Below are 64,324 nucleotides of genomic sequence, written 5' to 3' on the forward strand. Positions count from 1 at the left end.
GCTTTTGGACTGTTTTAAAATGTAGCCCTACGCCAGAAGAAAATATCCCATGTTTTACAGACCAAATCAATATATGTATATATGGGACCTTTACGAACGCCTAAAAAAATCCATTTATATCTTGACTTGCCAAAATGTTAAGTTATTCTATCTCATAAATAACCCCACTTACCATTTCTCATATATGAACATTTATACAGTCCATGCAATGCTAATTAAGTAAGTAAAGACGTGAGCTAGATATGTATCGGCCGATGGAAGCCACAAATTTAGTGCCAAATCAATACGCATTGCGTGGCTCGCATGAATGAAGTTGGCCGGAACCGCAATTTATTAAACGCCATTAATAGCCCTTCAATACATTTCACCCTTAACGTCGAGACTGCTTTGTCAGCATCATTACATTCGGGGTTTGTTATTTCGACTGCGCCCGTGCACGTGATGTCGCGTCATAGTTTGCGCTCAACGTTACGTAATATCTCGGTGCAAGGATTGCTGGTTAAGTTAAGACGGAGAGGTGCTGTGTGAATGTGAAATTTCGCAGACTGCCACACTTGGTCTATTGTTCCATTAATAGATTAGTTTTTTTTCCTTTTCCCCTCTCAATGATTCTACAGGCAAATGCGTTTGCTTTCAGCGATCTTGCGTAGCGCAGTTAACCACCGTTTGTCAAAGAAGGGCCTTGTGAAATTACATTACAGAACTACTAACAAAGTCACTTCAATATACTGTACTTTTTTTACCTATGCGTGTTATGACAATACAACAGAATTAGGATATATTTAACATCTAAACGCGACACATCTGAGGACGGAAACGGAGGGCATCCTTGAGCCTGCATTTGAACAGGGGGCAGGCAGGGAGTCGATAGCACAGACGACTGGGGAAAGGGATTTTGTGACAACGGGAACATCAGAGGAGAATGAGCGACCGCCCACCGAGCGAAGGTTGACGCTGAGGGGGGGGGGGGGCTTTGACGCAAAGCCTCGGTGGCTGTGGCGGAGATTGTGTGCGCGTGGCTTTGCCATGCACACGAGGAGCTCATGCAAATTCAGGCGCGCGTGCGTCTAATTTGGGCTTCTTCATCCATCCCGTGATGCATCACGGACCCCGGATTATTACGGCACAAGGAGAGGTCGCACGCCCTGTCTCGAGCTGAGAACCGGACGCGGTTTGATGGAGGAAGAAATAAAATAAGAATAGTCAACTGGCTCATGTGAAGCTGCTTTTCATAATCAGAGTTTCTATTTTTCAGAATGAGAATATTTATTTGTACTGGAGGAATCCGATGAGCTATGCAGCTCTTTTTCACAGATGTCCAGGAGGGGCACGGGGTCAGAACGGTTCAACATTAACCACAACAAACACACGATGGGAGTGCATTGTAGTGTCCTCATCGGCCAGAGACCAACTGTTGGGTGTTATTGCCAATACCGCCAGATTGACAGCGTAATGGATATGTGTCACATTAGGATGTATTTGATTGCACCAGGTCGGTTACCTTATATGCTTGGCTCTCTAAACGTAACGCGTTTTTTCCTCTCACTAAATCCCCCAGGGTCGTCTTGAGTCGTAACAGAAATGAACCGACAATTCGGTTAAAAATTACACCTTGATAAATAAGTACATTACTCCATTCATTCGCTTCTCTGTAAACGTATTTAGCCAAACTGCAACATGCGTCGTGTGCAAAAATGTATAATATATCCCATTACTAATTGGTGCGGGAGAGAGAGGGAGAGATAAATAAACTGCTCTCTTCTCTGTAAACATTTTTTGGAGCTTCAGAGACTCTGTTTACACGGTGCGATATTTAAATGGATAACGTGCTTTCGATTAATCACATCAGCATCGCTCCCGTCGCCAGGTTCGCCTCGATAATTACAGAGCTCATTAACCCCCTTGATTGGACTAGCGCGTACCGCTGAGATGTATACTGTGTGTATAATATATAGACATACTCTTAGGTTCTTTCGGTAAAGTCACGTAGGTAGAAAACAAAAAAAAATAGAACAAATATATACACACTTTGTGCAAATGCTTATAAATTGCATGCCCATGGATGTGATGACTTTGGCGGCTCTCTTTGGGCTCGTTCTCCACTTTATGTAAATTGAGGCAACACAATACTAAAATAATGAGAATTAATACTATATTAATGAAAATGTTAATGCATACTAAATAAATATAAAATAATTAAAATGAATAAAAGAATAAAGTAACAATAAAATGTTTCAATTTTGACTTAAAGCTTTCGTGACTGCAGGAATTCATATTCTTTGGGTCTTTCGGTAAAGTCACGTTGCTAGGTTGAAAGAAAATAACAAAAACTAACAAAAAAACTACGACGTTTCGATCGAAATTCAAGCGGTCATCCTGATGACATTATCAAATGTATGCAATAAAAAAAAGATGTTTTTCAAAAAAGCTTATGGGATGCATTGCCTGTCAGCAGTTTCATCGTCATCAGCCGTGATCTCTCCACTGCTGGATGAGGACCTCCCCAAGCTACCGCTGTTTTTCACCGTCGTGCGATGCGATGAGTTGCTGTCATCCATTAGTAGCCGTGCATGGTCACCATTCCTTCATAACAACAACTTATCTTCTTGGTTCTTTCGGCAAAGTCACGTAGAATGGAAATAATAAAATAATAAAAATAAAACATAATAAAATAATTCTCACCACGTTTCGGCCACAACGCAAGCAGCCGTCTTCAGGTGAAGAACAGGTCTGTCGAGAAGACAGAGTCTGAATGGACTCTGAAACAGACTCTGTCTTCTCGACAGACCTGTTCTTCACCTGAGGACGGCTGCTTGCGTTGTGGCCGAAACGTCCTGAGAATTATTTTATTATGTTTAAATTGTATTATTTTATTATTTCCATTCTACGTGACTTTACCGAAAGAACCAAGAAGATGAATCCCTGCAGTCACGAAAGCTTTAAATCGAAACAACAACTTAGTAATAATTGGACCGTGATTTCAGCCTGGCCTATAAACCCACACACACACGCGCGCGCGCGCGTAAGGTGTATGGTGGTTTTATCGTACGAGTCTCATTCCTCTGAACCTGCACGTGTCCGTGATGCTGTTGATGACTTGAGGGTCCAGTGCAAGTCGCCAGCATCTTGGCGGTGATTGTTGTTTCAGTTCTGTGCTCTTGAGGATCGCTCAAGCCTTTCAGATTTTATTTTTGACGAACGCTTTATCCTTTACGTAACCTCAACATTCAACAGGCAGGTGATAAAGCTTTGTTTATAAGTCTTTGACAAAATCACCGCCCGATCTGACCAATCTCATCCGATCTTGGAAGCTCAGCAAGGTCTGAGCATGCGCCGACCTCGGGCGGGTGACCACCACCACCAGCAGAGAAAGAGAGAGAGAAGTGCTCCAAAATCCATGAAGTCTCACGTCTAATGCCTCCCGCCTTCACCAAGCCGCACTCTCCAGCAAGGTGAGATGTGGTCAAATAACCCAGACAGCCCGCCACGGCGTAGGTGAGGCCCTCATTCAGCAGCGCATTGACGAAGGTGTTGCACGTGATTGGGCACGTGCGCCTTTCGCGGGCACTCTACTGCCGCGTTCCAATTAGGTTGGTGCCTCCCCGGATAGACCCGACGTCAGAATCTCTCTCTTGCTCGTGCGGTCGCCTGTTGCGCCTCCAATTTAGCCTGAAGCGTGATTGCGCGTTAGTGACACCCACATTCCACGGCCCCCCACCCCCCTCCTCCTCTTCCCCGGGCGCACCGTTCTCAAAAAGCCGTGCACGGGAGATGACTTTGATGGTTCCGACAGATACTCTTGTGTTGCATAATCGGATCGCTGTTGGCGATAACGGGAACAGGGCGACGCGGTTGGGGTACACGAACGGGTCATGGGTTTTCTTAGATGTCCACAGACTCGCTGGCAGCACTACGCAATGTCAGCTATGCATGTTCGTGTGTATGTATTTATGTGTGTGCCTTATCGGGGTTGGTAGCGGAGTGGGGAGCGGTGGCGCCCGTGGTTAGCGCGCCTGTCCCGATGAAACCGGCGACCCGAGTTCGATTCCCGCTCACGGCCAACACCGGTGACGATTAGCTAAACCTGTCTTGGGCCTCCCCTAGGTCGACTCAGCCTCGACTCAGTACCTGGTGCGGTGTGTAAATACGGCCGGGCTTGGGGGCGGCCAGGCACTTCCCGTGCGCCGTGTTGCCCATCATCATTTGCCCCAACAGCCTGAAAAGGCTTAAGTGTGATTTTTTTTGCGTGCAAATGTCTGTTTCTGCACGTGCTCTTGTGTTGTACGTGCAGTGCACAGCCCATTTTGTCACTCCACTGCTGGACGAGGGCGTATCGTGTGGGTTATTATCCCATACTTCACCACACTGCTCAGCCGCCGGTTGGTGAAGACGGGGAGCATAGACGCACAGTACAACAAACATGGTTATCGCTGCACTGCTGCTTGCCCATGCACCACGTGGCCACACTGCTTATAAACTAAATTAAACTACGTGTGGTTAATGCAGACTTGATTCCTCGCAAGAGGTTTCTATTTGGTGTTTGAACATCTTAACACCTGATAATTTGATAATTGGTTTTTTACCCTTTCATCTGGCAACAAAACTGACACCTTTTTTACGAGGAGTCATGTTTGCATAGACCACAATACCTGCAGTCATAATGCAAACAAAAAACATAACTCTGATAATGTATGCATTGTCCTTGAAGTTGATTGGTCCACACCGGAGACAGCTTTCCTTAGAGCCTAGTCTCACAAGGGTTGGACCAGATGACGGCAAAAGGCGCACAACAACTCAAAGACAATGCATCATGAGAGTGGCAAATTAGCTACCAATGATCTTAACACCTGTTTTATTGCCAAAAAGGGTAACACTGATTCTTATTTTTTTCACATGTCTTATTTATTGTACTGTATTTATTTACTAAGACATTGAAACTAAACGTGTACCAGGTAAGGCCCATTGATTTTTAGATATTTTTCAGAAGCGACCTGGCCACAAATGATAGCTCAGCGACGTGGCACATGATGTGGAAGCTTAGAGCAGCCAAAGACTCTAAACGCGTGATGTTGATTCTAAATGTGGAGGGGGGAAAACCGGAGGACCCGGAGAAAAATCCACGCAACCACGGAATAACCAGCTCATATTAACGGTGGTCATCCATTGAAGCACTATCCAGGCTCAAGCCTGCTTAGGATTCCGAGAGCTGATGAGGTTAGGCATAATGCGGAACGCGTCCTATCTCGTTATGCACTGCGCGCGTGTTAAAAACGATAAACAGCCTCGTTATGTACATTACTGTATATGTAAATATGTTTACTGTAAATATAATGCGTGTTGGTGGTGCTCTCGTTTTAAGAGTGGTGTCACAATTACATTTTAATTGTTGACAGGAAAACCTTATCGATGCTCAGCACGCGTTTTTGTTGTTGTTGTTGTTTTAAAGCGTGAGCCTGCATTGAGATGTTTGGCCCAAACGTTTTCTATTGGGGCGAGGGGTGTGGGGGTGGTGGGAGCGTTGGGGGTGTTTGCATGTGGGAGGGAACAGGAGTCGTGTCTACTCACGAATACGAGGGTGTACCGGGAACCTACTTGCTGTACGGCCATCTCCTGGCCACCTCATAGCCCAGCAGGGTTTTTTTTTTTGGGAGTTTCACTAAAAATATCTTGCACGATTCACCCAATCTTTGCCTTTCGACCTGCTGCAGTATAGCCATAGGCGGAGTTTGACTTCTATATTTCGGGGGTGGTGGTGGTGGGGGCATGGGTTCGCATGTTTCCTTCACATTGGGAATCGCGGGTGCATTACATTTATGTATTTTTTAAATCTTAATTGTAGACTACTGAAAAGAAATTAATAAAGGTGCCCAGTTTGGGGGATGGGGAGGGGTGTTGCCCCCGTATCCCCCCTCCAAACTCCACCGCTTCGTGATGGAAATGCCACATTATAAATATATATATTTTTCCAGCAGGAGCGACCCTATCCATAAGAGAAGCACTACTGAGCAGGAATGTGCTTTGACTTATATGGATTAAAACAAATACTTGGCGCGCTAGACGAAAGCGTTATTGTCCAGGCGTAGAGATAGTTGTGGAAACATTTTCCTTGTTCTGGCCTTAATAGGTGCTTGCAAAAAAAAGGCAATTGTATCAACGAAACCCTCCAGGCAAAAAATAAAACAGGGAGGGCCAGCAAGAGAAGTCTGTCTTGGGTGAGAGTGCGAGAAAGCGAGGATGTTACGTGAAAAATATCCACTATCGGCAAAAACGGGTCTCATTATTACATAACGAAATTAATGACAATAGGTTTTCCCTTTTTTTTTTACAACAAAACAGGTGTTAAGATGTTAAAACACCAAACTGAAACTTTTTACAAGGAATCATGTCTGCATTAACCACAATGCTTGTGGTCCGAATGCAAACCAAAAAAAACATACTCTGATAATATTTGCATTGTCCTTGAAACTGACTGGTCCACAACAGAAACAAAATTAATGTTTAGATCTCGCGGCCAAAGTTTTGTTGACTGGAGGAAAGAGGTTCGCACCTGCACGGCTGAAATTCGATCCCGCGAGTCCACGATGACCGCGAGAAATTCTAAAAGTCCTGTTTTCCAAGTCGTTCCTACTGCGGTGGCTGGGCAGTGCGCTCGGGCGCTCCGGTTGGGTGATTGATTGGGCGCTGAGCAAATTACTCGCACGTGTGATCGGGGCAGCAGCGGCGTTTTGTTAAATATTGTTATTAAAACTCGCGAAAACGTTGGCCTTAACGGTGCCATTGTGATGGGTTTGGCTCCACGTAGCCGGGCCCAAAAAAAGAAAAATTCAGTGGTCCAGCAAGTCTGGAATTTAAAGGAGCAGCGCGTGGCGTGCAAAAGCTCTAACCCGTAACGAATGGTGTCTCCGAGTTGGACTTCTGACCCGGCCTGGGTTATAGATTGTCCACGTGATCCCCTTTAGGCCAAGGTACTGCACGTTCATCATATGACACTTGCCAATGCGGCGCATGCATCCCGTGGGCCCTGATTTATTTTCGTTCAGCACAGAAGGCAACGGAACAATTTTTGAATGCTAACGGAGCAGAAATAAACACCGTATGATTGCGCAGCTACTTAAACAAAAATAAACCTGAACGGCGTACGCGCCCATAAACAATTCGAGTTGGATTTATGTGGGTCTGTACGTGTAAATGCAAAGGTATGTCGAAACAAATACGTTGCATATACCACACTGACACTGACGATCTCACAATGTCTCAATATTCCACGGCAGCGAACCGTAGCCTGCAATGGGATAGATAGATCACGGGGCGCCAATGGAGGACTGGAGGGCGAATTCACCCGCTCGTCTAAAGCCTGCGCTGGAATTTGGGGGAAACTCCAAGACCCGAGCCAAGTTAGCAGCTCAAGAAAGTTTGTCGAGGCCGAGTAAGTTCGTGAAAGGGGTGCGTGGGGTACGGGGGGTGGGGCTGGCTGGGGGGTGGGGGGGGGGGCATTTCCCGCATGCGCGTACGCCGAGGGGATCTGTGGCGTTCAACTCCGCGTTGTCCTGGCACGAGGCGGTCGGGCACCTGCCCTTCCCACACGGTGCCGGGCAATGTTGGCGGATATTGCAGTTGATGGGAAACGGAGGTACCGGCGGATATGTGTGAAAAAGGTCGGAATTATGAACATCCATATATGATTCACAAGAAATGATTTGGGGTTAGATCGCGTAAGTATAAATGTGTCATAACCCTCCACCACCCGACACAGTCAGTAAGGTTTGCCACGTAAACAACGCGCCAAATTGTTTACTACTTTAGCCCACCGGTGTGTTGGAGAGTAAATCCACAACATTTATTTGAAATGTTATTTCGTCGCTTTTTTTACGTGACAACCCTTACTGGCTGTGTCGGGTGGTGGAGGGTTATGACACATTTATACTTACACGATCTAATCCACAAACCTTTATTATAAATAATATTGGTAGCGAAAGCCTGCTACTACGTGTTGAACTGATCCCCATACGATGACAGCTACACCGCGCGCACGTGTGGACAGCTAATGAGGCGGGGGCGGATATGTGACGGTCGGATATGCGAGCCCCTTCCACGACGTGTGCTCAATAACAATGACCACGAATGTTTGTTTTGATGAACAACTCTCCTCGACACCGACGCGTCTCACGAATTATTTACACGCGACTTAGGGGCCGTCCATAAATGACGTCACGCGATTTTGGACGATTTTTGACCCCCCCCCCCCCCATCGTCGCACGGCGTCACAAAAAGTCAAACCCCCCTTCACATATGACGTCAAAAAGCTCTGCCCCCCCCACCCCCCCAAAAAAATATAAAAAATGCTACAAATCGCTTTAAGCTATTGTCATTGTAGTGCGTATTTAATGTGGTGCTGCACTCCAATTGTTATAGGAGAAAACATTTCTTAAAAAGTCTATTTAATTAAGTAGAACGTGTTGTCTATATTTATTTAAAGTTGCGCATTTTTATGTGACGTCACATTTCTCACAAACGTCTGACCCCCCTCCCCTAGATGCGTGACGTCATTTATGGACGGCCCCTTACATCACACGTTACCTCGAACATTTGAAAGGGCACTCCCAGTGGCAACTGCCCCACTGAGGGCACAAAGTGACTCGGCCCTTGGGCCTACTTTACGACTCGTGGACATGCGTCTGGCAGTAGGGGATGATGCCTGCTGTGTTGAATCGCAAGTGACTAGGATCGAGACAACTTTCATTTCAGACTGCAGTCCTCACATGGGGTCGTGCAGTGGACAGGAAGTCTTAGTGGCAGTGGGGCGTTTGCATTTTTGTTTTGGGATCAATGAGACAAAAGGGTGGAGGTGGTGGCAAAAATTTCGATCGCCAGCCGACTTTGCCCATGGCACAACATGCGGGTCGCTCATCGCATCAAACGACGTGGGAATTAGGCGACCTATAGTTGGCACGTGAAGGCTGCAGCGCATTTCGCGGGGTCTCACATCTGAGCAGTGCAACGAACAAGCGGATAATTAACAGAGGCTTCCGCTTATAACTCGTTACCCAATTTACAAGTTACGACTGACACCACCATCAGCATCATCTGTTGGGGCAAGCGCTGTTAGCGAGCACTTATGAAGGCCGGTACAGCGCACGAGGAGGCGAGTGGCCAGCACCACGCCCGACCGCCTTTGTCTTCCTAGTGGCGATGTTTACACACCGCACTGGGTACTCGTTTGAGGCTGAGTCGATCTAGGGGAGGCCCAGGATCGGTTCAGATAATCGTCACTGGTGTTGGTGGCCGTGAGCGGGAATGCGAACTCGGTTCCGCCGGGTTCAAAGCGCAACGTGCTAACCGCCACACTGCTGCTCTTGCTACCTTGCATTGTGCCACGTGCAGTGCAAAACGTCAATTCACCGCAAAGTGATTTCTTTCTCAAAGGAGCGTCGAGGCGGTGCTCATTTCCTGTCTTCCAGCCCTGAGTCGGTGGTGGAATTTTGCATCGTCACGACAGTGGTGAGCCCCTCCATGAAGCAGACCTCGTGTTGACTTACCCACAAAGCGGTACTATTTTATCTACCCGCCCACCCCGCCCCCAAATCAGCTGTGAGCCACTTGGCCACAGCAAAGCATTGGTCCTGGAAAGCGTCAGAGAATCTGAAGGCTCGAATTCAGGAGGGTCCTGCATTGGTCCGTTTGGCCAATTCTATTCATGAGTGTTTAATCTCATGTGAGATGAAGCCGGAGTATCCAGAGGACATTTTATCTGTGCTGCGGTTCGGATTAGGTTATCTGCTGGGCTATATTTGGCCCATGGTCTGTAGTTTAGACAGCCCTGCCACAGGAGTTATAAGGTGAGGTTGACCTTATTGAAGGGAGGTGATGACTGCGTATTACTACATCAAGTTTCGAACGTGATCCCCTCCCAGTAAGCAAATGAATGAGGCGACAGTGTCTGGTTTGAGCTACACGAAGTCCTTGTACAATGAACAGAGCGAGAGAGATAGGTAGGACTTGGGTCAGAAGCAAATGAGCCCTTGAGTGCAGGAACGTTTTCCCTATTCTAACGACTTGCAGACGATTATTGAGAGGAATAAACGCTCTGTCCGTCTATCCGACCATCGGGGTGAGCTCTGGATTCGCAGGTCGATGGTCAATTTATCCCGGCACGACCTCTCGGCAGATAAACCCATGGTGCTCCCCGTGCTGAGCTGGGTCCACTCCTGAATGTCACCTCACCACCACGAAGTCCGTCTTCGTCTTCCTCTTGCCCTATTGCCTTCGATTTTTTTCCGTCCCCATAGATGAGTAGAAACACACTCTGATCCTCACACTCATTATCATAATTACCAGTCTTGATCGATCCGCTGCTGGATAAATGCCTCCCCAAGTCGGCACCATCTATCACGGCTCTGTGATGTAACACTCCACCTTGCACCTGCCCATTTCATCGTTCCATCTCCGGTGGACATCCTTTCTAACGCGTACCATGCGAGTCTCACGCTAAATGTCCACGATATGCCGTCTTTCTGTCTCTGGCTAAGCACAACTTCATCCTGTACAATAGGGTGCATTACTGCAATAGGTTCATGCACAGGTTCAGTTTATTGTCCTTCCCCCGCACGTCCGATTAGCACGGTTTGACTACGTACGCTGCGAAATAAGTTCAACATCCACACATGCAGCTTGTCCGTGCGGTTGCTGACATGCAAGTGCCCTCTCAAGGCATCGGCCCATGTGTACAACACGTGTTGAAAAAGACAAAAACACAATTCCCATCCACCGGCTCTCAAGGAGCTAGGCGCATGAAACGCCCACCTTGCGCTACAATGACTGACGCGTGTCCCCTCCAACGTGTTCCCTCCAATGGGCCGAGTTCTGGGCTTCATGAACAGTGCCCTCCCCCCCCACGTGTTTTTGTGTCTACAAAGGAACGCGGGCTCTCTCTCTCTCTCTGTCCGTGTGTGTACGCGCGCGTAATTCCAACTGCAAGGCACACGGTAGCCACATGCCCATTAGTGTTGTAGAAATAAATTAACCAAACAAAGCCGGTCACGTCCGTACTCAACTACTGCCTTACAACAACTGCCTTTATTTCTGAGGTTTACATTTAAAAAAAAAATATGGTCGAATGCTGCGTGTATAATTAAAACAAAATAGAACGAATTATTTAGTACCGTTGTACGTTATGTTTTTTTTATTATGTGTATTTTTTGTTTATGATATCGAGTGGTGCTGCAATGCTTTGCGCACTTTTTCGCTGAACCTGGCGCAATCTAAGTTGGATTCCTGATCGTGGCTCACACCAGTAACGAGCGAAATCAGAACAAATCCTTGGGCACCAACACGCTACTACTTTTACCAATCCAGACGGACCGGCATGATAAGACATGGACAACACCGCCCTTGGCTGACATTGTGTGGCGAGGCCTTCATCCAGCGGTGGATTGACAGAAGGCTGTTTATTTTTTTATAACGCTTTACTTGCTTCTAATGCAGTTGACCATAAAAAAATTGACTTATAGTCTCGTTGGATTCCTAATCGGTTATAAATAAAGGACTTGGTGTTAAACGAACAGATATCTATGCAGGAGCCGAATATTTCGGTCCATCCTCAGCTCTCTAATCCACGGGGTGAACTTGATTTGTTGCAAATGGATCACTGTGATATTGGATATTGCTGCTTTGCTGCATTTACTTGAGGAGGGAAAGTGTAAAGTGTTTTCTTGTTGTGATGAACGTGTTCATGACCCGACTCTATACATATTTGTCATGCTTTAGTCCATCGATGGAAGTGCAAAGCCAAGCACATTGTTGCGTTGTACGGTGTGGGGATGTTGTTTGTGGTTGTTGTTGTTGCATAATGACAACAATGGCAATTTATAATGCGCACAAGTAGTTCACACACAAATAATCGCCGTGACTTCTGAGGTGTGCAGCCAAGCTCAATGTCACCATTGGAACCTCATTTGCCAGTAGAAAAATATGATAATTGTTTTTTTACCCTTTTATCTGGCAACAAAACTGACACCTTTTTTTAAGTGCGCCTATTGGCGTCATCTGGTCCAACACCATGTGAGACGAGGCTCTAAAGAAAGCTGTCTCGGGTGTGGACCAATCAACTTCAAGGACAGTGCATACATTATCAGAGTTATGTTTTTTTTTGCATTACGACTGCAGGTATTGTGGTCTATGCAAACATGACTCCTTGTAAAAAAAGGTGTCAGTTTTGTTGCCAGATTAAAGAGTAAAAAAAACAATGATCAAGCTCAATGTCGTTTGGAAACCAGGCGAATGTCGCGGGGGGTGGGGGGGGGTTTGAGTGTCCCCTAAAAGTATTTGCAGATTGGATGTGCGAAGTTTGCTGTCCTTCACCGCACCTCCGATGAGCAGGGTTGGCTACGTACGCTGCGAAAGAAGTTCAACATGCATACATAATCATCATACATCATCAATTTGCAGTTGGATGGCGCTTTAATTGGTGATGGGGGGGAGGGTAGCAGGGGAGTGGGGGACTGCCGTGGATCAACGATGACTGGCATTGAAAGGCGCTCGGTAGTGTTTGTATAGATTGGTTTGGTGACTTTACCCGTCCATTGTTCGGTGATTTAAAAGTGCTTGATCATTTTGTCTCGGTGTGGGGCTTAAGGTGAGGTTGATGGATCACGCCCAACCTTTAGAACGACGATGTTGGGCATATATAGTATATGCAAGGTCAACAGATTGTAGGTACCCTACTAACATAATGGAGGTAAATAGCGAAGACAACAACAGTTTAATTGAACGCATCTGCACACCTTGCAGCAATCACCACTTATTACATCCTCACACGCAGTGCTTCTTAACCTTTACTGCAGCCTTGGCACCCCTTTGGTTCTCAATCTAAAGAAAAACACATGGATAGTTTTCATTTGAAGCTTTCGTGATTGCAGGGATTCATATTCTTGGATCTTTCGGTAAAGTAACGTAGAAGGGAAATAATAAAATAATAAAAATAAAACAATAAAATTCTCACGACGTTTCGGCCACAACACAAGCTCGGTCGCAGTCAGTTCTGTTCTTCACCTGAGGACGGCTGCTTGTGTTGTGGCCGAAACGTCGTGAGAATTGTATTGTTTTAGTTTTACTATTTTATTATTTCCCTTCTACGTGACTTTACCGAACGATCCAGGAAAGCGAAATTAGAGTACAGTATTATTATTACTACCATAGGATTATGTTGGTTCGTGCGTAATCATCCCGAGCAAGCCTTACCCCACACGAGTCCCTGGGTGTTTAAGTTCCGTATAGGACAATGAATACGCGTGTTATTGAATTTGACCAGAACACATATGCGTATTGGCTGGCACAATAAGACAATGGAAAATGTCCATACCACCTTTCTCAGAAACCCATTCCTTTGTGTGCAACGTGCGGCACTTTACTTACCGCAAGTTTGCGTCACGGAATCCGAAGCCTCCGTGGCGACAACAAGATCGGGCACTGCGCGCTTCACGAGGCGAGGGGGGGGGCCTCGCTCCTCCAAGGGGCGTGCGCGCAAAATTGGACCTCACCCTTTGCACGACGTACGACTCGTGCGCTCATCGCTGCTCGATGTCAGTGGGCCAGTTGAAATGCACCTCCCTAGGCCGTTAAATATCCCCACACCATTGTGTTCCTCTTAGCTCGGGGGGGGGTTCGTAGATTCGTTGTTAATGTGTTTTCATTCAAAGCACGGCGCGTGTAAATCCCCGTGCGAAGGTACGGTGCTCTTAAGGACCAAAAGAGCCAGCCAAAGAGGGGTGGGATGGATCATCATTACGAGCGCGTCAACCGAAACGTGGACGGCCTCTCACGTGTATGGTGCGAGTAACGTGAAGACAGCGTTGACGACGTTGACGACGTTCACGACGTTGGGTTTCGGCAAAAAAAAGCCACACGCCCAATGTGGTCAACGTGTACAGACCGTCGAAGAGTCGTCGTTGTTGTTATTGTTTTTGTGGGTTGCCGTCTCGCGTCAAAGAAGACGTGAGTGTTGCTCTCTGTGTGTTTGTTATCTGGGACACGCGAGATAAGCCTACCATCAACTGCTGAGACAATTTACGACGTGGCACATTGGGCTCTTCCGTTAGCCAGCTTTGTCGTAAAACATTCTTCTGCAAAACATCGATCCAGAATTCCCAAAGGTTGATGGACTTCGATGTAACCGGCAGTGCCCGAGATATGAACGTCCGACTTACGGACATCCGCACTTACTTACTACCATGAGATGTTTTTATTAATTACCCATCACATCCGACTCACGTACAAATCGACTTACGAACGAGCCTCATGAATGTAACTCGTTCGCAAGTCGAGGACTGTCCGTATTTTTACTTCCCAGAAACACGTATATATATTTAATACGTGCACAGTCTTTCTGTGCAAGGAATTGTACGGTTTCACCTGAAGACAGAAGCTTGTGTTGCTTCCGAAACGTCGTGATTTTTATTTTATTTAACTTTTATTAATTTTAATTTTTTACCTAAGTGACTTTACCGAAAAAACCTAAGAATATGTATGTGTACGGTATGGTGTGTGTTTTTTCACATGTAATGACGTCCGGCACACGATATTTAGTTTACCAAGAGCCCTTATTGTGGCACGAGCAAGGTCATGAGCTTCCTAGTTGCAGGTCCAGACTCTATCCCCTCTCCAGCGTCCCCGTTTCTTGTGATTCCCCAGGTACACCCTCACCCCCCCGAGGCCTCTTTCCTGAATCTTTTCCCGACCTATCTCCCCCCAGCCAATCCTCATCCTCCTTATCCAAAGGCTCTCAAGCGGCCCTCTCTCGATCAACCTTCGTTTCCTCCGCCTTGACGTTTGAATTTCTCCTCCAATGCCTTATGAGTCTCTTATCTTAATCAATCGTCTTTGAGGCCTCCCTGCACCAATCAGAGGCCTTGATTGACTTCCTGGCTGCCCGTTTGCACGTGCACCATGTAAGGTAAGCGGTCTGTTGCCTCGGTCATTACACACACACAATATCAAGAGCACTGGTTTTCGATATTGGCACAGTAGATGTATAAAAAAAGTGATTGGCCCAACATCGCAATCAGGATTTCCATGAAATAAAATAAACCGATTAGTTTCCCAGGAAGGTCTCACCGAGTCTCAAGACTCATTCTCAGCAGCGTCTTGCATTTGGATGTTTGGCTATTCCATGAACGAGTGTTTGACTTTTTTTGTGGGATGATAAAGGAGGAGGATGAGGAGCAAGCCAGCGTTCCCGGAGGAAACACCACGCATATGACGGAGGAGGTGACATTTCATCGCTGCAATGGCCAGGCCACATTGTAGCATCTTGATATCCCGTAAGTTGTCTCCTCTGTTATGCGTAGCCCAAGAAGATTAAGAGAAATGATTGCACGCGCCCAATGTAACTGAAGCTGTGACTCATTCCCTTAACCATCATTTTTCCTTCTATAAACAACTGGATGTTAGCATTTTTTGTGAATAATTGGCAGACATGCGGTCACCGTGGGCTATGTGTTTATATTTGTCCCTTTAATTGTACAAGACGCATGCGATGGGGTGGCGATGCAGAAACAAGGAACACAATAGTACAAAGAGTCCTACCAGGCACCAGCAATATAACTTATATAATTTATTAGAAGTACTGTATTCTCGATTTAAATGCAGGTACTATGCACATGACTGAGCGACCGGCTAAATGTGAACTTTTATTGAGCTATCTGAAATAAAATCCGAAATATTTATAACGACGATAACAAAAAATATATATATACCGTACAAAATAATTACAACAACACCTTACGTACATGGACATATAACATCGGGACTTTGCTTGTTTATTTATTTATTTAACCAGCCAATGTAAGCTCGACGAACACACATGGCAACATTGAATGTACATTTGTAATATAGGTATTGCACACATCACATCATAAAGGGTGTTGGGGGGTGGGGGTGGGGACGAGGGGGGAGGTGCCGCCCGGGGGGGAGCTCACGCGCCAACAAAAAAACCAAAACAACGAAAAAAATCCGAAGCATTTGCTCGGCTCGAAACGAAACGAAAGTCTCGCGGACGCAGCAATTCACGGGGCGTCAGAGGGCGACGAACGCGCATCAGCAGGGACAGCACGCGCGGGCTACCTGCTGCGTCACAATCATTAGCGGTGCGTTAAAATTCACCTCCTCGAGCGGACACAAACAAGAAAGTACACGGGGTACGATATATTAGCAGCAGTGCGCCTGTGTGGTCCGGGAGCGGAGTTAAGTCATTGGCAGGTGCCGCTATTGATTGAGGAAAGGTTGTTAACCAGGAAGGTAATAACTCTACTGTTAATTTTATTTTCGTGTTTGCTGACAATCTTCTTGGTTCTTTCGGTAAAGTCACGTAGAATGGAAATAATAAAATAATAAAACATAATAAAATAATTCTCACATACACTTATTTTTCACACTGAAGTGTATGTGAGAATCATTTTATTATGTTTTATTTATTTTATTTTATTATTTCCATTCTACGTGACTTTACCGAAAGAACCAAGAAGATGAATCCCTGCAGTCACGAAAGCTTTAAATCGAAATTTGCTGAGAATGTTAGTTCAATTGAGTCACGCAGTTGTGCAGCCGTCGAGTGTGCAGGCGGTGCACCCGCGCAGGGGCCCACGGGATTCCTTTGGCACCAGGGCCCGTGCCGTATGGCCTGCCGCAGACTGTTGGGGCAAGTGCTGTTAGCGAGCACCTATGAAGGCCGGCACTGTGGCACACGAGGGGGTGGGTGGCGAGCACCACGCCCGATCGCCTTTGTCTCCCCAGTAGCGATGTTTACACAAGACACCAGGTACTCATTTAAGGCTAAGGTAACCTAGGGGAGGGCCAGGAACTGTTCAGATAATCGTCACTGGTTTTGGCCACGAGCGGGAATCGAACTCGGGTCTCCGGGTTCGTAGTGCAATGAGCTAACCGCTGCGCCACCGCTCCCCATGTAACGTCACTACCGGTGTCACGAGATCACCCTTAAATTGAATAGGTGGGTTGCACCAGGCTCGGACATTCCACGTGTAAATGCATTTTGATCATCATTGCCTCGTGCCTGACATAGTTTGTATTCGGCTGATCACGTTGCCGACTTGTGTAACAACATGTTCGGCTCACGTCTCCTTTAGTTGCACGGGATTACTTTGACATTGTTATTGTTGTTTGTTCCAATAACCGCACCAATTCCTGTTTCGCCAGGCATCTCCTTTCCCATTCGCATTTTGTAACCCGGTTCTCCATTGCATTTTTTTTTTACTTGGAAGTCTCAATGGGGCTCCCGGCCTGCCTGAATCATGAATCAAGACACTCACGCTTGCTCACAGCTCAGGTGGCAAGGTAACCACTTGTGAGAGCTGGGGGCTGGAAATCAAAAAGTGTTTACTGTGGTGGGGGTGGGGGGGGGGTTAGGCGACATTCACAAGAGTGGGATTAGGCTGACGAGCCTGGATGGAGAGTTTGAATAGTGGAAGGGCAGGGAGGGGTAGGAAAGCGCAGCAGCAGCAGCTCAGGAAACAAGGAGACGAGAAAGAGAGCCGTGAAGGGCTCGGCAAATAACATTCGCGGGCTCTTTAGGCGGAGGCAGGAGGAGAGGGCCGTTAAAGGAGCAAGGGGGCATCACAGCCGTGGTGGTGGTGGTGGGGTGGCCTTGGGGAAAGTGGAAGGTTTCGCAGTGTGGCGAGTGCCAATTGTCAACCCCTAACACCGTGACATGCAAGGCCGTCCTTAGGGTACGGAGAATCGGGGCGACTGCCCCGGGCCCAGCACTTGAGGGGGGGGGGGGGGCGGGGAGCACAAAGTGGGGTTCGCCCCGAGCCCCGCACCCCCCCCCCCCGCCACTATCCCTACGGACGGCCCTGGTGACACGGATGGAGTCGACAAATGGAGTTCTCGTCGGCGGGAGGAAAGTCACAGAGCACGGGTCACGAGTACGGACACCGAGAATCGTCACGCTCACGGCACAGCCATACCCCTGGATAGCTCGTGAAACTATGTAGGGCCACGGTGGGGTCATTCCACCCAACAAATACTGCATTGGCCACACTCACTGGATACATCGTGCACACCGAGCGGCAGGTTGCATTTCGAGTGTCACAAAAGCTGCAGTTTCTAGATTCAAGCCTAATAAGCCCACTATTTAATGTACACGTGTGTGTGTGTGTAAAAAACATGTGTGCGACTAATGAGAGGGTGTGCATGTTAGGATAATATTCACGCAGATAGCTACAAATCCCACGCAGCTGCTACTCACACCGATACTTACACCAATGCACATCGCACCGGTCAGTATCAACACTTTCAAAACATGGTGTGAACTTAGCAGCCAAGCTTCCTTGAGCAATGTAGGCACCTTCCCATTGTTATGGTGTAGTATACCACACCATGCCATACCATGGCATGCCACAGTGGGATACCGTTAGAACAGATCTTTACGTTCGGGTGGTGATTTTACAACAACTATGAGATCTAGCAGAGGGAAAGAAGTGATGGCGAGGTGCGGTGGCATCAACGGCATTGGCCATCATCACGACCTCTTGACCTTCGGTTGATATGCATCAGACTACACAAATGATGCAACAGTTAAAAAAAAATCAAAACATCTCATTCTACCTGCAAGTATATGGGCTACCATGGCAATGATTACCAGCACAATCTGGCCTGCTTCCTGTCGGACAATTCAGATAAAACGTAAAAAGAAAGTGGTGGCCGGGTGGCTTAGAGGTCAGAGCGTTGAGCTGGCATCGCTGAGATCATGAGTTCGAATGCAGGGGACCACCATCAGATCGTACACCAAGTACTCAAGAATAGTGAGTAGCTGATCTCAGCCTAGTTACACATGACTGCACACAAAACAAACACCGTGACATTACATTTGCTCTGCGCGTCACTTGGATAAATACCAGCTCCGATAAATTAAATATCGGTTTGACCGACACATGCAGAGCGGCTGAGAAACTGCGGCCCTCTACCCTTTGGACCAGGGGGCCACTCGAATGGCATCCCAAGAAGTAGCTCTGTGAAACCCACTTCTGCGGGGGCCATATCCCAACACGAAGCGATGCAAACGCAATATATCCGCTTTCACGGCTTGACGCCCAAAACACAATCGGGATGTATTTTTTTTTATGGGGGAGGGGAATGTTAAAAGAAGGAAAAGAACATGAGAACAACAAAACAAAAAGGCCCCCCACCCCACTTTCCGCCATTCCCCGACCACGTTGACTGCTGGCAAGCGGTGCCCAGGAGACCTGGCCGCAGCTTTTCATCTGCCCACTTTCTCACGTGGCGTTGCTGACACCGCCCGCACACACGTGCGTCGTTTCCACGGGCATTTCTCATCAAAGCGCGGCCCCCGCACGCGGCTCACATTGTGCACCGCCACCGCGGCGGTTACGAGCCCGAGGGCGCTTGCCTCCGTGAGCCACTGCACATCCCATTCCACCGGCGTTGCCATTGTTTACGGAAAAATGTTGCCCTAATCTTTGATAACCTACATAATGGGGCATTATTATTTTTACGGTTAATATTGTTGTTGAGCACACGCTCAAATAAGCATTTAGTCTTCATTGCAGAGTTTGACCTAATTTGTCGTTTTGTGCCGTAGAGTCGCCAATAAATAATTTTCACAGAAGCGACTCTGGAATGTATTGTAGACATTTGGCTACCTGTTGATTGTTACCGAACGCCGACTACTTTAGATGTGTACACGTAACATTTGTTACGTGTCCTTAGTGCCGTTCCCCGTGCTATCAGTGAAGGGCTCTTGCCTATCACACCGGGGCAACCCAGCAGTGTTCGTTTGACAGGCCACGCTCTGCTGATGCGACTCAGAGAAGTCTAAACCAGTTCGGAGTTTGCCTGCTTTCACAAATGCTGGCCGGAAAACACTGCTGACAAAATTCCCCAATGTTGATTGATGGACTAATAACACATATTTCATGTATCCTTCATCTACACGTGGAGGCCCAGACCATTGTCCGTAATTCTATCATGTGCGCCTAAGGCAATTCACCTTTTATTCTCGTTTATTATATATTTTTTCCGCGTTGTGCAATTATACGGACAGTCAGGCGGACGCAGTGGGAATCTCTTTGCAACTCAACGTGACACTTGAATGGCGATGGGGGGGGGTACAAGGTACAACCACTCCTTGCCTGCCTGCCGAACCACTTTGATCCCGTGGTTTTGATCGCTAATTGGGCCAACAGGAGCGATTGCGTAATCCCAACAAGCAGCACTCTTTCCCCTGGGCTATCAGTTCACGGGAGCGGCCGAGTGCTCGAGGATGAGTGTGTATACGCATTGTGCGGTGGGCGCGCGTGTAGGCGCGTGCGGAAAGAGCGCCCATATTTGAGAGCGATAGGGCCTTCCGTTTGAAAGTCACTTGGCCAAAATCGTAGCTGGCGCTCAGTGTCGCGAGGCTCTTCTCGCCGAGTGCTCGCGTTAGGGCCACGCCAGAGGCAGTGATTACAACAGAAACCTCGCCGGACACGGTAAAGCACAGCCACCACCAGCCACAACCTCAATCCCCACCCCACCAACAACATTACAAAGAGTGCCCCTTGTTCCATAATCTTACCCTGTTTGTGACCCTCCTCCCCAAACCCTATTGCCCTCCCTTTTATCCCACAAGCCCATCCCCTCCTCCCAAAACCTCAAGAGAGGCCAAGTCTTGGCAATACATTTATACATTCACAACGAGAAAAAAAAAACCCATAGTATGATATTAATGTATAACGCGGGTGGGTTACAGGGACGTGCGAATTAACACATATGTACACAAAGACGCGTCGGTGCGTAACAATGACAGCGGTACTCTTAAAGATGAGGTAGTCAATAGCATGTACTGCAAACTCGATATCGCGATAAAACGAGAGCGGGGGTCGAGTAAGGGACACGAGGGGGGATGGGGGGGGGCAGCGGGGGGGGGGGGGGGCTAATTTCAAACACCTGGGTCCCACACACCGGCCTGTGAAAAGTCATCTCGCCAAAGTGGGTGGCGGGTAAGTTACTGACCGCGATGATCCGTGCTGTCGACAAGTCCGTGCCGGGGTTTTTAACACTCCAGATAACTCGTGCGACTGAGTTTCATCGATTCCATGGGGCCGGCAAACTCAAGTCGACTCGAGTCGATGGTGAAGTCGGCCTCATTTCTCCCAGAACTCAAGCAGGACAGATGCCTCAACTCGAGTTACGTGCCTCGCGGAAACCACCTGGTACACGAGCTATCAGCAAATCGTTGGCCGTGGGTTTCGCTCACCGCTGGAGCCGGCAGTCAATCGGCGCAGAGACTCACGAAGGCACGGGCAGTGGGAAATTCAACCGGTAGCGGTCGTTCGCTGCAAGTGCTGATGGGACCCAGTGATTTTACATAAACGCCATCAGGCGTTAGTGCTAGAACTAGGGGCAAGCAAGGGGATCCGCAGGGAAGATGGACTCTCTCTCTACTACTGCCAATGGCTGCAACACAATTGCAGAATAAATAAGAGCACGTGGGTCGGAAACTCACCTCGACGCAAAATTCACGATAAATGTTCAGTTGGTTTTTGATGCGCATCCGCTTGTCGTCGTGACGGGCACGCGCATATTAACAGGGGGTGTAACGATGCATCGATTCGCCGATTTACATTGGATCTGCGGCTCGACTGTTTTTTTTGATTCGTACACGCTGTATATAATTGGTTCACGCGACCTCCGTACAGCCGCAAGAGGCTGCTACATTCCCCGCGATGTAATTGTGTTTTTTTAAATCGAATCCAATCGTGACGGTGAATTGTGGCGATGAATCTTAACGCGATGAAGGGGGGGGGGAGGGGGGCGGGGGTGATCGTTACACCCACTGCTTGACTATTACCACATCAAGGGGGCAGCCGCCCAGCGCAACACAAGTGCACTCAGACTGCGCACAGTGACTTTTCAACACGAACGCGGCATCTGATGATTGCAACAAATTCCGTCTTAAAATCAAATTCCCCCCCCTCCCCCCGGCGCCAAAAAAACAACTCCTCATTCAACGTATTGCAACAGGATGACGCTGCTTTCCACATCGATAAATGTAGATACCGTGTTTCTCTGGATTCTAAGATGCTCCAGAAAGTAATACGCACCGCAAATCTGTGCACGGTGTCAATAAAGTTATGCAAATTTGGTGACAAAGACAAATATCCCCCATGTAGACTTAGAAGACTGTTGGGGCAAGTGCTGTTAGCGAGCACCTATGAAGGCCGGAACGGCACACGAGGGGGTGGGTAGCCAGCTCCATTCGCGGCCGCCTTTGTCTCCCTAGTGCCAATGTTTACAAACCGCACTGTGTGCTCTCATTTGAGGCTGAGTCGATCCAGGGGAGGCCCAGGACCGGTACAGATAATCGTCACCGGTGTTGGCCGTGAGCGGGAATCGAACTCTGGATGCAGGGTTCGTAGCGCAGCGTAGCGCTAACCGCTGCACCGCCGCTCCCACAAATTTGGTGTGACATACACACACGCCAACACACAGCCACGGCATTACGGGGTGCACCTGCAAGATTTGCTTTTAAAATACAGGGCGGGAGAAAAAAAAAGTGCGTCTCATAATCCAGATAATACAACGTTACGCGGGAATGATCATTTGCCATAAGCACGTTGTGCCTGTGCGTTATGTACAGGGCTGTATTTAAAGTATACTTCGCAATAAATCTGAACAACAACAACACGAGTTCTATGTTTTGTGCCTTTTTTACGCAAACAAGTGATTAACAGGACAACAGTCTAATTTTAACGCAACTTGACTCCTTTAAAAAAACAAAAAGTCTTTTGCACACTCAGTTTACTATTGCTTGACAAAGCCAGACTCGCGACTCAACGAAGCATATGTGACGATCAGGGTACAGGTTACATTTTGAACAGTGTAATTACGCAACGCCAGATAATACTAAATCCCAGATGCATTCTGAATGTTTTCGCGACATCGAATGAGTCATGTTTAGCGAACCGTTCCATGAAGATTTCTTGTGCGTGTCGGTGTCTGTGTTGTTCTGAAGAAGTTTTTTAAGTGCTTCAAGCAGTGTGAGTGTCCACGGACATCACACGAGTTATTTGTTTTATGTCCGCATTCGCTTTAATCAGAATTATGAAAAATAAAACTCGCACAAACTCACGCGCGCATACACGCACACACGCATCGCTCACACGCATCGCTCACACGCATTGCTCACACAATCGAAGACAAAGATCCCCCGTGTAGCTTTAACAGACTGTTGGGGCAAGTGCTGTTAGCGAGCACCTATGAAGGCCAGAACGGTACTCGAGGGGGTGGGTGGCCAGCACCACGCCCGGCCGCCTTTGTCTCCCCAGTGGCGATGTTTACACACCGTACCAAGTAATCATTTGAGGCTGAGTCGATCTAGGAGGAGGCCCAGGACCGGTTCAGATAATCGTCACTGGTGTTGGCCGTGAGCTGGAATCGAACTCGAGTCGCCGGGTTCGTAGTGCAGCGCGCTAACCGCTACACCACCGCTCCCCACACGCATCGCTCACACGCGCGCACACACACACGCCGTTCACACGCAAAGATGCCTCGCCCATGCACGCATGTTTTGATCCACATTCCGTGAAGCACCCGTATTACATGCTCTTAAAGAGAAAACGTGGGACCGCCTAAATGTCCAACACGTGGGTATGAATTATTTTGTATGTATGTATGTTGAACGTCTTTCGCGCCGTACGTAGCCAACCGTGTTACTCGGAGGTGGAACGGTTGGTTGGATTTCTCCGCCTCTCGCATCAAAGTTAGCCGCAAGGGATATTCAAATCTGGAATTTCGACTTTGACGGCATACAATGGCCAAAGGCTTGCCCGTTGGGAGACGTCACGTCCCGCGCGAGCCGGTTCCACTTTTTGAAACTCACACACGCGGATTCAGACATCGAACCCCCTCCCATCTAAGGACACATTAACTTGGTACAAACATTTTTAGAAATTGCAGATGATGCCCTCCTCCGGCTCCATGAGCAGACCTCTCGGATCCAAATCTCGTCGACATGTGCGTGATTAATCAGCGACGAACAACAACCGCGCGCACGCAGCCGTGCCGCGTGAGTACGCTCAACCTGACCCCTGCTGAGAAAGTCCATTCCCCGTCCCCTCCCGGTGAACCCCCAATACCCCCTAACCCTCGCTCGCATTGTATTAATAGATTCATTAATTAGGCCCAGATCACACACACAAAAGTGCCGTTTTGCTGTAAGCGAGCACCCGCTAAAGGTGAGTGGTTAGTTCAGCACGGCGCCCGACCGCCTTTGCCTCTCCAGTGGTGATGATGTTGGCACAACGCACCGTTGCAGGCTAAGACGACCTAGTTGTGGGACACGCCGGACAGGTTCGGATGCCGCCGCCCACTTTGTTGATGATGGCCGTGAGTGGAGCCCCACGTGGCCGCTAAAGTTGGCATCACGGCGCAGCGTCGCCACGACTCCACCAACCCGTTGTAGCGGGGACACGCGCTCGCTTTACGATCAACAACGCACGCTTCTGATTAGCTCACAGAAACAAAAACACGCGGTGCGGTTAGATTGGAGACCTTAAACAAATCTCCAACTCACCCCGACTGCTATTAAACACTGTACGTTTCCACAGCTGTTTTACAGCAGCAGGTCAAGCGGCGCGGGTATGTACAGCTTTGTGGAATTCTCTCCCTCCAGGCTACTCTGCTTTCTCCTCCCCACAGAAGCCTGCTGTGCTCGAGACTTGTGGCTCCGAGGGCAGCCTGCGGCGCCAGCTGTCTGCTGCTGCTACAGCTGCCGGTGCTGCCGGGACAGCGGCTGGGCACGAAGCTCTCTCTCTGTCTGTCTCTGTGCTATCGAGATGACACACTCGACGGTTGTGGCATCACGAAAAGGCCTGCAAGGGAGGAAACCAGACTCGTAAGGCTGTAGAGAATTCTATACTATCGCGGTAATAATTGAAACCAGAGGGAAAATATCTACATATGTGAACCATGCAGCCCCCCCCCTCCCCACATCACTCTCCTGCCCAGCCCCCAACGCCGCTTGGCGCATAAACTTGTTTTTTTTTGTCGAGCTGCCAACAAACGGTGCCAGTCGCAAACGGAGCCTCAGCCTCGAACACGTGGACACCGTCGTGCCTCTGCGGCCCTTGCAGCAGCCGCCGCCGCGAGGGTCTGCCGGTTGCACGCCAAGCGGCGATGGCCTGTCCGCTGTCTCTGAGCTTCGCGACGAGTGGGGCGACGGACCGAGCAAAAAAGTGCAGAGGCACGCGGGGAGGGCCGTGCCGCGACCGCGAGCGACGCCGCGGCGCGTAACGAGGCAGCCGGCATTCACGGTGGGCCTCCCGTAACGGCCACCTCTGACCTCTTTGGGTCGACACTCTCTTCACATTCAAAACGGTCATGGCTGTGGCCTGGCTCACTCCTGGGGAGGAGGAGACCCTGCGGGGGGGAGGTGAGGGGGGTTGCACGCCCCCCTCTTTGAGGGAGAGGCAGCCCAAAGTGATCTGCTCTCAATTTTCAAATTGCTGGCCACGACGACGCAACACGCGAGAGTTAACTGCGGTCAAGGCTCGCCGTCCTCCCTCGTTATTCTTATTATTTAATAATTTTGAAGCGGCAGGAACACAACAGAAAGGGGTGCAGTGTTCGGCGACTTGTTTTGGAACACGCCTGTTCGCTGCACGCACGCGCGCAATCGGGGATCAGATCGCACCCCCCCCCCCCCCCACCTCCGGCGCTCGCTTCCCGCCACCTCCGCGGCAAAACTTGGGCCGCGTTCGTCCAACGAATTACGGCAACAGGGGCGAGGGCTCAACACGACCTTTGCCGAGCTGTCTCGGCAAGCCCTCGCGTTTCTAAACGGTGGTCCTCGACCCACCCCCCCTCCCTCCCCCCTCGCGTCGTCACCTCCGTGGGCCGCCACCCGGTCACCCTTCGGCCGGCCTAGTCTTGGGCGCCTTCTCGTTGCGCTCCAGGCTCTGCTCGCTGCTGCTGCTGTTGCTCGTGCGGCTGTCGTGCCGCCCGTCCCCCAGGGACGCCTTGCCGTTGCTGAAGGCGCCCGGGGTGCGTGCTGCGAACGCGAGCTGCGAGGCGCGGGAGCCCCCGCTCCCCCCCGCACCTCCTCCGTTGGGGGTCAGGCGGTCGCCGGTGCGCCGCCGCCGCTGCTGCTCCTCGGCGGCGCACGACGCGAGGCTCCCGGCGCGCCTCCTGGGAGCGGAGTGCCTGCTCAGCGCCGAGCAGCCGAAGAGGAGGCGCTTGAAGGCCTTCCGGAAGTCGGGGCTCCGGCAGTAGATGAACGGGTTGAAGGCCGAGTTGATGTAGCCTAGCCAGTTGAAGAAGAAGAACAGTTTCTTGTCGACGCACGTCTTGCAGAACGCCTTGATGATGTTGGAGATGAAGAAGGGCAGCCAGCAGATGGTGAAGGTGCCCATGATGATGCCGAGAGTCTTGATGGCTTTCTGCTCCTTCATGGAGACGACGCGAGAGGTGCGCCGCTTCGACAGGCGCCTGGGGATCGCTCCGCCGCCGTCGCCCGCCGCGGCCCCCACGCCGCCGGCGGACACCTCGTAGAAGCGGCCCTCGTTCTTGTCGATCTTGCGCAGCTGCTTCTTGGCCTCCTGGAAGACGCGGCCGTACACGAACACCATGACGATGAGCGGCACGTAGAAGGACACGACGGACGAGACGATGGCGTAGGGCGCGTTGGTGATGAAGTCGCAGCAGTCCTGGTTCTTGTAGCACTGCGTCGCCTCCACGTCGGCGTTGTCGCGCCACCACAGCATCTGGATGGGCAGGAAGGAGATGAGCGCCGAGATGCTCCACACGACGACGACGATGAGGCGGGCGCGCGCCTTCGTCAGCAGCTGCTTGTAGCGCAGCGGCGCAGTGATGGCCAGGTAGCGGTCGAGCGCCACCACGCAGAGCGTCTCGATGCTCGCCGTCACGCAGAGCACGTCCACCGACGTCCACAGCTCGCACGCCGACGAGCCGTGCGTCCACACGTTGTCCGTCACCACGAGCCCGGCGCTGGGCGGCACCACCAGCACGCCCATGACCAGGTCGGCGCACGACAGCGACACGATGAAGCAGTTGGTGACCGTCTGCAGGCGCTTGAAGCGCGCTATCGCCAGGATGACGAGCGAGTTGCCCAGCACGATGATGAGCATGATGAGGGCCATGAGGAAGCCCATGCCGATGGCCCACGACTGCGTGTAGCCGGTGGCGCTCGCTGTCTCGTTGGCCAGGCCGTCGTCCGCGCTCTGGTTGTGAGCGATGCTGCCGCCGCCGCTGTCGTTGCTCGAGGAGGAGGAGTTGACACGGTGCTCCATGGCCGTGCGCCTCCTCGGTGCGGGCGGGAGTGGCGCGTGGCACGCGCGCATCGGCGAGGGCCCTCCTCCTCGCGCCTAGGCCCGAGGGGACCTCGTGCCGCCACCCGCGGCCCTTTGGGGCGAGGGATCGGGGGGGGGGGGGGTCAGAGATGGTGGGGGGGGGGAGGGGGAAGTGAGAATTAAAAAGACGTTTCTCACGACGTAGAGCCAAGTTAGGACCAAATCACCCGGAACGCGCCGGATCTCGCCACATCCCGGACGCTAAGCAGAGTTGAGTCTGGATAGGCCCTTGGATGGGCGACCATCCTATACAAGTCGACGCGGGGCTATGTGGTGGGTAGTCCAGTGCAGCAACATCCGCTGTTGTGCTGTACTTCCATGCGCCGCCGTCTCGCCGCTGACACCAACCCTTTCTGACCAGCCTGGTGAAGTCAAACAAGACCCACGGCCCTCCACGGTGTGTAGAGGGCCTCGCCCAGCAGTGGATTGACCACAACGGCCACGCACGTATCACAATCAATGAACACGCGTTCGCGCACATTCGCACGCCGTTCATGTCGCTGAGAGAAAGGCAATGGGCACAGTATGGCATTCGTATGAATGGGATCTGCACAAGTTTAGACTTTAAAACAACCCCAGGTTGCCACCAATCACCAGTGGCATGTCTGTAGTAGAAAGTAAAATCCGGGTTTAATTTAATCCGGGTCTTCTCTGGGCAGCATTCTGGGAAGATAGTTTTTTCCCTGCACCCAGCATGCAACATCCAGTACACCTACTCGCCAAGACCGTGGCTACTCGTCGCGCGCCTACTTCAAGTCTGCCAGCGACCCGAACAAACGTTCGGTGAGCAATGCAAGCTCTGAGCAGAGCTATTGCAAACATTTACACTCGGAAGCTCGCGTCGCGACGCTGTCCAAAAGGGAGGTTTTGGGGGAAGGAAGCAATTTGAAGCGATAGTCTTCACGGGGTCACCGCGTTCATAATGGCCACCACGTCACCGGCGACTTCACCCGTCGCCGCACGCGAGCGGTGCGGCGCGCGCCGCTTAAACCCGCGCGTCGCTCGCGACAACGGAGCGTGCGCGTCGCCCCCCTGGGGCCGCTCTTGCCGGGGAGTGGGGCGTACAAAGAAAAAATTAACCCGTAAAAAGTTTTTCACTATAAATCCTTTATATGCGTGGCATCGGTTTTATTTTATTATTCATTTCTGTTTTCTTGAGTAAGAGTTTCATTTTTATCACATTGGTATTTTAAATAAAATATGAATTCTTTTTTTTCCTAAAAAGTGGAAAATTTCCACGAAAATAAATTGTCACGCACAACGAGTCTGTGTGCAAAATGTCAGCTCGATTGGATCACGGAAAGTGGGTTAAAAAACGACCGAAAGATTTGCACGGTCGTAAGCGTGCAAGCAAGTGAACTTAATATAAAGGATTTAAAAAAAGCAACCGTGGGGGTGCGGCCACAGTCGATCTCAAGCTGATTTTAAAGAAAAGCCAAACGCCAAATGGAAAAGGAGCAAAGGATGTGGGCCGCTGTTGTCCACTAGCACGGTCGGCTGCATGCGGCGCGTACGTCGAGCGTGCGTTCTGCCCTGATTCTTTCACTCCCTGTGCCGATGAGGACAGTGATGAAGCCCCTGCTCACACACTTTCTTGACTAAACTACACGGATTCAAAAGGGGGCGCTTAGTCTTCTGCAGGAGGAATGGGGGGGCGGGGTAGCACTCATCTCCCTCCAGCAGCCCCCCCTCCCATCAACCCGACGCCATGCGCTACGAACCCAGCGCCCCGAGTTCGGTTCCCGCTCACGGCTACCAACACCAGTGACGGTTGTCTGAACCAGTCATGGGCCATCCCCTAGGTCGCCTCAGCCTCAAATGAGTACCTGGTGCGCTGTGTAAACATCGCCACTGGGGAGACAAAGGCGGCCGGTCATGATCCTGGTCACCCACCCCCTCGTGTGCCATGCCGACCTTCATAGGTGCTCCTTAACAGCACTTGCCCCAAAAGTATGTTTTAAGGCTATAAGGGGGATATTTGTCTTTGTGTGTGCGCGCGCGCACATACACACGCCCGCACGAACACATAAAAGCTCTCAATTTGAGATTTAATTTTTAACGGCTTTTCTTCAGCGAGATTAGCGGCCTTAAAGGCATTTTAAATGAGGGATTAGGGGGTCTGCCTGCGTGGCTCGGAGGCGGGTTTCCCCCGAATGCACAGCCCCTGTCGCATTGCATGGCTACCCTCTCAAATATCCAATCATCAAATCAAATAATTAGTGCTCTGGGTATTCTCGAAAGGCCATCGCGTAGGTTCTGCGTTTCACCGTTTCACAGATGAGGATATCGGTAGGCTGCAGCAGTTTCGCAGTCGGGGGGGGTGGGGGGGTGGGGGGTGGGGGGGTGGGGGGGCAACGTTGCTATATTGGTTCCACCCCATTAGGTAATTACGGAGTGATTTTTAAACGTGGGAAATTTGGGCCACGTGGTGACGGCCACACACGCGGCCGAATTAATTTCGAATAACGTCACGGGATCTTTCACGTCCGCTGTGAAGCAGATCGCGCGTATTTGTTTGTTTGTTTACAATTAATAACTCCGTGGTATTAACCGGGGCGGCCGCTGTGTTCGAACCGCAAACCTCGGCAACAAGCTGCGAACGCGCGATTGTTCTCGTCACCCCCAGGTGGTCCGTTAAAACAAAACTCGCACCCTTTTGGAACTGAGGGTTCGTGACTCACGGAGGCTGCCACCGTCTCCCACAATCCAATAGCCGCGTGGCGCCCAAGAGGCGGCAGTACAGAAAGTAGGTTACCTGACCTGTCTGCGTTGGATCTTTGAGGCATTCGTCATGGGGTTGTCCTCCGGGATTGCTCAGGGGTTTTTCTCGCACGCCCGAACATTCATGACAATACGATCTCCCAAACGTGCCAGTGTAATGGGACGCTTCTGGACGAAGTAAAAAAAAAGAGTCTTAAATTGGGTCTGGGAACTTGATCGGTGAACTTGAATTCTCTGTGCAAACCAATACCGGTACTGAAAAGTGAACCGCAATGTGGAAGAAGCCCTGCAGGTAAATAACACTACAGTATTATTATTTATTATTCATTCATGCCTTGGGCCGAAAGTGACGAATGAGGCAGGCAGACACGTGGCACAACACAGCCACGCGTGCGCGGCCGCTGTGTTGATGAAACTCCCCACGTAGTTTGAAAATCTATTTAAATAACAAAGACGAAGATCCCTCATTTAGCCTTGACAGACTGTTGGGGCAGGTGCCGTTAGCGAGCACCTATGAAGGCCGGCATGGCAGACCAGGGGGTGGGTGGCCAGCACCACGCCCGACCGCCTTTGTATCCCCAGTAGCGATGTTTACGCACCGCACTAGGTACTAATATGAGGCTGAGTCGACCTACGGGAGTCCCAGGACCGGTTCAGATTTTTTGTCACTGCTGTTGGTCGCGAGCGGGAATCGAATTCGGGTCACTGGGTTCGTCGCGCAGCGTGCTAACCGCTAAATTTAATAACGCCCACAACTCGCACACAACTCACACACACGTGTGCGTTTGGCAATATTCACTGTGTATTGGTGAGCGTAGCGGTGATGGCGTCGTAAACTGTGCCACCAAGATTTCGATTCCCAGACGCGGCACAAGTGGTTGGCAAGCGATGTCAGAGACAGTGTTGCCCTCCTCCCCCCCCCGTCTCAACAGGCACTTAACAGCGTGGTGACGTACGGTTAAACATTATTAGGTGGTGGAGTCGTTGGTTAGAGGGCGCGACTCCGAACCGGCGGGTTTGCGAGTTCAATTCCAGGTTTTGGGTTCGTGACCCCTTAGCATCTTCCTCCCGCTGTAGCAATCGGGGGAGGACGCAAAAAGCATCGAGTCTCGTCTAGATCTCCTCGGCCCCGTCATTGGGTTTCATTCACTGAGAGCTTTTAAGAGGAAATCCTTCCCAAGTTTTTTTGAGCAGAAAACCACTTGAATTTGATTTTTGTTGTTGTTGGTCGCAACACGTAAAAAACACAACAACAGTGCGTCACAGGGCACTCCGGGACAGATATATCCGTTCGCAAGGTGAACAGGGTTTGTTTTTGATCTTCACAGCAGTGTTGTGGCCACTCAAGACGTGGTGTTTTTTGCTTATTGCAGTGACAAACTACAGGTGGAGCACAGGTGCGCAGCTCACGTGGCAGACAGCGATAGCCCCTCTTGCGTTGCCACGGTCACGCGTGGGAGCGCTATGCCCGGCTATGCCATGCTCTATACATTCACTTGGCTATGCCCGCTATGCCAGGCTCTGTGGATTCACTTGACCGTCACTGCGATATTGTGCAAGAGTTCGTGCATATTTGTACTGTGTACTAACATCGCCACAGTAATGTCGGATGTTAAACAGCAGCAACGACACGTACACAAAGCTCACAAAGACAAAAAAAAGATCTCCCTTATAGCCGAAACAGACAGTACGGTTAAGCGATGTGATCGAGCAGTGGTGTGAACTCCACATTCCTATGGCGGCAACAGTCTATCCATACACGACGTGGTGCCGCCGCTTGCTCGAGGCGGCGCGAAACAGCGACGAGCGATGCCAGCGGACGAGGGGGCGGCGTGGCCAAACGAACCTCGCTCACTCAATTTTGGCTGAGTCGACCTACGGGAGATCCCCCCCCCCCCACCCCGAGACCGGTTCAGACATTCTAGATTTGAAGCTTTCGTGACTGCAAGGATTCACTCTTAGGTTTTTTCGGTAAAGTCACGTAGGTAAAAAATAAATAATAAAAGATAAATAATACAAATAATAGAATAAATAATAGAAATAAAATAATAAATCACGACGTTTCGGAGGCAACACCTGAAGACGGAAGCTTGTGTTGCCTCCGAAACGTCGTGATTTATAATTGTATTTCTATTATTTATTCTATTATTTTTATTATTTATCTTTTATTATTTATTTTTTACCTACGTGACTTTACCAAAAAAACCTAAGAGTACGGTTCAGACATCACTTGCCGCTCACGCTTGCGGCCATGGCCGGGCATGGTTCGCAGCGCGGCGCTGCGAACCGGCGCGTGACTGCTCCGCACGTGCACGTGTACTAAAGGCAAAGACAATGATGCCCCCCCCCCCCGCTTCCCGGTTGGGGCAAGTGCTGTTCGCGAGCACCTATGAAGACCCACACGGCACACGAAGGGGGTTGGGTGGCCAGCACCGCGTCCGGCCGCCTTTGTCTTCCCCGGCTTCGGTCGCTACTCACTTTAAGGGGATGTTGTTCCCGACGTGACCGCCCGACATTGCGCCGAGTTCGCCGGCTAAGGGGTGCAGGAGGAGGAGGAGGCTCTTTCCGTCAGCAGTGGCGCGAGTGAGCAATTGCAGTGGCTGCGCCTTTAACAAAGCTGTCAATCCAGACGGCTTAGCCCGTGTTCTTGCGCAGGGAAATTGAGTTTTCAGGTCCATACGGCGTACAGCCGTTTCAATACGGACAAACAAAAACGTGTCTATTTGTTTGTGTTTCTCCCTTGTGATGGGACTTTGTAGATGAACGTTGAGATCTACAAGGGGCGCGGGGGTGATCAATAAGGTCTGAATTGGTCTGTACTCAGTGAGGGCACTGATAAGGGGTTGACAGGTTTGCTTTACCATTTTCACCTTGCCCATTGAAGGCTGAGTCGACATTGGCCACGCCAACGGCGGGGTAGGGACACCACTCCGCTTCTCCGGCATGAGTGACGCCAACCCTTCGGGATGGAACGCTGCGGGTGACTTTACGTACGTTGACGTGCGTAAAAGCGTTGTTCCGGAAGGGCTAAAAGAAAGCTGCCATGTTTTCTTGTTGTTGTTGCACAAATAGATCGGAGTGCACGCTCATCTTCGCGGCAGCGGCTTTTTGGCGAACCGTCGAACAAAGACGGCGGCCACCGCATCGCGCGGCGCTTTCACACGCGCTTCTGCGGCCGTCTGGAACGCTCCTCCTTCCGATGTTTGGAAGCCACTGGAGCCATGCACTTTTAAGTCATCTCGATTGCAAACTCATTTCTTTAGAAGTGCTTCGTGCGTTTAGTTTGCTGTCCTTCCCCCGCACATCCGATTGGCACGGTTGGTTACGTGCGGTGCGAAAGAAGTTCAACATGCATACGACTAGAACATTCAAAAGACCGAAGGTTTCGCATTTGGACCCGCGCGCAGACAGCTTGGTTCATGCCCATAGGGCAGGGTCATTCTGAAGTTCCAAATTCACTCAGGTCTGGCGTTCTCACCACTTTAAATATACCATCCCCGTCACTTAACCAAGTTATACTTCCCTCCCTGGAGTGTGACTGTAAAGCCGATAGAAAGAGGTCGCATCCCGCTAAAGGTTACTTTGTGCATATAAACACAAAGACAAATATCCTCCCCACACCCCCCGTAGTAGCATTTATAATATTGTTGGGGCCAAGTTTTGTTGGCAAGCAGCTATTGAGGCTGGTTCAGCGCACGAGCGTGTGAATGTGGTCAGCATCGCGCCCGGTCGCCTTTGTCTCTCCGCAGTCGGGCGCTCATCGAAGGCCGATCCTCCAGCGAAGAGCGCCAACGTTCCAGGTCAGATGTCACTCGCTAGCGATGTCAGCCGTGGCCGGGAAATCGAATCGAGGTGCCCGGGGTTGGCAGCGCAGCGCGCTAACCACGGTGCCACGGCACCCCCAGCAGGCACCGACAATGAGCACGTCTGGCCACGTACGGTGCTAAAGAGGTTCAACGTACATAACACGTTGAACACAAACACTCGTCCGTTAGCAAAGGCTTCCGTGAAGCGCCACGGAAGTTAGCAAGCCGGGGTTAAGTACTGCTGTTAGCAAGCACCTATTAAGGTAGGCACGGCACTTGAAACGAAGCGGCGGCGTGACCCACACCACGCCCGGCTGCCTTTGTGTTCCCCATTGCCGATATTCGGACGTTTGTCACGCGAACTACAGCAGCACACCACACAAAGACTCCCCCGTGTAGCCTAAACAGACTCTTGGGAACAAGTGCTGTTGGCGAGCACCGGCGAAGACCAACACGGCACATGTATCCCCATTGCTAATGTTTACACACCACACCAGGTACCAATTTGACCGCCACTGGTGTTGGTCGTGAGCGGAAACGTTACACTACCGCTCCCACACACACCGTGTCACACACACACACACACCGTGTCACACACACACCGTGTCACACACACAGAAGCACACACACACATACCGTGTCACACACACACACAAGCACACACACAGAAGCACACACACACACACTGTGTCACACACACACACACAGAAGTACACACACACACACACACCGTGTCACACACAGAAGCACACACACACACCGTGTCACACACACACGCACTCCGGTCCCGTGTGTACGGCGACAAAAGGCGGCGCTTTAGCCACCCCTTCTCGGTTGCCCTCCCCTGGGAAATTAAACCCACATCAGGCGCACCGCGAGAGGTGAAGGACAACTCAGCAATTACAACGCACGCGGCCGCATTGAGACAACGGGGAAGAAGGGGGGGGGGGTGCCGAGAGACGCCGTTTAGGGGTCTATGCAGACCCGCTGTGCTTATCTACTGCGGGGGGGGAGGCGCTCGCCTTGCTCCCCGGAGTGCTCAATCGAGAAGAGCACTGTGCGCCTAAGGCTTACTACATTTTCGGTAAATAGACTCATTCATTTATAGAAGCACCCCCCTCCCCCGCTCGCCCGCCCGCTCCCCCACCAAAACGAACTGTCAAAAGATCGGTAAATATCGATGCGTTCCAGCGATCGGGAATCGATGCGAAAACGGCGGTGGGTTAACAGCGTTTATGCATTGGCCAAAACAATGATTGCTCCAGTTGAACACCGGACGCCAACTCAAGTGAGGGTCACTCCACGCGCGTCTCGCTTTGCGCGGCTCGGTTGCTATCGTTCCCCTCCGCGTTCGCAACCCCCCTCCCCCCCCAGCACGCGCGGCGAAACGTCGGACAATCGTTGCCGAAGTCGATTGCGACGCGCGGCTACAACCCTTCGAAAAAGCCGTCGGAGTTGAATCCAAAGTGTCGGCAAGCGAAGAGCGCAGCGCGGGGGTTTCACAACGGGGCACGCGTGCCAGCCACGATAAGCGGTGCCGATGGCCCCCCCTGATGATTTCCCGCTGATAAAAAAAACAAAACGAAGAAACGCGCTTTCATAACGGCCGAGATACATTTACCCGTTGGATGTAAATAGCGCGCGCGTGCGCGACTGCGTCTGAACCGCGCAAACAAGCGCGGCTACGTCGAGAGGCATTTGCCCGACAGCAGCACGGAAGCGTCCGTAGCTCATGAACTCCGCACGTGGTCGCGTGTTCTCGCCTACAAATAACATTTGGACAGGACGTGCGTTACGGAGACGGTCGCTTAATTTGCGAACTGCGCGGTTGTTAGGAAATGTACGCCGTGGATCAACAGGCGACTTGTTTGTGGACAAGTTGCTGACATCTCCGTCGCGCGATTTGGGAAGTCACCACTCGACCTGCGATTTTTGGGTGGCTTGTTCGTGTGTGTGTGCGTGCGTGCGTGTGTGTCTGTGTGCGTGTGTGCGCGTGTCTGTGTGCGTGTGTGTGTCTGTGTGCGTGTGTGTCTGTGTGCGTGTATGCGCGTGTGTCTGTGTGCGTGTGTGAGTGGGGAGCGGTAGTGTAGCGGTTAGCGCGCTGCGCTATGAACCTGGCGACCCGGGTTCGATTCCCGCTCACGGCCAACACCAGTGACGATTATCTGAACCGGTCCTGGGCCTCCCCTAGGTCGACTCAGCCTTAAATTAGTACCTGGTGCGGTGTGTAAAAGGCGGTCGGGCGTGGTGCTGGCCACCCACCCCCTCGTTCGTGTACCGTTCCGGCCTCCATAGGTGCTCGCTAACAGCACTTGCTCCTACAGTCTGTTAAGGCTATACGGGGGATCTTTGTCTTTTTTGTGTGCGTGCGTGTGTGTGCGTGTATTGTGGCGTTTCGCCATTGCCGGCGGCGCTGTCGTTTATAACGTCGCGTTTGTCCGGATATCGCTCCAAATGATTCGTGGAATTTGTTCACTGCGCCGCCTCTTAATGCACAGCAACGGTTAAACGCATCGTACCCGATGTGCCATACGGCGCACACATGTGTGATGCTGTAAACACACACACACACGTGGGGTCAAGACGTTGTCATAGCATGAGCTCCTCGCACGTGTTCAACTGTACCTCATCGTCATCATCAGCCACGGGCATTCCAATGCTGAGTGAAGGATTCCCCCGAATCCACGATTTAATAATCCACTTGGCACCCGCACACGCACATTCTCGGTGGATGTCCTGTGGGACGCTTTGAATTCGTATATATGTACAGCGTGCATGCTGAACTTCGTTCGTACCGTAAGTAGCCAACTGTGCTAATCGGAGGCGTTGTCCTTACAACAACACAATGGCCTGTAACGCAGAGATGGGCTGAGTTCCCTGGCTGTTAGTCTGAAAATGCGCACTTTGCCCTTTTTCGTGACAGATAAACCGAGATAAAAGCCCATTTGCGGCGCGCCTTGTGCAACTTTGCTCACATGCGATCAACACAAATGTTGCCTTCAAGCTCTGCTGGTTGTCGCCAAGCCGAAAACATTGCAAATATTACGAATACTAATGCCGATTATTTTACGCAGAAAAGCATCAACCGAATCCGAAAATCGACACTTTCAGTCGGGTTCCGCGGCTACGTGGAGATGCGTGGTCAGTTCCATTCACGAGAATTTGGCTTCGTGTGCGAGGAAGTCAGAAACAAAAACATGATGAATCCAGAGAAAACCCATCGCGCTGTATCTAGGAAGGTGGCACTCAGCGCTGCCACCTCCTGGTCACCTCGAAGCTCCAACCAATAGCAGTTTGTGGCCACCCTTCTCAGCAACAACGAGGCACAACGCTGTTGGAGCCTTCGAGATCCGACAGGAGCTTTTTGCGCATTTGTGGCGATTAATGTCGATCTATCGTGCGCGAGTGCGTCCGCGTATGTATGTTGAACTTCGTTCGCGCCGTACGCAGCCAACGGTGCTAATCGGAGGTACGTGTGTGAGTGGGTGCGTGTGTGAGTGTGTGCGTGGACTATTGGGTTCATGTGCGAGTGTGTGAGTGTGCGCGTGGGTGCGTGTGCGAGTGGGTAAGTGTGTGAGTGGGTGCGTGTGCGAGTGGGTGAGTTTGTGAGTGGGTGAGTTTGTGAGTGGGTGCATGTGTGAGTGGGTGCGTGTGTGAGTGGGTGCATGTGTGAGTGGGTGCGTGTGCGAGTGGGTGAGTTTGTGAGTGGGTGAGTTTGTGAGTGGGTGCGTGTGTGAGTGGGTGAGTGTGTGAGTGGGTGAGTGTGTGAGTGGGTGCATGTGTGAGTCGGTGAGTGTGTGAGTGGGTGCGTGTGTGAGTGGGTGAGTGGGTGAGTGTGTGAGTGGGTCCGTGTGTGAGTGGGTGAGTTTGTGAGTGGGGGCGTGTGCGCGTGGACGAGTGGGTGCGTGTGAGAGTGGGAACGTGTGTGAGTGGGTGAGTGTGTGAGTGGGTGAGTGTGTGAGTGGGTCCGTGTGTGAGTGGGTGAGTGTGTGAGTGGGTGAGTGTGTGAGTGGGTGCGTGTGCGCGTGGACGGGTGGGTGCGTGTGTGAGTGTGTGCGAGTGGGTTCGTGTGTGCGTGGACGAGTGGGTTCGTGTGAGAGTGTGTACGTGTGTGAGTGAGTGTGTGTGTGTGTGGACTAGTGGGTGAGTGTGTGCGTGTGCGAGTGGTTGTGTGCGTGGACTAGTGGGTGCGTCTGGGAGTGGGTGCGTGTGTGAAGTGGTTGAGTGTGTGAGTGGGTGTGTGCGTGGACTAGTGGGTTCGTATGTGCATGTGTGCGAGTGCGTGCGAGTGGATAAGTAGGTAAGTCAGTGAGTGAGTTCGTGCGAGTGAACGCGTGTGCTGCGTGAGCGCGTCGATAAGTGGGCGAGTGCGTGCATGTATATATGCACGTATAAGTGCGTATGTGGGTGAGTGGATGATAAGTGGGTGCGCATGTGTGTGAGCGTGCATGGGTTCGTGGGCTACTGGGTGTGTGTGTGGGCACATGGGAGAGTAAGTGCGTGAGAAAGAACGCGCCGCTACAAAACTCGAAAAGCGACCCCACCTTAGCTGTGTTCCCGGCAGCGGCATGTGATCACCGCGGTCACCTCGCTGATAACGAGTTCAGGGTGGCTCCACCTGGACGTTGTGGTGGTGGTGGAAGCAGCAGCAGCAGCAGCAGCGACAACTGCAGTAGGATCGGCAGCAGGCAGTAGTAATAGTCCGATATGATTCGTTTGAAATTTCAATACATTCGTCGAGTAAATCGTAGAGCAGTCGTCGAAGACGGATAGGCAACACAAACACTAACAAAAAAAATAACTCGCTCGAGCAACAAAAACAACAAAAAACTTCAGTCCCAGGTGCGCTTCATCGCATGTTGGTGTCTCGACGACATCGAACTCTGCTCACGCGCGCGGTGCGAGTCGAGCGGCAGCGCACGCGGCTCTGGGCGACGATGATGACGGGGAGTGCGCTCTGGTCTCTCCCGCGACGGGGCGTGTGCGCGTGTGAGCCCCCCTCCAGGGCTGCCCGGACCCGCACGGAAGAGTTCCATCTATTCAGTGCGTCACAGCCAATCAGATTGGCGTGGGCGAGTCGAGGGAGCGATACGGAGGGGGGAAAGGGTGGGTGGGTGGATGGCTGGCTGGCTGCTGCTTTTTTTTGCGAGTGGTGGCGATGTTGGATTAATGACGGGTGGTGTACGGTGGAGGATGGGAGGGGGGCTGTGTCCAGTTGTGATAGCGGGGAGGCGGTGCCTTGCTGTGAGAGCACGCGGTCCGTCAGGGTTAATTGCAGCTTGCCAGCCACGTGGGGGAGTTCTGGCTCGGTGTGCATGTTTGTTTAAGGGAAATAGTGGGAAGCGGAGATATTTTTTTTAACACGTACATACGCTCATTATAATCGTCGTCAGTCATGGTCAATTCACTGGACGATCCTCCGACGCACCGATCCACCGAGTTGATTTCACGGCATCCATCCGCACCGGTGGACGAACGCGTCGCTGCCACTCGCTGCCACTCTGTCGTCATTCAAGACCATCGTCCATCATCTGTTCGAGCGACGTGTCCTGTTCGACGCCCAGGCTCGCTTACTTTCTGACGAGTTTGTATGTTATCTCATCCACGTATTCATCTTTCGCTCTCTCAGTGGGAGTCCAAGCGTACGCGCCATCGTCTGCTTCGTATTGCGTGCTTTTGTGCGTTCACGCGTGTGCGAATTTACGATTCGTATTCTGAGAAAAGAACATGCTGGCATTTCCTTTCCTACCTGCAACAAAGATATGAATGAATATAAAAACGAGAATTTCTGAGCACGGGATATCGACAACAAACGTGATTATCAAGTTGAACGAATAACTACTGAATGTCAGAGTATAATTCACCTGCACTTTAAAAAAACGTATCCGTTTTAATTAAATCTTTTACCGGGGTCTAAAACTCAACGGCGCGTGCCTGCGTAAAACGCAATTCCTTATCGACACGCGGAACGCGATTTCACACAATTCACTCATCCTCGACGCTCCATCTTCTGCCGCCCTCACCAACCCGCATGGACGAGCGGGGTGAGGTATGGCCATCACCCTCCCCCGCCCCGCACGCCGTACGGGAGGCCCTCATGCAGTAGTGGATTGTAGCAAGGCCGTAGCCATGGAGTCAACATTGGGGGGACCAAATCTTTCAGGGGTCTGTGGGGATCTCACCCCCCAGAAGAAAAAAAAATCTAAATTTGAAAACTAATTTCCTGCCTAAAATATAAACAAATTCACTAACACACAGGATGGACTTTTTCTTTATTGTTTACAATAATGTCTAATCGTGTATTGTATTACATTGCTCTGTTTGTTCTTTTTGACCTTTTCTTGTTTCATTGTATGTAATGGCAGAGATGAGGGATTAATAAAGTACAACCATAACCACAATCATATAAACAGAAATCTATTTTATAGCAATATATTGGGGGGGGGGGCATTTTGAGCATATTTGAATATTAGGGGGGGGGGATGCCCCCCCGTCCAATATATTATAATTACGACCTTGGATTGTCCACAGAAGGACTTTGCACGTCTATGTTTGTACCCCCCCCCCACCACGTCACGGCGCTCTCAAAACAAACTGCGTCTATCACGAACATCCTTGTCGTGTGATAAGGCGCGGTGATGTTTGCGTGCCACGGGTTGTTATTGTTGTTTGTTATAAAACCGAAGATCGATGTCTACCAAACCTCCGGCATCCTCGTCGTATTTTATTTCAGTTTAATCCGCATTCCCTCAAGGCGGCCACGACGCCGTGTCGCTATTTAATCACTTGATTCATTTTCTTGGGGACATGGGGATCGAGAGACGATACCGAATCATCGACACCCATCATCGGTGACACCCGGTGACTGAGCGCTTGGCTGTGGGAGCGCGAGGTCACGTTGGCGATGCGCTGCAGTCACATTTCCTCTAAGCGGGGTCCTCTTACAATCGCCTTGCCTTTTATATTCACACACGGGGACGTGTGCGGCCCTACTGAACAATCCACTGCTGGATGAGGGCCCGCTGTGTTAACGAGTATCCAGTGCGTAGTGTGTGAAGGCGAGGAGCAATATACGGGGGGGGGGGCATAGGGGTACAGTACAACAGTGGATATTCTTGAACTTTCTTCTGCTGTCCACAACGTTGCCTCGCTGCAAACTATAATCACCGGTTTCACGCGCGGCGCAAGCGCCCATCGAGACAGTATCCAGGCTCACGCCTGCTTAGCCCCCGAGATATAACGAGATCAGCCACATTCCAGGCGATGTAGCCATGGGCCTGTGTTGGCTGGGGACCGGGGAGGCGGGGGGTGGTGGAGGGGCTTGATGTGTGGATGTTCATGTTGCCGTGAACAATGCAACGGGACGGGGAGCGCAACCATCCCACAGTCTCCCTGCCGAAGTGTTCGACGCGGCGTCAGGCATCGGGGCAAAGCGCTCGTTCGCGGGAGGGCTTCGTCCTCTCGTGACGAGCTGACCAGCTCGTTATGGTTATGGGTAGGGTCAAGCGTTCGGTCGGGTGGTGTGTCCCGCCCACACACAGCCTGCTGCTGCTTCTTCTTATTCTTCACACCGCACGCACGGATGGCCATATCAGTTTTGATCGCTTTTCGTTTTACAGTGAGATTGACATTGCCGCACCTGCCGTGGTCTGAGATTCCACGACACCCATTCTGCACAACAGCAGATCGGGCCTCGGCAACACTTACGAACCAATTTGTCACCAGTGACCCCGACATCCGTCAGCCAGGTTTCGATCTAGAGCCTCACCGTGCGCTGGATCCACTGAGCCGTATTTACACCAGACAAGGGACACACAAAGCCACGGGGGGAGACACACGGAGACACGGAGACACAGAGACACTGGGATACCGTGGCACGGGTATACAGAGGCACGGTGACTCTGGGACACAAAGACATAGACACACTGGGACACGGGGGCATAGACACACAGATACACTGGGATGCTGGGACACGTAGAGACAAAGACACGGGGACACTGGGACGCAGATACATGGGGATACTGGGACACGGGGATGCAGAGACACGGGCACACTGGGACACAGAGACACTGGGACACAGATATATGGGGATACTGGGACACGGGGATGCAGAGACACTGAGACACTAAGACATGGGCACATTGGGACACGGAGACACGGGGACATAGAGACACAGGGATACTGGGACACAGATACACGGGGATGCTGGGACACGGAGACACAGAGACACTGGGACACTAAGACATGGGCACATTGGGACACGGATACACGGGGACATAGAGACACGGGCACACTGGGACACAGATACACGGGGATGATACTGGGACGCAGGGCCACAGGGCCACGGGCACACTGGGACAAGGGAAACAGATGCTTGGTGACACCGATTAGGAAACACTGGGACACAAAGATACAGAAGCTCTGGGAGACGGTGGAACGGGCATACGGAGCCGCGAATAGGCTCTATTGAGCCGTGTTCGCATTGAACGCAGACGTGGGTCATGAAGTTGCTAACGAGGCCAAAATGGGGGCATCCAGGATAGCCCAACGTGTAAAGAACGGACATGTGCCGACTTTGACGGATAAACTCGTGTGGAGGATGAAGGTTGCCCTCCGACCAGACTGGGTGGAGGACCGAGGGAACTTGACACTGCAGACGATGACGGCGTGACCTCACTCGGACCAAGGCGCGCCTCCAATTAGAACGGTTGGCTACGTACGGTGCGAAAGAAGTTCAACATACTACATTGCCAGCAAAAGACGTTCGCACTTCACACTGCCACTCAAACCCCAATGATCACTCTGCAGCTTCATGCAGAGTGATAATCCGTGTTGCATGCTTAACTACCTCGCCTGGTACAGGAGGAGGTCGTGGGTTCGATGCCGAGCCTTTCGCCTGCGGTATATTTTTAGTTTGCGTGTCTCTCCCGGTGCTCGCGTGGATTTTTCTCCGGGTCCTCCGGTTTTTCCGTCCACATTTAGGATGAACACGCGTGTCGAGTATTTGGCTGCTATGAATTACCACGTGATAAGCCACTTTACTGAGCTATCAATTGTGGCCAGGTCGCTTCTGAAAATGTGCTGTATCGCTCAGTGGGCCTTACCCACTAATATAAAAACATGTTTAAATAAATTTTTTAAAATAGATACATTACTTTCCTTTTTATAGATACATCACTTGCCTTGTAAAGACGTAAGACACAGCGATCGGTCTAACGTGCAGCGCTGAAATGCAGTTGAATCCTGAAAGTGAATCTTAAGGCCCATTGTGACGGGGTAAATGTAATACATTTTGTTGAACTTTTGCCAGTCCACTGCTGGGACACCCCACGACATCATCCCCACGCCGTGCGGATCGTGGGGGGTTTTGTGGCCATACTTCGCCACGCGGGTCAGTGAGGGCCGGGGACATATACCTGGTTGCACGCTTGCATAGTACAGTACAACGGGGTTTTTTGTTTGTTTGCTGAACAGCCTTCTGCCTGCCCACGATGTGACTGGACATCTGGAAAAAAAAAGTTTCGTCGCTTATCGGAATCTTCCAGTAGACACAAAAATTCGGACTCTGAACTCCACAGCAGCCCTATAAAAACCCCTGGTGGTTGCCCGTCCCAAGCACTAAGCAGGCTCGAACCTGCTTAGCTTGCGAGATCTGACTAAAGCGGGTGAATCTTTGGTGATTTTGCCACAGGCTACGCACGCAATTCTTTTTTTCTTCTTGAAAAATAAGCGAATAATAATAGCTTGGTGGACTTTACACGGTAAAGTCAAACACAGTTGATTTATGTCGTGCTTTGCTGATCTCTCCTCTACTTTGCACCTCCTATTGTGTGTCTTTGTATTGTTTGTTGTTGTATTGTTGTTGTATTTTTGTTTTGTTTTATTTTACTTTCATTACTTTTAATGTTTTACCTACGTGACTTTACCGAAAAAACCTGAGAATATGAATCATTGCAGTCACGAAAGCTTCAAATCTAGAATTGTTGTTGTAACTTTCGGACCCGCCCCTACTGGACATCTGTGAAAAAAGGAACTTTATAGCTTCATCGGATTCCTCCAGTATAACGATTCTGCAATATCTGGCCAAAATCGTCTTGCAAATGAGCGACGGTTAATTTACACGCAGGCCGCAATTGCATGAACTCGGCCAGGTTAACACAACGCGCCATACACATTCGCGTATCTGGCAACAGCAACAATTAATTAGTAAGCGTGATAACGGCATTACAGAAATGTGATAATTCCCGTTTGCGGAGCTAAAACGGAAATTCGAAAAAAAGGTGTTTGCGAGCGATAAGCTCGCGGCTTCACGCGTGTGCAGTGCTGCAACACGTGTTAGTGTAAACGTCGACTTTAATCTTGGAGCGTGAGTGCTATAGAATGTGAATTTGCTGCAGCCATGTCAATGTAATGAGGTCCTACAACGAGAAGAGCAATGTGGAGCAGTGGCGTGATGTTAACTACCCTCGCCTGGGGATGCAGGAGCTCGTGGATTTGATGCCGACCCTGACGCCTGTTGTATATTTGGAATTTGCGTGTCTCTCTTTCCGTGCTCGCGTGGATTTTTCTTCGGGTCCTCTGGGTTCCCCCCCCCCCCCCAACATTCAGAAACATGCGTTTAGAGTATTTTGCTGATAGAAATGTCCACGTGATAAGCAACTTTATTGTGATATCACAAATGGCCAGGTAGCTTCTGAAAAATAGCTCAGTGGGTCTTACCTGGGTAACAATAAAAAGATTGATACAAGTTGAGTTGTTGGTTTTATAGTGCACATCAACTAAGAATCGTGGATGCTGCAAGGCTGCCGCTCTGTCAATGAATAACAATTTGAGTTTCAATGCTTCTATTGTTGCGTACGGCAATACGGTTCAGAAGCTAAATGCCAACCAAGGTGGAGATCTGCTCGCGACGACGAGAGGGCTTCAGCAGAGAGAGAGAGAGAGTTCGTGTCGTGCTCCGCGTGCCGGCACGGCGTGGGGAGGAGGGCCTCATGCATCCATGGACTGACAAAGATGGCTGTACGATTTGTGTTGATAACCTTTTACAGTCGTGGCGTTGTGCCGTTATTATTTGTAACCATGTTTGTTCTTATTATTTGCACCGTATAGAACCTGTTTGCTGTTATTATATTCTTAGGTTTTTTCGGTAAAGTCACGTAGGTAAAACATTAAAATTAATGAAAGTAAAATAAAATACAAATCATGACGTTTCGGAGGCAACACAAGCTTCCGTCTTCAGGTGGAACCGTCACAGCCACGACAGCTGTATCAAGTAAATGAGAGATTACAAGAGCTATCACTCCGTATATATAATGGTTGGAGAGGGGGGAAGGGCCAAGTACGGCACACTTTTTATTAATATGGTAAGGTGAGGCTTAAGAGGCTGAGCCTTTGTTATGAAGAGGTACGGTTTGTGACTAAGCCTGGCCTACATAACAATAGTGTGAATATATAAAAAGTATGCGTTGGCATTTGTTGCCCGAGAGCCATTGCAACCATTTCTACCCGGGACTCGTTGGCAAAAAAAAAAGTTAAATACAAATCTTCTGGTCCCAAACGCGGCGAGGGTGACCTCTTTACCCCCAAAGCCCTTCGCCGACGTGCATCAGTGGGTCACCGGTGCCACCCCGTTGCTCACCCAACTCTCAAACATCCGACACGGCCTCGACCAAACATCCGAGCCACCAGGCCAAGCTGCCGCCGCTTGCTTCCTTTCCAACAAACTCGGCTGCACTCCCTCCCCAACCCCCTCGAGAGGGCCGCCCCCCCCCCCGACTTGCTCCGCCCATGCTTCGGCACTCCTGTGTTTTATTCTGTCATATGCAGTCCATACATAAAGACTGTTTGCGTACCCAAAAAAAATCAGTACCTTCTTCATTTTGGAGCTTTCGTGACTGCAGGAATTATTCTTTGGTTCTTTCGGTAAAGTCACGTATAAAGATTGCAACACAAGCAATCATCATCAGGTATATGTGATTGCAACACAGTTTTCTGGTTAGATTTTTGTTGCTATTTCTTTTATGCCTGATGATGATTGCTTGTGTTGCAATCGAAACGTCGTAGTATGCTATTATTTAATTTATTATTTTATCTTTATACGTGACTTTACCGAAAGAACCAAAGAATAAATCAGTACCTGTATTCGTCTTTGTTGAACCTTGGATTGCAAATTGTGACAACTCCAGGCCACAGCTCAATGTCACTTTGCGCTGCAGTTGCCGCAACATCGACCATGCACAAGGTAGGCAATGATAAGTACGGTAATCGTATGTTGAGACACGTTTAAATCTTTATTCCCTCGGTGGGACGGACCAGTCGCGTCTTGGGCAGGTATTATGAATGTTACACGTACGTACAGCCCTTTGTCAATCCCCTGCTAGATTATGGCCTTCTCATCTTGTGCGGGTCATTAGACCATACTTCACTACGCTGGTGAAGAACAATGTCACCTGCCATCATCATATCGTCCTCCCCGGGCCTGTTACCCCAATCAACTTTGCGCAGGGGGTTTCCAAACTTCGGTTATCGCGACCGACGACCACTCCCCTTCGCTGTGTTTACCAATTGGCTCCCTTTAAAACGCACCCTGCCCGCGCCGAATGTTTGTTAAACACGGACGTGGATTCCATTCAAGGTCGAGACGTTGCGTCGATGCGTGCACGGACTGAACGGGTGTCGGGTGAGCGGCGCTGTGAATGGTTAGCGAACTGCGCTACGAACCCGGTGGATATCCCCAGTTCAGTGACGCATATTTAAACCGGTTCCGGGCATCCCCTACGTCGACTTCGCCTTAATGGCTGCAGAGTTTGGTAGTACATGTTGTTTACGTCGTTTATTGTGAAAATTCGGTCACAGTTCTTATGATCACTGTTTCATTGCTTTTATGGCTTTATTTTGGTGATTTTCAAAAGTTTTTGGTTTGGCCATGTTTGTTTGTTGTAGTACAGAGTTAGACTGCTGGCCTTAATCTAAGTTGTCTTGTGGTTGTTGTTGTTGTTTGACTTGCATCCCACTGGGATTTTTCCACACAGTGTTGGTGTACGGTGCTATTTCTGCAATATTTTGCTGTCTTTTCTTGGATTTTCTGTTTGCACATAGTCACTATAAGATGCATTCTTGTTCATGTTTTTGTTTTTAGTCTGTTGCGGTTGCACCCGATTCAAGAGCCGAATGGCTCACAGGGCTATACCTAATAAGTGAACTTGAACTTGAACTAAATGAGTACCTGCCGCGGTGTATAAGCCTCAGCACGGGGGGGGGGGAGACAAAGGCGGCCACTCACTCGCTCGTGCGAGCACTTGCCCCCAAAATTCCCTCTCAACGCCTGTACGGGGGATCTTTGTATTTGTCTGTGGCGCGTCTGTAACGTAGGGAGCGGTGACTCTATCAGCGCCAACAATCACCAGGTAACGATTTAATTTGTGATCGAACGGAAGATTGGACTGTGGTGTTTCGCGGGGAGTAGAATTTGTCGACAACCTCCGCTAAACCTCTATCAGATATATCATGTCGAGTAAGCAGCCACTCAGACCCGTAAGCCTTCAAGTAGATCCTGTTGAATAATTATGTTCGACAAATGGTCTTGTGAGTACATAAATGCACGGCAGCATGCAGCGCAAGTATTGCTCGCGCCTGTGCTTAGTCGAGACGGCAACGTACGGTGCGAAAGAAGTTCAACATACACGTGGTATGCATCATCCACTACTGAATGAAGACCTTCTTCCCATCCCTCGCTAACTTGCTATTTCACAATCAATCTCGCTCCATCTCCGCGCTGGTCGTCTCCCATCTGGCGCATTCTATACTGTATGCAGATATCTGTAGCAACACAAAACTAAACTCCTGCACGTATACTCCAAGAAACGTGATGTCTAATCAATACGTTCACTATTTATTCCGTCGCTCGTACGTGTGAGTGGAGTACGTGTGAAGGAAGTTTTGCATGCGTGTAAAGTATTTTCGTGTGATGCATACAAATATCGCATGAAGTCTGTTTACCGGAGTTCGGCACCAGGCAGCTCTGGTTTTATTTACGGCCTGTGTCCGTGTAAAATGTAAATACGCGGCATCGATTGCACGAGTGAGTTAAATGATAGGGGGCAATGATGACTGAATCTTCGGCTCCCCGAGGCCGGATCGCTAAGAGGGCACAAATGGGGTCTGGGTGTCATTGGATAGCCATCACCCGGGATCGATATTAATAAATCCTATTGTATTCTCACTGACAAAAAACAATATATAGTGCGACTCAAAAGGCAGCTGGCGCTGGTATGACTCAAGACGGCTTTAACTCTTGCCGATGTAAACATTTTTACGAGTTCAATTTCATAATTTGGCTGGCACAAAGCTATGAAATGACAATTACTTCATCAAATGTGAAAACATCATTAACGATACGCTTAAGGTCGTACACGATGACGACGCACGCTCCATAAGGGACTGGTTTGCGCAATTGATTTCTGCTTTTAACAAGTCGTGCATCGTAAAACAGAACAACTCTTACGTTGCAGACGTCCGTTGGGAAGGACTATTTCCAATTATGTATTATCGGTGTCGTAACCTGATTACATTTTATTGTCAATGCAGCAGAAATTACTCAGTGGGAAGCGCAGTCGACTCATTAGGTCTAATTGCTAGCTACGCACGCACACGTTCTAATTAGGGTCTCCAAAACTCAAATGCACGCGCATGGCTACACGCTGCACGCGTCCGATGATTGCTGAACACGTACCACGTGACGTAAGCTCCTCTGATTCAAAATAAGTTGGGGAGGAATAAAACGCAATGCATTTGTCAATAGTATTGCGGTGTTAAAAGGAAAACAAAAATATATAGGCAACGTTTCGGGTAATGATCCTTATTCATCTATATAATTTACAAGTGTCCGTCTGGCACCCTCTATGTCACCGAAACGGATACAATTTTTTTATTTTCTTGATGAGGACATAACCGCCAAATTTCCGCTTACAAAATAATGTCCACTATTTACCAACTACTGGACATTTGTGAAAAAAATAGCTTTTATAGCTCGTCGAATTTATCCAGGATAAATAAAGATTCTGATTCTTCTTTAAGCACCTTCTCTTTATTTTTAAAACCAACCCCTCCACCACCCCTCCCCAACCCTGGACACGGGGTTGGGATGTTTTGAGTGGTGGTGGGGGTTGTGGAAGGTGGTGGGGGTTGTGGAAGGTGGTGGGGGTTGTGGAAGGTGGTGGTGGTTGTGGAAGATGGTGGGGGTTGTGGAAGGTGGTGGGGGTTGTGGAGGGTGTTGGTGGTTGTGGAAGGTGGTGGGGTTGTGGAAGGTGGTGGTGGTTGTGGAAGGTGGTGGGGTTGTGGAAGGTGGTAGTGGTTGTGGAAGGTGGTGGGGGTTGTGGAAGGTGGTGGGGTTGTGGAAGGTGGTGGTGGTTCTGGAAGGTGGTGGGGTTGTGGAAGGTGGTAGTGGTTGTGGAAGGTGGTGGGGGTTGTGGAAGGTGGTGGGGTTGTGGAAGGTGGTGGTGGTTGTGGAAGGTGGTGGGGTTGTGGAAGGTGGTAGTGGTTTTGGAGGGTGGTGGTGGTTGTGGAGGGTGGTGGTGGTTGTGGTGGGGGTTGTGGAAGGTGGTGGGGGTTGTGGAAGGTGGTGGGGGTTGTGGAAGGTGGTGGGGGTTGTGGAAGGTGGTGGTGGTTGTGGAAGATGGTGGGGGTTGTGGAAGGTGGTGGGGGTTGTGGAGGGTGTTGGTGGTTGTGGAAGGTGGTGGGGTTGTGGAAGGTGGTGGTGGTTGTGGAAGGTGGTGGGGTTGTGGAAGGTGGTAGTGGTTGTGGAAGGTGGTGGGGGTTGTGGAAGGTGGTGGGGTTGTGGAAGGTGGTGGTGGTTCTGGAAGGTGGTGGGGTTGTGGAAGGTGGTGGGGGTTGTGGAAGGTGGTGGGGTTGTGGAAGGTGGTGGTGGTTGTGGAAGGTGGTGGGGTTGTGGAAGGTGGTAGTGGTTGTGGAGGGTGGTGGTGGTTGTGGAGGGTGGTGGTGGTTGTGGTGGTGGTTGTGGAAGGTGGTGGGGGTTGTGGTGGTGGTTGTGGAAGGTGGTGGGGTTGTGGAAGGTGGTGGGGTTGTGGAGGGTGGTGGTGGTTGTGGAGGGTGGTGGTGGTTGTGGTGGTGGTTGTGGAAGGTTGTGGGGGTTGTGGTGGTGGTTGTGGAAGGTGGTGGGGGTTGTGGAAGGTGGTGGGGGTTGTGGTGGTGGTTGTGGAAGGTGGTGGGGTTGTGGAAGGTGGTGGGGTTGTGGAGGGTGGTGGTGGTTGTGGAGGGTGGTGGTGGTTGTGGTGGTGGTTGTGGAAGGTGGTGGGGGTTGTGGTGGTGGTTGTGGAAGGTGGTGGGGGTTGTGGAAGGTGGTGGGGTTGTGGAGGGTGGTGGTGGTTGCGGAGGGTGGTGGTGGTTGTGGTGGTGGTTGTGGAAGGTGGTGGGGGTTGTGGTGGTGGTTGTGGAAGGTGGTGGGGTTGTGGAGGGTGGTGGGGGTTGTGGAATGTGGTGGTGGTTGTGGAAGGTGGTGGTGGTTGTGGAAGGTGGTGGTGCTTGTGGACGGTGGTGGGGGTTGTGGAGGGTGGTGGTGGTTGTGGAGGGTGGTGGTGGTTGTTGAAGGTGGTGGGGGTTGTGGAAGGTGGTGGTGGTTGTTGAAGGTGGTGGGGGTTGTGGAAGGTGGTGGTGGTTGTGGAGGGTGGTGGTGGTTGTGGAGGGTGGTGGTGGTGGTTGTGGAAGGTGGTGGTGGTTGTGGAGGGTGGTGGTGGTTGTGGAGGGTGGTGGGTGTTGTGGAAGATGGTGGATCAGGTTGGGGGGGGGGGGGTCGGTAGGAGGTGGGGCAACTTCACGACAACCACCAAAGTCCCTCTGAGAGCAATAACATCACAGATGGGAGCACGTCTGGCTACGTACGGTGCGAAAGAAGTGCATCACCATCGCGATCCATGGGCAGATGGCCCGTAGGTGTCCACTGCACATTTCGTTATTTAACACAGATGCGTACGAAATATTCCTGAAGAGTGACTCGCGTTTCATATGTAGAATCTAACGGAATATGGGATCCCCGTTGACGGTATATTTACAGCCGATGTTGACGCGTAACGTCATCATCCCTCGTCTCCTTTCATATGGCAGGATGGAAAAAAGCAAGGGCTTTGTAACGTGTTAAGAGTTTTTTTTCTTCCAGCCAAACCATGGAGGCAGTACACGCCGTGTGGATTGCAGCTACGCCACCATGGACGGCGCATTTGGTCGGTGATGCACTCGTCAGCGCTGTTTAGAGATGTTGATTTCATTTATTTTCGTAAAGATTTTTCTCCCGGGCAAAATTCGTGTATGACGGATCAGCAGCGTTCTACGAGGTCGCGCTAAGCGGGGTCTGCCTGTGTTCTGCAGTGGATTGAACCAGCGCTTTGCGTCGATATCTTGAACGTGCGGGCGTTACTACTCCACGTTGCTCAGTTTCTCAATGATGCTGACTCGTGTTTAAATTTTCTTTCGGCTTGTTCGAGATATGTATTTATATGTATATGTTGAACTTATTTCGCACCGTACGTGGCCAACCGTGCTAATCGGAGGCGGTGGCAATTGGTGAACGTCCGGTCGACAGCAACGTCCGGTCGTGTGTTAGTGGTGTACCACAGAAGTTGACACTGAATGTTTTCGCAGCTTGGCAGTTGTTCATTTTCAGGCGGTCGTTCTTGGAGGCGTTTGGCTTCAGGCGCCAATTCTGGACGTACGCTGCTAGGGTCTTGAGATCATTGCATTGGCTATGGAAACCGAAACTATTATGTGAACACAATTTTTGGGCCACAAACGAAAATGACAATCGCTCCACGCTTGTTTGTACAGCGAGTTACATTTATTTGACTTTGGACTCGTACACTCCGTGAAAGAGTCAATCTTAATGGGCCTCGCCTGCTTAAAAAACATTTGACAATTTGACCGTTTTGTAAGTCCACGCGAAGTTAAACGTATTTAGACATTTAGTTCCAAACCCCCTACATGACTTCCAGCAATATTAGCACGCTCACACGATCTATTAAAATGCGCGTGTGTAAGGCGCAGAGCCATCGCATTGACATTCGCCAATCACCACGTGATATGAAAGGGAGGGGGGGGGTTGATGAAAATCAGTGGGGTATCTATAAACGAATCACCCCGTGTAATATCCCATATAAAGGGGGTTGGTTGGGACCATCTGGAGAGACATATGCTGCCACCTGTATCCATCATGGGTGTACATCTTTGAGTATAAATATATATCATACTTTACACTGTTATTTATTTTCATGTTGCCTTGGGGTCCTATCACATTCGTTTAATTTTTCCTCTTAACAAAAAACGAACGGTATTTTCTCTCAAACATGCAAACGGCGTCCTTCTTTAACGACTTGTTTACCCCGAAATGCCTACGACGCTGATCTTGCTATTTCACGGAGTTGTTATCCAGAGATATTCATCTTCAAGGAAATCATTGTGAGCAGTTTCCACCCTACGTGTTACCGATTAGGTATTTTTAGCCAATGCCTCAAGGGGTCGTCCATAAATGACGTTACGCACCTGGGGGGAGGGGGGGTCAGACATTTGTGACAATGTGTGACGATGGGGGGGGGGGGGGGGGGGGTTTGAGAAACGTGACGTCACATCAAAATGCGCAACTTTAAATAAATATAGACAACACGTTCTACTTAATTAAATAGACTTTCTAATAAATGTTTTCTCCTACAATATCAGAGTGCAGCGCCACATTAAATACGCACTACAATGACAATAGTTTAAAGCGATTTGAAGCAAGTTGGGGGGGGGGGGGGGCAGAGCTTTGTGACATCATTTGAGTGTTACGACGACGGGGGGGGGGGGGGGGGGGGTCAAAAATCGTCCAAAATCGCGTGACGTCATTTATGGCCTGCCCCCAAGGACCAATTGGGGCAATAAAAGTGCAGTTGGTTCAGGCGGAGGGTGTGTGGCGAATTGAAGGCTGAGATTCATGCCGTGTTATGCACGCGCCAGTACCACACGGCATGTCATGTGTTACGCGGCTCTGCTGTCTTGAGTGAATGAGTGCTGAGAAACGTGAATATCCGGGCCAGTAACGCCATCTGCAGACAGCGTTGCGCTGGTGTCGGTCGGTGGGCGAGTAGGCACGTAGGTAGGTGAATGGGTATCTGGCTGGGAAGGTGTGTTGGTAGATCTGTGGGTAGGTAAGTTCGCAAGGTCGGTGGATCGATAGATGTTGGTAGGAGGTGAGTGAGGGTTGGTTACTGTGTGAGTATGTGGGTTAATTGGAAAGGTTTCTAGATGGGTAATGTAACTCGGTCATTAGTTGGTTAGATGAGTTGGGAGGTAGGTTACCTGTGCCAGTAGATGGATGGGTGGACAGGAAGGTAGTTGTATGGGTGGATAGGTATGTTTAAGGGGCCGTCCATAAATGACGTCACGCGATTTTGGATAATTTTTGACCCCCCTCCCTCGTCACACGGCGTCACAAAAAGTCAGACCCCCCCCCCCCTCAAATATGACGTCACAAAGCTCTGCCCCCCCCCCAAAAAAAAACATGCTTCAAATTGCTTTAAACTATTGTCATTGTAGTGCGCATTTAATGTGGCGCTGCACTCTGATGTTGTAGGAAAAAACATTTAGTAAAAAGTATATTTAATTAAGTAGAACGTGTTGTCTATATTTATTTAAGATTGCGCATTTTGATGCGACGTCACATTTCTCAACCCCCCACCCTCCCTAGTCACACATCGTCACAAATGTCTGACCCCCCCCCCCCAGGTGCGTGACGTCATTTATGAACGGCCCCTAATGGTTTAGTTTGTGGGTAGTCAGGTCGGTATCTGGCTCGGTGGGCTTGTACTAGGAGGGTAGGTTATCCCTTAGTTCATCTACTGCTGGATGAAGTCCTCCCTACACCGCGTCGTTCGTCATACTTCACCACACTGGTCAGCGCGAGTAGGTGAAGCAAGAGAACGTTTGAAGACAGCGCCAGATGTCACTCCCCACTCTGTCGGTGGTGGTTCGGAATCAAAGTCGGGTGCCTGGGTTTCACAGCGCGGTGCGCTCACCACTGTGCCACCACTCCTGGACGCACGGCGTCGTGGGGGCGGGGCTGTCGCGAATGACCCCATCCTCGCGAGGTCAATGCAGCTTGACCCCGAGCATGAGGTGTGGGTAGGAATGATGCACGGCTTCACGCCAGCCTCCTCCTCCTCCTCCACTGTCACCCTCCTGCCCACAGCCCCCCACCACCACTGCCACCTCTGGCTCGAATTAGCTACCCCCTGAAAGCAGTCAACAACACCACCTATGAGACGCTGTTGAAATTCTAGATTTGAAGCTTTCGTGACTGCAAGGATTCATATTCTTAGGTTTTTTCGGTAAAGTCACGTAGGTAAAAAAATTAAAATTAATAAAAGTAAAATAAAAATAAAAATCACGACGTTTCGGAGGCAACACAAGCTTGCGTCTTCAGGTGGAACGGAAGCTTGTGTTGCCTCCGAAACGTCGTGATTTTTATTTTTATTTAACTTTTATTAATTTTAATTTTTTACCTACGTGACTTTACCGAAAAATCCTAATAATACGCTGTTGAAAACTAAAACCTTTAAAGTATCCGTATACATATGATAAAAACCCAACGCAGATGATTCACACGTCCATAAATAACGCCGATATAAAAGGAAACAACATAATGAGTGACGTGTCGGGCAATGATCTTTGCTCATAGCAGAGAGAGCTGTTTTTGGCCTGACCGTAGCGCAGAAATATCCCTGTGATGAAGAGGGACTACAGCCTTAAATGTCGCCTGTTACATATCGTCTATTTCTGGAGGCGTTATTGATGCATTTGTGAAGTTCACGTCGTGCTTGTGTGCCGCTGCCAATGCGGAATCACATTTCGAGAATAACAACAATTAAAAAAGCGGGACAAATATTGCCGTGGCGGAGAGGTTTGCGAGAATTCCCGCGCACATATGTGGGAGAAGTCTAGAGATGGCATGGTTAGCCAGCAAGTCAACTTGCGGAGCACAACATTGTGACTTACTTTTGTTGTGGTCGATTGCTCAGTGCTCCATCAAAAATAGTGCCCCCACCCCCTCACCCCCCTCCCCCCCCCCCACACATTTTGCCTATCGAAGACAGGAAACTCCGTGACGCCGCCGACAAATACCGAGACATCACCAAGCCCCGCCCAACACCTCCCGTCCAGGGGCACACTTCCCCCTCCCCCCCCCTCCCCCGGGCCCCCAAACCCTACACCCACGGCAATTTTTGTGGTGACCAATCGTTCGAGTAATCGAAGCGATAATCGCGACGCAGGGGTTATAAATCGACCAGTGAAATAACCGGGCGGTAGCCCAGCTCTTGAGTGAACGCCACCGTGCAGCCAAAACGCACGAAATCCATCCCTTCGGGAGGGGAGGGGGGAGGTGGTGTGGGGGGCAAACCGCGCGCCCTCTTCGTCTTGGGAGCGCCGCTGCGTCGTGGAGCTGGCGGCGAGTGATTAATCGTCTCCCCCTTCCTTGCCCGGCAATGACTAAAGGCGCCGCTCTTCAAGAGGAAAGCGCGCGGAGAGCCGCGATGAAACACGCGCGCGACTTCGCGTCGCCCTGGCACGCGCTTCGGCAAGCCCGCGGTTCTCATTGGGTTCCGATGGTAGCCCCCCAAACACCAACCCACCAACCCCCCCCCGCCCCCCGCCCCCCCCCCTATTCCGTGTCACGCTATCCGCGGCTTTTGATTGCGGCCCTCACTGGCGCGTTCATTACGAGGTATTTTCTTGTGCAACGCGTACCGCGCGCTTGTTTGATTTAAACTGTGTGGGGCGCGGTGATGGGGGGCTAGCTGGCGGGCGGGCGGGCGGGCTGGCCAGTCGGTGGATGTGAGCAGGGGAGAGAGAGAGAGGCGGGGAGGGGAAAAGATCCACTTGGAATCTAGGCACGGTAACAAGGAAAAAAAAATCACGGGTGAAAAATTGCATCATTAAGTAGTGCAACCCCCCCCCCCACGCTTTACACGAATCACATTGTTCGCTGACACTGGTGATTGGTGTTTGTGAATATTGCGGTTGCATGTGAATGTGCTGGCTTTTGCCGTATGCGCGCGTGTGTGTGTGTGCTGCTGCAAAGTAAGTTGCCATTGAATTCCGTTGTGCGTTGGCTTGGGAAATGTAGCTGCTGAGGATAAATGCACAATTGTGTAACATTTTATCCACGCTTCGTCTGTGTTGTGGGGGGGGGGGGGGCTGCTGTTATTACATCTGCACATCGTCTATTAAAATACACGTAAAAGTATGTACGGGAACACCTCGTTTGTTTTTTACATCGCGACACTGAGAAGTATTGCAACAAACTTGGGGAGACATTCATCCAGCAGTGGATTGATCATGGCTGATGATGGACACCAAATTTCACCTAGTGTGTCAGACCTGGATAGCTCGCATTTAATAGACTTATTCAAACTGTTGGACCATTCTCTGCATTAGCCCATTCTTCAACAAGGAGTCCTATATTTACCCTCTCAATATATCCCGAGATGGGCAAGAAGTTCTAAACGAAACTTTTTATTTTACCAGGTAAGTCCCACTGAGCTACATAGCTATTTTTCAGAAACGACCTGGCCACAAATTATCGCTCACCGAAGCGGCTTATCACGTGGCAATTTATAGCAGCCAAATGCTCCAAACGCACGTTTCTACATGTGGAGGGGAAAAACCTCCCGAGGACCCGGAGAAAAATCCACGCGACCATAGGGAGAGAGACGCGCAAACTCCAGACATACAGGCGTCAGGGTCGGGATCGAACCCACGACCTCCTTGCATTCCAGGTGAGGTAGTTAACATCTCACCACCGCGGCACCAAAGTTGTTATTGCCAGAGTGCAACTTCCCAGTGCTGGGTAAATGCGACTCCCATTTTATTCCATCTCCTTATCCCAGTTTCTCCCGTTCATTGGTGGCCTCCGATCTCTTTGGTTCCATCTTGCCACTGCTGCTGCCATCTCCTCCCTTCTCTTTTTCCTCCGCCTCTTTTTTTTGCCGTCTCTCGGTCTCCACTCCCACGGTCAATTTTGTCCAATTGTATAAATCTATGCTTTTATCATGCAACACGCGTTGGTCAAAGTGCTATGCACGGGTGACGCAATGGCTATTATGGGTGTAAGGATTTCAGCTGCAATTTTTACAGGCCATTCGAGTGCACGTCAAAAGCATTAAACTGCCTTGCAAGTGGGGGCGCGACTCGGATGACTCACATGGGTGAGGTGATAAACCAGCCCATGGAGGATTGGCTCAGCAAACCGCGGTCTGCGACAAAGCTTTAAGCCAACTTGTCCAGGGTCAAAGATCGGATGGATAATTTAATTGCTGCGTCCACAAGTCCAATGAGTGGCACACAAAAGACGATGGCACTGGTAATTCGTACGTGGAATTTCATTCACATAATGCAGTCCCATTCCGTGTGTTGTATTGTTAATTGAGAGAATAATTTACTGCGCCATGTGATAAACAAAAAAATAACAAGGGTGATGTTTACAGTAAATTACTGCAGAATGGGGAGATCTTCATCCACTGCAGGATGACGATCTCCCCATTCGTGTGGGGCTTGTTTGACCATACTTTACCATGCTGGTCTGCGCGGGTTGGGGAGATGTAAACTGGGTTTGTGGCCAATTTTTTTCTCAACGATTTCTTTTTTAAACAAGCGGCTATGCTTGCAGGGGGGCGCAAGCACAAACGAGACAACTGTCGCCTGAAGCATTTCCAAGGCTTAATTTTATTCTAAAATGTGTTAAATAACGAACGTGGTGAGTTTTTTAATTGTCACATTTCGAAGTGCGTCTGCCATGGCATTGTTTTTCTCTGCTCGTTAATGGAATACGCTGGTGTATCTACATGGACAGAGGAGTGACGAATGTTGCCTCCTTGTTCGAAAAAACTATTTACATGGGTACTGGTGTTGAGTGTGTGGTAGAATATGAATTGATGGCATGCACATGTAGAGCCCTTGTGTCAATTCACTGACACAGGCCTTGAGGGTTACATGACCATACTTTACCACGCTGGTCAGTTTGGGTTGGTGAAGGCAGGTAACGTAGATTTGGGAGCATAGAAGTACAGAATGGTAACATCTTGTTGTTGTTGTTTACACTGTGCAGCTGTCTATAACAACCATGGTGGTCATCCATCTAAGCAGCACTGTCCAGGCTCAGCCCTGCTTAGCTCCCGAGAGCTGATAAGATTGGGGGCATTTCAGGTGATTTGGTCGTTGAAAACAAATAGCAGGCGTTGGAAATTATACCTTGTGGGATCTGTTTAGTCTTCTACTGGTGTGTTCATTGCATTTCATTCGTGGTATTTTATGTTATATGTTGTGAAAACCCCACCTCACACCCAAATGAACGTATATCATTAATCTTTCCCCCCTCCATGAAGTGCAAAGGCACTAAACAAAAGCCAGCAGTTTACGCAGTACAACGAACATTCAATATAGCCCAGCCAATGGCACTTTTTTTTAAAATTCAGGTGTCTCGCGATTAATGGATTTTTTTTTTACAGCGAACTATGCTGCTTTTGTTAATTATAAATTAAATTATCTCTGCAAGCTTTTGAAAATGACCACATGTGCACAGACATTCAGGTTGGGTCCATGTGTGGCGTTGGCAAGATGAGAGTTGTATCAGGCTTGCGTCGTATATGATCACTTGTATTCTAGATTTGAAGCTTTCGTGACTGCAAGGATTCATATTCTTAGGTTTTTTTCGGTAAAGTCACGTAGGTAAATGTACTTGATACAGCTATCGTGCTGTGACGGTTCCACCTGAAGACCGGAGGCTTGTGTTGCCTCCGAAACGTCGTGATTTTATTTTTATTTTTTATTTTACTTTTATTATTTTTAATTTTTTACCTACGTGACTTTACCGAAAAAACCTAAGAATATGAATCATTTGTTGTCGGTAAAACCGAATTAGTATGATTAACACCTGTATGAGATATATGGCGGGGTGGCTCCACAACCAGATCGTGGAGCAGCAGACAACCTCTGAGGTCCTGTATTTGAATCCAGGCTTCAGCCACCCGTGATTCAAATGGATTCTCAAGGGCCGTGAGTCGATGGTCTTTGCGAAATCTCCAATGACTGCACAAGAAACCCACGACACGTTAAATTTGGGGTTTCAATTAATTTGACGAAACATTGGGTTGACTGCATGTGGTGGACATGCTTCCACAGCAGGACATGTAGTAAAGTGTGGATGAAAAAAAAACCTGAAAGGGATGTCAGAAGAAGTTTTGTAATATCTCCTTCCACAGGCTGTTTTTCTAACGAAGTGCAATGCAGTGCCGTAAAGGTGTGAAAAATAGACGCAATCTGATGGCATGACGCCGGTAGCTCAATTGGAATACAATTTGGAAAAATACAAAGAATAACTCACACGGGATGGTACATAGGCAGACGTATGTTCACATTTAGGAGCAGTTGTCACTGCGGGTTGGTGAAGGTGACGAACGTAGATGTGGAAGCATAGAAGCACTGCACAGCAATGGATTTTGTGGTGGGAGGTTCGAGTGGGAAGATAGGGTAAAGAGGGTGGTGGGCCGTGGTGATATTGTGGAAAATAATGAGGGAGTGCATCACGGGTAGGGCATGCACCGAGCTGCAAGGCCACCTTTCAAGGCAGGGTGTGAAGTGTCGTAGTTTCAGTGGGGATCACGACGCCCCCACTTTGACATTTTAAATGCGGCTTGTCGTCTGTGCGGGCATATGGCAGCCGTTCACAATTTTAATGGCTCGAGCAGCTGTCGATGATGTCATCCGCGAGACAAACCCCACTCCTCAAATCGCACCTCCGAGTTACACGGTCGGCTACGTACGGCACGAAAGGAAGTTCAACATCAGTACAACACTCGCGCGTCCAGTGCCACCTCCCCATCGCACCTGGGCATGACGTGCTCTCGGTCCCACGGTCGGATGGAATCGCACTTCGCCCTCCGGCGTGTGTCTTCAGGTTTGTGCCGCGTGTAGTGTCTGGCATTATGGGAGCGTCCTGAAGAAGCCCCTCACCAGCACGTGGTGCGAAACGTCGGAACATCGTGCAAAAACAACACGCGGTTCGACCCGAAAAGACATCGGAAATGTGTAGAGCACGACCACAAAAACCTACGCAGTCGGATCTCACATCTTCCTCCGCGGCTCCCTCGCATACACGGTCAAGGCTTTGGTGGATTAGGGAGGCATAGCGATGTACAGCTGCAAGGATTTCTACGGGATTGATGTTTCCCTGGCAGCAGACTTTTGCTCAAATCTGCTTTGACGCAGATAATTAGTTTATGGCACTTGTGAATAGAAAAGCCCCATGATTTCTGGATTTCAGTTTATACGAGAGGGTATTTCTACCAATCGGTGCCATTTATGTAATTTCACGGCGAAGATAATGGACCAGTGACTGGATTAGTTTAAAAAAATATATTTTGTTGTTTATTTCTTTATTTCTCAAGGTTTTAGCGGCTATGTGGTGGGGCTGGGGTTGGGAATTGTTAAAGGCAGCTCTGAATAGAGTCCTCTCAATTTATCAAAAAGTAAAGAAATTCAGTTCGGCAGAAAGAGTTTTATGGGTACATTGTAAAGACTGGTAATGTGTGCATGAATTTTGAAAATAACCTTTAATCAATATAATTACCATTACTAAGTGCTTGAGGATCAAAACCAGAGCCGATAACAATCCATGGTGGATAGAACTTTTAAATACCTCGTTTTCCCCTTTAGGAGCCATAACGGCAATTATGGATGAACGAATACATTACTGACACTGAGCAATGTTTACACAAAACGTAACAATTATTAAAATAACCACTGCCATTCTCTGCAGAAGCAATTTCTCAAAATATCTGCAGGTGTACCGGTGGCATTTACATCACACGGTATTTATTTGAGCCTTCCGGTCGCACAGGAAATGCTCAACCGAGAGACCGAAGCTGCAGTGGCTTTTGCTAATCAATCAGCATTAAGCCTCACGTGTAGCATTGCATCGTGAGCATTAAAGGTCGTGCAGATGTGCTAAACACAAATCAACAAAAACTCTACAAATTCGTCAGTTTCACTGCTCGAAAGAAGATTGTTTTTTCTTTTATATAATGTGACATTTTGGATAATGGCCTTTCTTCAATGGAAACTGTCTGCTATAAGAAAGGGCCGTTCCTATTTAAGGCCACAGTGTTATTGATGCACGTGTTGGGTTTTTGTTAATTGTGCTTGTGCACCAATGCCAATGCATAATCACACACACACACACACAAAAAAACACGTTCGTTGAATTGTGAAGACAGTGCCAAGTTGCATCAGTTCGCGCAGGTCAAACGCTACTCCTCTGCGCGCTTTGCTCGGCAGATTAGTGGCTCACAAAAGATGCGAGGAGATGCCACCCGCCATTTGGCCAGCACGCGCTCTTTGTGTAAGTTTGTGTAAACGTCCCACAGGCGATCTTTTATTCAGTTCATTCTCGTGCCCCTCTTATGCAAGAACCCAACAAAATTGTGTGTGCCCTCTCATTTGCCTGTTTTATTGGCCCGAGTCCCAGTTACCCATTACGACCGGAACACTTTGATGTAGACTCCTTCTCTTCACCATAGCCACAGCAGCATCGACAATGGTGATGATGATGGTGATGACGACGATCGCAGGGCGATACTAATCCATTACATCGCACCATTAGCTGTCCATCCGCTGACGCTTTCGCATGCGCCACGGCAATCATAATGACAACGCTTCCCACGATATTCAGAAGCAATGCACCTCTGTGTGTTGCCAGGGCCATCCATAGGGGGGTGCGGGACCTGGGGAAAATCCCACCGTGTGCCCCCCCTCTCGACGCCTTCAAACTAAAGTGGAAATATCGAATTATAAATATGACGTTGAAGCGCGCCGCCCCCCAAAGCGCGGGGCCCGGGGCAGTCGCCCCGATTCGCCGTTACCCTAGAGACGGCTTCGTGTGTAGCAGTCCCGTAGCATTGAGGGTGCGAGTGGGTGGGGCTGCTGCAGGCTCAAACTCCCTTCTAAATTATTGTAATTTAAAGTTTGTTGATCATCTGCCGTGTTGTGCATGTCCCCCCGTGGGTTTCCTCCCCATCACCTCATTTACACACGTTCATGCTTCAGTCATGGCGCGCAGTGTGTGCGTTATACCCGTTTCGAGCACCGGTCCCCGAGTGATTTAATTACAGCATGAATAATGCAGGAGAAGGAAACGAGTGTTTAATCGCGTCAGTGACCGCACCTGGCGCTGCGAACGTGCAAAGCCCGTAAACGCGTCGCCAAGACGACACGACCGCCGCGGACTTAGCACCGTCGCTCGCGCTAAAATGCAATTACGTGGCGAGCGGGTTCACTCCCACGACCACCGCGTAAGTGGCGGTTGCGCACTGGGCGACTATTCGCGAGAATTTGAAATGTTCCGTGACACTGCGCCGAATTCTTACGCGACGCCGCGTCCGCTGCAAAGTGCAGGGATAATTGACGGCTGCTGCGTGCGCCACACGGCTGCGATGCTTCTAAACGAAACTCTTTTTTTGTAATTTTTATTTTATTTTACCAGGTAAGGTCCGCGGAGATTCATAGCTCTTTCTCAGAAGCGGCGTCGCCGCAATTGACAGCTCAACGAAGCGACGTATCGAGTGGAAATTTCAAGCGGCCAAAAACTCTAAACGCATCTTTCTAAATGTGGAGGGGAAAAACCGGAGGACCCGGAGAAAAACACACGTGGCCACGGGAAGAGAGACACGCAAACTCGGCGCCAGGGTCGGGATCGAACTCATGACCACCTGCATACCAGGCGAGGTAGTTAACATCTCGCCACCACTTGCTGTACTGCCTCGTAAGAGAGCACATTCGAGAAGGCTTCATCTCTGTGTGAACCCCACTTCGGGGTCATATGATTACAGCCATGCACCGCTGCACTTGGAATTTGTACTAACTTGTTGCGATGGTTATTCACAAACATAATTCAAGTCCAGGTGCAAAGTAGGAATGCGATTCCTCTGTGCGTGGAACAAACCCCCCCCCCGGCACGGCGCATAATAAACCCCCAAAATAGAAATATTTTACGTGATAAAAAATGATTTGTCCTCTGTCACAGCGGTGTTTAATTTTCCTGGAATTGCTAATGCCACCTAGGTGCTGCCGATTTGAAGCTCTCATTCGATCAGCGATGCATTTGAGGCAGGGTAATTTTTCCTCATATAGCCACCGCATTAGGAGTATGATCCGCTGCCGTTTTTTTTTTATAAACCGCCGGTTTTTTGGGGGGGATTTAACAACAGAGCGGCATTCGGGGACATGAACGGCACGCACGGCACGCACGCACGGCTTGGGGGGGGGGGGTGGCGAGGAGGCTGGCTTACTCCGGAGGTCACCGAGCGAACCGCTGTGGCAGAGTCGAGGGCCCGCTGTGCGCGCGCGCGCGCGGTCACAGCACAGCGAGGTGCTCCCTGCGTTCCGCTCAGGGATTCATTTCTCACCGAATATTCCTCCCCCCACATCCCCCCCCCAAGTCGATAAATTGTAAGAGGTGGCACGTGACTACAATAGCCACGGCCACAGCGAGAGGTATAACACAGGGGATGTTGGCTGTCAGCCCTGTCGCTTGACCTTGTTTATGTCGCGTGTGTTGTGCCGGACTTCTTTCGACGAATCGTACGCAGCCGACCGCGCTAATCGGAGGTGCGAGAATCGTTTAAAAGGCGACGGGGGTAAAACGTCAAACGAAATGTTTCACCGTTAAACAGAATGAGTGACGGCATTGTCCGCTTCTGACCATCACGCATTCCGCGCTCCCCCCCCCCCAGCGTAACGTGAGAAAGTGCTGCGATGCGCGTCGCTTCATTGCGCGCTGCTGCTGCTGCTGATGATGAATTCAGCGGCCGGAGCGCTGCGCCGAGATGTCGCGGAGTGCAGCGAGCGACGCGGAGCTGTGGCAGAGGCGGTTCGGGAAGCTTCTCGATGGGCGGGGCGGTGTTGACATTTAAATACAGAAACTTTTTGTTTTTAATAGGGCCCTGAAAAAAAAAATACATTCAATGCAAAAAATGTTTTTGCTCATTATTTTTTAAATACCAATTTTTTTTGTCGGGGGGGGGGGGGGGGCTTTCAATAAGGAGGGCCCCCCCCACCCATTGTCCTCGGCCCCCATGCGCCATGTCGTGTGGTTACTTTCGGTTTGTACATATTTACTGCGCACGGTTCATATATATAAATATTAGTTTGTAGGAGAAACAATTGGTGCATTGGATTTATGACGCATGCTCTCTCTCTCAATGTTGCGTTGCCAGACGACGGCTCCGTCTTTGGTCAGAGTATTTTTTTAAAATATATATGTGTGCATATATTAAGGCATTAAGAAGAGACATTAAATTATGCACAAATTCACACCGCTGAGGTGTTAGT

At 50.1% G+C, this 64,324-nt stretch overlaps 1 protein-coding gene across 1 annotated transcript; it reads right to left on the bottom strand.

Annotated features, from left to right (window-relative positions):
• Positions 1 to 25,894: 25,894 nt before the first annotated feature.
• On the bottom strand, positions 25,895 to 38,886 carry LOC144931255 (beta-1 adrenergic receptor-like). The gene is made up of 2 exons (XM_078855062.1): positions 38,449 to 38,886; positions 25,895 to 27,429 (listed from the first exon to the last, which is right to left on the bottom strand). Exon 2 carries the CDS (start codon positions 27,366 to 27,368, stop codon positions 25,917 to 25,919), a length of 1,452 nt encoding a protein of 483 aa, XP_078711188.1. The 5' UTR covers positions 27,369 to 27,429; positions 38,449 to 38,886; the 3' UTR covers positions 25,895 to 25,916.
• Positions 38,887 to 64,324: the final 25,438 nt, after the last annotated feature.

The sequence above is a fragment of the Lampetra fluviatilis genome, chromosome 4 (assembly GCF_964198595.1).
Source record: "Lampetra fluviatilis chromosome 4, kcLamFluv1.1, whole genome shotgun sequence".
In the NCBI taxonomy this organism is placed as follows: domain Eukaryota; kingdom Metazoa; phylum Chordata; class Hyperoartia; order Petromyzontiformes; family Petromyzontidae; genus Lampetra; species Lampetra fluviatilis.

Excerpts from the sequence above, each read along its gene's own strand:
- LOC144931255 (XM_078855062.1), bottom strand. The coding sequence starts at position 27,368 with ATGCGCGCGTGCCACGCGCCACTCCCGCCCGCACCGAGGAGGCGCACG.